Source organism: Nannospalax galili, unplaced genomic scaffold, assembly GCF_000622305.1.
Source record: "Nannospalax galili isolate Female #2095 unplaced genomic scaffold, S.galili_v1.0 scaffold424, whole genome shotgun sequence".
Lineage (NCBI taxonomy): Eukaryota > Metazoa > Chordata > Mammalia > Rodentia > Spalacidae > Nannospalax > Nannospalax galili.
This window is the reverse complement of record NW_008352334.1, coordinates 682,517-753,326: the sequence shown is the minus strand read 5'-3', so window position 1 is coordinate 753,326 and position 70,810 is coordinate 682,517. Positions and strand designations below refer to the sequence as shown.

The following is a 70,810-nucleotide window of genomic DNA, read 5'->3' as shown; positions in this document are numbered from 1 at the left end:
ATCCTAAATATGAGCGAATGTAACGTTTGTCACGGAGAGTAGTCCATTGAAGCACAGCCACATTTTCACACGGTTAAATGCAAAGTGTGTTTCTGTGGGACTTCAGCATCCTGGGAATACTGGATGTGGTATGAGGTGGTCAGGGCTCTAGAAGAACAAATGCCCGGGTCTCTTTGAGGTGGATGAGGGACTTGAACCAGTGTCCCCAGTGACTGATAAGTTCAGATGATGGTGTCTACTCAAGGGATAGAGGTTGTGTGAGAGCCAAAACCAGGGCTGACCCCAGAGGGCAGCAGAAAGGTCACAGAAAGGGTCGGGGTGCTCCAGGCAGGTGTGAACAGGCCCTAGTCATGCTGGCATCCCAGGTTCCTCTGAGTGTATTGTGGTAGCTTGGGATTATGGCTACCTACTGGTAGCCCATGTGGTGATTCTGTACAAATTAGCAAAGGATGCCCATTTCTCAATTCCCTTTATTTTTATCTGTTATCTATGGTCCAGGTCTACACCAGGTTTTTCTAGATTTTTGGCTTATCCAAAGAATTGAAAATAAGTGTTCATATAGATTTGCAAAAGAAGCAAGGCGACTTTATTCTGAGCAAAGTGACAGTGCAGACTGTAGAGGGACACACTATCAAGGTTGACAGCAGGCCATGGGAGTGAGGGTACTCAAGGGCCCCGGTTATTGTTTGGGGTTTCCTTTTATGACGTTCAAGAGGAGGAAGGCTGGTTACTCAGGGACTTAATTTCGGTCCCTCCCTATTTTGATCAACACCTTAGATCATATATTCAGTTTTCCTATTGTGTGTGTCCCTTCCCATAAAGTATCTGATTCTAATCATATGCAATCCCAATTATGCATAGGCATAATATGGTAAATAGGGATTCTCCCCTAAAAGTTACTGGAGGACAAAATTTTGTTTTGCTGTGCAAGCTCCCCAAACCAGTTCTTTTCTTCATACCAGAGATGCTGAGATACATTTCAGTAGGAACTGTTGAAATGTGATTGTTACCAGGGACAAGGAAACATAGTATTGCTCAGAGATGGGAGCACGTGTAGCCTGATGCAGCTTGGAGGTGGAGAGGGTTCTGGTGTCTCTAAGTACATTGTCTGGAGGGGTGTGTGTGCATATAATACATACAGGTGAAGGAACCAGGCTGCCAAGCACATTATTACAGCAGGTGGGGTAAACCCAAAACCAAAACCCAGCTTCTAGGGTACAAAGCTATCGCCTGTGCTCAGCTGTCTCACATCTACTGGAGAAGTGATGTCAAAGCCACCATACGTCTGGTGGGAACAGGACCCCTGGCTACTGTAGTCACCAGCACATAACTTGCCTGGGCTAGAGTCACTCATGAACAGAGTCTCTGACACCAATCTCACTCCAGAAAGGATGCAGGATGACTTGTAGACATGCCTCGTTATAGCTAAATGAAGACTTTCATTAAAAATAGGAGTGGAAAGTGAGGCACAGGGAGAGGAAGGGTGGGTCAGGGAGAGTCAGCGATGGGCGGTCATTACATGGGTGGTAACCACCTTGCCATGGAGAGTGTCTTGCAATCGAGGAAAGCAGACACTGTGATTAGGAGTCCTTGTCAGCTCAAACCCCACAAGGCAGCTGGTATGCGTTCTGGGAGGTAGCTGGCTTTGCATTCTCCATTCTTATTCTGCCTGGGGGCTGTCACTGGTCATCCTTAGCATGGCTTGCTCCAGGTGACAGGGCTGGGGGCCTCCTCCTTTAAATGGAGCTCTGAATGTGGCTCATACCATTTGATAAATATGTGTTGAGTAAATGAGTGAAGGAACTTAGCCCCTTCTATTTAGCCATTCATGAATTCTTGAATATAGCCATTTCTCTTTCCTAGTTAAGAAGATCTGCTCTTGGATCACGTCTCTATCTCTCTTCTTACTGCCCTCCCTGACCTGGTCTACTAGCTTCCTGACCCAGCCTGAAAATGACAAAGAGCACCAAAATCTTTCGTATCTAAGTCAGATGTCTAGTAGCTATCCTCAACCCCACCTCATCCTCTCTCATGCCTAATCCCTAAACCAGCTACAATATGGGCTCAGGGGTGAGGGTAGAGGGACAGGGCAGCTGCTGTGCTATTCAAAGCATGCCGTATGTTGCATGCATCAAAATATCCATGTTTGTAAGCCCCCACGGAGCTGGCTCCTGGCTCTCTGGGCATTTGTAATGTGTGGAGCCATTTGCTCTGAATGGAGGCAGAGTTGAGGAGGACGCTGAAGTCTAAGCTCACTGTGTACTTTGGCGGTGGGGGGGGATGGCATCTGCTGAAGACCTGTTGGGTAATTACATCTCTTCGAAGACCTGAGATATGTATTAACAGCTCAGTTTGTGCTGGCTTTACTGTCTTGAGAGGCAGTGGTCCATGTAGGGAATGTCGGCTTTATGTTTTGTACCCATAAAATAGTTTGGAGATTGGAGAGAGAGAGAGAGAGAGAGAGAGAGAGAGAGAGAGAGAGAGAGAGAGAGAGAGAGAGAGTAGAGAGAGAGAGAGAGAGAGAGAGAGAGAGAGAGAGAGAGACTGAGAGACTCTTGCTGACCTACTTGGTCTTGCCCAAGGCTGGTCTTGCAGACTTCTGAGATTCTGCCAGATAGTAGACAGGCTGCTTTGACTCAGTAAGACCACCACTAGGTGGCCTCACTCAAGCAACATGGCCTGTTCTCTCTGGCCTTCAGCCAAAATGCTGGTCAACTGGGACATACCCAGTCTTTCCTAGATTCCCTGAGGGGAGGAGCCTGGGCTGTGTGTAGTGTTGGTCCCAGGTTTCAGTGAAAGCTACGTGCAGAATGTACTAAAAGGTACAGATCTGTGTCAATAATTGACACAGTGCCCTCTGTGTGGCAGTGCTTGACCCTGATGACCCTAACTGAGGAAATGTCATGCAAGGCCAGAAGCTCATAAACCCTGACCCAAAGCCTGCAGTTGCTGCAGTGGTTGTGAGAGTCATTAGCCATCAAGGAGGCTTCAGTGCCAGTCAGTGGAGCTTGCCAGCTCCCCTTCTCCAGGATTGGGACCACAGGCAAGGGGAGGCAGGAGAGGCTGAGGAGGCTCCTGTTTAGCAGGAAGGACTGTATCCCCAACTGACCTCCTATTCATCCAATTACCTGTCCACCCAGCAGACATGTTAACACTAGGTCCTTCCCTAGGGATGGGGTGGCAGGCCAGCAAGTTAAGGCGTCACCTGCCAGGGATGTTTGCTTAGGGGATAGCACAGAGGTAGAGCCTCATTTGCCATTGCACTGGCCACACTGGGGTCAAAGGTACAGATCATGCCTGATCTTGAGTCTGAGGAGTGTCTCCAAGGCTGGGTTTAAGTATATGGTACCATCTGGAAAGGGTTGAGCCTTTTCCTCCTGTGATGGCTAGTGTAGTTGTCAACTCAACACAACCTAGAGCCACCTGAGGAGAGTCTCAATGAAGGATTGTCTACATTGGGTTGGCCCGTGGGCATGTCTGTGCAGGGGGTGTTATCTCAATTGCCTTAATTGATGTGGGAAGACCCAAGCTAAAGGTGGGCAGCATCGGTCCTGGGTCTTGGGCCCTGGATTGTATAAGACTAGAGAAAGTGAGCTGAGCACTAAGCACGTGTGCATTCATTTGTTTGGATGTGATGACTACCTGTCTCAAATATGTACCCTGTGACTTCTTCAAGTGATAGACTATTCCTGAAATCGTGAGGCAAAACAAACCCTTTCTTCCCTGAGTTGTTTGTTGTCAGGGCATTTTATTGTAGCAACAAAAATGGAACTAGGACACCTCCCTGGACAAAACTGCTGCGTGGGTCTCCATCACCTGCCACTTTTCCTCACTTGTTCCTTTGACATTCAAGGTCCCTGAAATCTTCAGTTTGGACTTCAACTGGTGATCAGCAGCTGTTTGTTAAGTGAATATGAGAACAGAACAGGGGCTAGAGAGACGGCTCAGTGGTTAGGAGCACTGGCTGCTCTCGCAGAGGACCAGGGTTTGATTTCCAGCACCCACATGGCGGCTGACAACCGTCTCTAACTCCAGTTCCAGGGGATTCAATGTCCTCTTCTGACCTCCATGAGCATTGCACAACATGGGTGCTCTTACACACATGCAGGCAATATACTCATACACATAAAATAAAAATAATAATATATATTTTTAAAAGAACAGAACAGTAGACTTGTTACTGGGAGGGAAGAGTGGCTTCTGTTCGTACAATAGGTCTCTGTAGAAAAGCTAGAAATCTAACACGCTGTGATATGTGGCTGTTCCAGACAGTTGTAGGTGATAAACTGACATAGACTATGTGTTCACTGAGGTTTCCTGGAAGCCACAGCAGTGGTGAGGTGGTGTTCACTCACTCATCATGTATTTTTGCTCACCATTTCCTATACAGACCTTTGCACTGGGCCCTACGCTAGGTCTGGAAGCGGTGAGATCAGGACTTAGGCAGTCCCCATCCTCCGGAAGACCAGAGAACAGGTAGATATTAAATGATGTCAGGTGAGGTTCATGAAACCCATCCACGTAGAGCCATAGGGCTAATGGCAGGATCTGGTTCTAGGCCGGCCTGTGGAAGGCTTTTGAAAGAATGAACCTCTTGGGAAGGGCATGTTCCAGACAGGAAAAATGACACATTCAAAGGCCAAGAAACTGAAAAGTACTTGGAGTGGCTGCAACATCAAGTTTGAGGCTGCCCATGATAAAAGAGGCCATCAGGGCTTGGTAAAAGGGATTGGCAGTCTTGGAAAGACATGTATATCCTTGAGGTGGTTGGATACCGTTGAGGGATGCTATACACGGAAATGCTATGCTGTTAAAATAGCCCTCTGCAGTGGAATCATATAGGGCAGAGGTGTTTGAGTAGAAGTGGTGGGTTGAGATGGATTGTTCAGGTACAGGGTGGTGTGTCCTGAGTTTGGCCTGTGACAGCAGGGATGGATAGAAGTGAGTGGGTTGAGAGACCTATTGGGTAAGAGCTCCAATGGGGGACGCAGTGGGGAAGAAAAGGGAAGTGCATGGGAGATGGAGATTTCATTTCCTGAGTTAGAAGAAATGCTGGAACAGAAGCCGTTTGAGTGGTGTGGGGTGTGGGGCGATGTTCCATCTCATCCAAACCTGTGGCTGGGAATTCTTGTAAGGGATTTCCCCAACAGTCCCAAGATGGGGCCAGTTGGGATTGCAAAGGAGAAGGCATCAAATGGCCAGGATGATCAAGAGTGTCCAACTTTTTGACATTGCAGCATGACATTGTCCTCTACAAGTTTAGTTTGAGAACCATGCAATTGGGTGTCCTCCAAATCACAAACTCATAGTGTTTTAAGCAACCTTCTGGCTTTGTGTTGGGCTGCATTCACAGCTATCATTGGTCACATGTGATCAGTGGGTCATGAGTTGGACACACCTGCATCTACTAGTGGAACAAACAGAGGGGTCTACGTTGCATACTTATGGCAGACAGCAAGAAAAGGGGTATTCTATCTGGTCTGCCCTGGTGCCAGTGTGTGAATTCTCGGAGAAGGTTTAAGTTCAAGAGTGCAGGTGGAAACACACAGCTGGTTGCATCACAAAGTAGTCAAGGCATTTTTTATTTCTCAGTCTGGAGTAAAGAAAAATGTGGGAGAATTACTGACCATAAGGAAAAGGTTATAACCAAACCCAAAATTAGAAAGAGATAATAAAGATCAGGACAAAGATTAATGAAATGGAGACTAAAAGAACAAAGGAACAATAAAACAAAGAGTTCGTTCTTTGAAAAGTTAAACAAGATTGACAAAGCCTTAATTAAGTTAACCAAAATGAAGGGGACCCAAATTAATAAAATTAGAAGTGAGAAAGGAGATGTTATACAGACATTAGTAATGCCACTGAAATCCAGAGGATCACTGGGGGGATATTTTGAAAACTTACATTCCAATAAATTAGAGTATCTAGGAGAAATAAATTTATAGACATATACGACTTAGTGTGATGGCTAATCTTCATGACCAAGTTGGCTGGATTCATAATCATCTAGGTGTTTCTTTGAGAGCATTTCTAGAAAGGATTAACTAAGGACCTCCCTTAATGTGGGCAAGCCCATGCTATAGCTGGGGTCCTGGAATGAATAAAATGGGAAGAAGGGAGAAAGAGAACTGGGTACCAGCAATCATCTTCCTGCTTCCTGACTATGGACACAATGTGTCCAGCCTCCATAGACCTCCATGCCTTCCCCACTATGATGGATTATAGCCTCAAACTATGAATCAAAAGAAACCTTTCTTTCCTACAGTTGCTTTGGTCAGATATTTTGCTACAGCAGTGACGAAAGTAACTAATGCACTTGTCAGCATTGAGCCAAGAGGAGCCAAACTAAACAGACAAAAAATAAGCAACAATATTTAAGCAGTGATAAAAAGTATCAGAACCAATGGATTCATTACAGAATTCTATCAGACTTAAAAAAACTAATACCAATGCCACTCAAACTGTTCCATAAATTGGAAAGGGAAGTAACACTTTCACATCATTCTATAAGTCCAATATTTTCCAGATGCCTAAATTAGGTAAGTATACAACAACGACCCCCCACAAAAAACAACTATACACTAATTTTCTTGATGAACACAGATGCAAAAATGCTCAGTAAAATACCTGCAAACCAAATGAAACACTTTATTAAAAAGATCATACACTATGATGAAGCTGGTTTCATTCCAGGGATGTAAGGATGGCTTAATGTGTGTTAATCAAACATAACACAGTACATAAATAGATTCAGGACCAAAATCACACTATCATCTCAATAGTTGAAGCCAGAGCCTTCGACAGAATTTAACATCTCCATAATAAAAGCCCAAGGCAGGGCTGGAGAGATGGCTCAGCAGTTAAGAACACTGGTTGTTCTTGCAGAAGACCTGGGTTCAAATCCTAGCACCCACATAGCTGCTTCTGGCCTCCATAGGCATTGCACACACATGGTGTACTTATACATGCAGGCAATACACGCATATACATAAAATAAAAAATAAATAAAATTTAAAAAATAAAAAAAATTAAAGCCCAAGGCAACTAGGAATAGACAGATCATACTACAGCATGATAAAGTCTACATATGGACAACTCTACACTGAAGGAAGCTGAGAATGCTCCCTCTAAAACCAGGAACAAGACCAAGGTGTCCATCCTTTCTATCCTTATTCAGTCTACTGCGGGAATTTTTTTTAACTTTGGAAAGAAGTGGGTCTTTAAAAGTAGCTTTGTTGCTTATGATAAACTGTATACACAAAAGCTTTCTACAACCTAGACTGGCTGTTTCCAAAGACTGTAACCTATTGGAGGTTAAAACAGTGGGATTCATTGGACCACAGTGGAAGGGACAAGTACTTAGCCTGATGAAGAGAGAAGGTGCTGTGTACTTCCATGGTGATATGTGGGTAAATGGACAAGGTCTGACATCTGTTTAGGGACCTGCTTTATAGCCCCCACCCTGTATTCATTTTTGAATATACTTTAAGAGGAAAAAAAAAAAGAACTCAGAAAACTAAGGTGACAGAATTAACCCATTTCCTTCAACCTTAGAGCCTTTGGTAGAATGCCTTCCATGGACGGACACTGGTCCTTAGGGAGCCCACCTGCGTACTACTATTTATTTAAATACAGCCTGTTTGGAACCCTGAGTGTCAACTGCTCCCCGTATCTCCCAGATCCTAGAGGGGGGGCAGGCACCAGAGCAGGGACCTTAGGTGATGTCACGTGGTTCTCCAGTACCTGATCTATTGAAGAATTCCATGTTCATTCTTTGGAAGAAACTTCTGTATGGGCAAGTTTCCTATCACAGGTTCACCTGCTATCTTTGCTTCACCCTGGTTTATCCTGAAATTCTTTTCTTTACCTCAGGGGGTCACTAAGAGGGGAGGGAATACCTTGGGCTGCTGGTGGCTGCGTCAGGTTGTTTCTCTTCTGACAGTCCTATTCTTAAAAGACCCTAAAGACTTCACCAGAAAGTTCTCAGATCTGATAGACACTTTCAGCAAATTAACAGGAATAAAGAAATTAATGTATAAAAATTAGTAGCCTTTTTATATAACAATAAAGAACACTTTGAGAAAGGAATCAGGAAAATAATCTCAATCATAAGACCTTCAAAAAATACCTAGGAACAAACCTAACCAAGGAGATAAAAGACTTGTACATTGAAAACTATAAAACACTGAGGAAAGAGATTTAAGAAAACACTGCAAGATGAAAAGAACTTCCAAGTTCATAGATCTGCATGTTTAAGATCATGGTCATGGTCATTCATTCATTACTGAATGAAGGTGATCTACAGATTCTAAGAGATCGCCAAAGCTAAAGTGATCTTGAACAAAAAGAGCAGTGCTGGAAACTTGATTTCAACTTATACTACAGAGCCATAGTGACAAAACCAGGATGGTTATGGTGTAAAGCCAGCCACAGATACCAATGAAAGAGGAGAGAGAACCCAGAAACAAACCCACATGCCCCTAGCCATCTCATTCTCCACAAAGGTGCTGGAGAGAGGACGACCTCTTCAACAATAGTGCTGGGAAAAATGGGCAGCATACATAGAAGACTAAAGCTAGAGCTTTATTTCTTACTCTCTATAAAAAATTCAAGTGAGAATGGATAAAAGACTTTAATGTAAGGCTGAAACTTTGAAAATACCAGAGAAAAACAGGGAGAGCACAAGACAGAGGCATAGAAAGGATTTGTGAATAGAGTTCCAAAAACTCTATAGATGACAGCAAGAATTGACAAATGATGTGTCATCAAATTAAAATCCTTCCACACAGGAAATAGAGAGACAGTCTAAAAACTGAAGAACATCTTTGCCAGCTATTCATTGAACAGGGAATCAATATCCACAATATATAAAGAGCTCTGGACATGGTGGCACATGCCTGTAAACTCAGTACTTGGCTGAGAAAGGAGGAACGAGTATGAGGCCAGCCTGGACTACAAAACAAGACCCTGTTTCAAACAGACAAACAAGACCCCCCCAATCAACATCAGCATCAACAACAAAACTCAACCAAAACAAGCATGCAAACAACCAAAAACCCAGAACTCAAAAAATTAAACATCAAAATAACAGTCCAACCAATAAATAGCAAGTGAACTGAATAGTCAGTTCTCAAAAGGAGTACAAATAGTGTTTGACATCTTTAGCTCTCAGCAAATACAAATCAAAACAGAGATTCCATCTTACCCCATCCCAAGATTATTAAGAAAACAAAAGACAAAAGTGCTGGTGAGAACTTGAGGAAAAAGGACCTTGTACACCGCTTATGGAAATGTAAATTAGTGCAACTGCTTCAGAAATCAGTATGGAGGTGCCTCAAAACAAGAAACAAAACCAATCCCTCCCCCTAAGAATAGAACTACCATATGATCCAGCTATAGCACTGTAGGGAAATACCTGAAATATAAAAATCGGGATACAGGGCTGAAGAGATGGCTCAGCAGTTAAGAGCACTGGCTGTTTTTGCAGAGGACCCGGATTCAATTCCAGCACCCACATGACAGCTAACAACTGTCCATAACTCCAGTTCCAGGGGATCTGACACCTTCTTCTGACCTTCACAGGCATTGCATGACACAGGTGTACTTACATGCATGCAGGCAATACACTCATACACATAAAAATAATAAAATATTTTTAAAAGTCCGCCTACAGTAGAGCTAACTGCATATCCGCATTTATTGCGACACTTGTGGTGCAACCTAGGTGCTCATAATGGATGAGTGGATTTTTAAATGTGGTCTATTTACAAATGGCATATTAGTCATACAGGAGAACATTTTGTTGTTGTCAGGAAATGAATGGAACTGGAAATCATGTTAAAACAATTCAAGCTCAGAAAGGCAAATATCACATTTTCTCTCATATGTAGAATCTATATTAAAAATGATTTTAAAGCAGTATGGGGACTATTTTGGGGAAACAAGGGGGCCCACAGGAGGGAGGAAGGGGATAAGGGAGGGCAGTAGATACGATCAAAGTACATACATATGCATATGAAAATGTCATGATACCCATTGCTTTGTACAATTAATATATACCAATAAAATGATAAAATTAACAAAGGAAAAGGCTGTGACTTTGCAGGTCTGAAGTGGATTAGGGAGGATCCAGAACTGAGAGTCATGAGGCTAGTGGGTGTAGCCTCTGCTACAAAGTGCTTGTCTAGACTATACAAGGCTTTGATCCCCAGTAATACACACACACACACACACACACACACACACACACACACACACACACACACACACACACAAAACTGAATTAAGTCATGTATTTACATAAGCTCAGCATCTTTAGGGAATGAAGCACTGTCAAGTGTAGTGAGTTGAATGGTGGATCTTCAAAAAATTATATCCCTGTCCTAATATGTAGAATCTGGGAATGTGATGTTATTTGGAAAAAGAGATTTTACCAACATAATCATTACAGGTACAGGTTATAAGGTGAGATCGTTCTGGATTACCTGTGTATTCTGTATAGCCAGTGATAAGCACTGTTATGAGAAAGAAGGGGGGGCACTGACAGAGCCCTGTGAAGATGGAAGGAGAGATTAGTGTTATGGTGTAGCAAGCCAGGGAACTAAGCTACCAGAAGCTGGGAGAGGTGAGGTAGGATTCTCCCTACAGCATCCAGAGGTGGTGCAATCTTGTCAACATCTTGATTTCTGACTTCTGTGAAATTAGCTTCTGTTTTAAGCCAAATCAGGGTCCAAGATGGAATCCAAGGACCTTATGCTGAGGACTAGGGCTACAAAAGTCAATATGGTCACTTCTGCATGGGGACAAGTCCAGGGACAGAAATACATGAGTGAACAAATGGTTCCCTCCTCAAAGGTTGGGGACAGTGGAAGCCAAGGAGACATGACCCTCAGTCCTGTAACCTGTCACCCTTCAGGGACAGATTCCCAGGAGCACATGTACCCACGATGAGGTTCTGAGATGAGAGATTCCGAGACCCTATGGAGGCTTGGCTCATACCTTTGGCTACTAAGAGGTGTGGTGTGGAGAAAGGTATACAGATCGCCAGCCCTTCATGAAGTCAGCAACTATAGAGTCCATTTCTGTGGGAAGTGCTGAGAAAATAGGACAAAGACACACAGTTTACATTCTGTCAGAGTGCCCAGGCCAGGGACGGGAGTCATTACTTTGGTTATACACCTCTCAGATGTGGAACGCACAAGCATGAAGGGACATGTGGGCTGTTGGAGGAGGTTTTGACCCGGTAGAGGATGTGAAGAAAACCTCTTCGTTAGTGGAGATCTGAATGATTTGGTCAGGGTTTGGGGAAAACTTTCTAGACAGAAATAACAGCATGCATAAAGGTCGGGTGATATGGGAAGGAGGAATGGCCAATTCCATGGACTGGAGGAAGATTAGCTGGCTAGAAAAGTGAACAGGGTCACCCATGTGGGGCTTTATAGACCACATTTAGGGTTTCTCCTAAGAGCAGCACAGTTTTCTCAGCTGCAAGTGGTAGACACAGATCTGCATTTTGAGATCATTGGGGGCTGTCAGATAGGAGATGGGAAGGAAACAAAATGGATGGGTAGCCAGCCAGCAAGGTGTTAGGATCACTGAAGGTAAAAAAAATGCCAAGAAGTGGTGGATTACAGAGAAGCTTAGGTAGTGGAGTTGAAGACTTGGGATGTGGATGGATGGCGTTTAGGATCAAGGGAGTAGGAGGTGCCAAGGACGACTCCTGGCTTTTGGTTAGGAAGCTGGTGGGAAGCAGCTCATCCTTGTGATCGAGAACACACTTTGTGGAGTTAGAGAAGGTGGGAGAACAAGAACTCAGCACCAGACATGACACTCAGGCAGAGATGTAGACTGAGCAGTCAAGTTTGAGAGACTGCAGCTTGGTAAGGACAAAGGTAAAGATGATCATTTGTGAGTCATCTCTGCACAGGAAAAGTTTAAAAGAGGAAAATAGAGTGCTTAGGACCGAGTCTTGAGGAATCCCCAACTTTTACTGACTAATGAGGGGAGAAAGAAGATCCTAGAAGCCTGGGCTGAGGTGGCAAAGACGATGGAAGGAAACCAAGGAACTTGAGTGTTTCAAGGGGGCCTTGGAAGATGAGGATTGAACAGCTGTTGAATTTAGAGATTTGCAAGTTGTTGAGAACTCACTGGGATCTAGGTTGGTGCTGCTGAAGAGCTGAAGGCTATTACGAGGCCTGAGGGATAGGCGAGGATGAGGACCAGAAGACAGCTCCTATTTATAGGCCAATGGGAAAGATTCAGAAGCAGGAAGGTGTGCTTTGTCCGGCTGCGCTCTGGCTGGTGGCTGACAAGCAGGGTGAGCGGCTCATTGGCATTTTCTGAGTTGTAGTTCTGGGTCTGTCTCTCCCTGCTGGGCTGCCCTCCTGGCCAGCGTTACAGGGAATCCACCCTGGGCTCTGCTCCCTAATGAGATTCTCAGACTGCTTTTCATTCATGAGGCCAGCTCACAGGGCAGGCGTGAGAACCTCCTCCAGGTCAGACTGCGGTCGGCCGCATCCTTGCCTTCTCCGCTTCACTGGGACGGAGCAGGTGGACCAGGTGCCGTCTTCAGGCCTGGGCCAGGAGGACGAGTTTGGACAACACTACACAGGCCCCTGTGCTACAGGCCAGGCGCCCCCTGTCTTACCATCAGCCCCCACGAGTGAGGAAGCGTTTGGACAATACTACACTGGTCCCTGTGCTACAGGCCTGGCGCCCCGTCTTCCCATCAGTCCCTATGAGTGAGGAAGCATTAGGACACACTACGTTGGCCCCTGTGCTACAGGCTTGGCGCCCCGTCTTCCCATCAGTCCCTGTGAGTGAGGAAGCATTAGGACACGCTACGTTGGCCCCTGGCCTACAGGCCGAGCGCCCCGTCTTCCCATCAGTCCCCACGAGGGGAAAAAGAGTTTGGACAACGGTACACTAGCCCCTGTGCTACAGACCTGGCGCCCCTTGTCTTCCCGTCAGTCCCCGCAAGTGAGGAAGAGTTTGGACAACTCTACACTCGTCCCTGTGCTACAGACCCGGCGCCCCCTGTCTTCCTATCAGTCCCCGCGAGTCACCAGAACGGGTCTGAGGCCCTCAGAGGCGGAGAGGCACCTTGTCCTGGACCGTGTCCCCCCTACTGCGTGCACCTCACTTAGACCCGGCTTCCCCGGGTCTGCGGGTCCTCTGGTGACCCCGGCCTCCCGCAGCGCGCTAGAGGTGACGGGGGTAGGATTAGCACGTGTGAGGCCTGTGAGGGACGCCGGGATCGTGCGGTCCGTCAGGTGGGAGCGCGGGGAAGTGAGGCGCGCGGCGTACGTGCAGCGCGTGGCGGAAGAGATGATGGGCGCGGTGGGCGGAGCGGGCCTTTCCGAGGCGGCGGCACCCCCAGCCGCTCTCCCAGGACGGCCAGCCCCGCCAGGCCCGGACGGAGGTGGGGACGTGGCGGAGGCTCAAGCGGGCGGAGCGGCCGCGGTGGGGGCGGGGCCTCGCGGAGGGGCGGAGCCGAGTGGAGCCGGGGCGCCGCCGCAGGAGGTTTTGGAAACGCCGGGAGCAGCGCGCGGTCAGGTGAGCGGCGGGGGTCGCCTCGCGTGGAGCCGGGAGCCCAGGGTTGCCTCGGGGTCAGGAGTTCGCGCCGCCGGCGGCCCCGCGCTCTCCGCCGGGTTTCTGCACCCGCCTGAGTTCCTGTCCCGTTCGGGTCCCTTCCCTGGGTCAGGGTGGTGAGGTCAGCGGCGCCCTTCCTGCCTGTCCAGCCGGGCGGGGCGGCATTTGGTTCTGCCGGTCCAGGCTGGGGAAGGAGCGGCTTAACCCCAGGGTCGCCTGCTATCGGGGGTGCTGCTTAGCTGAGGACACCCGCTCCCCCTGCTCCCACCCCAGATGGATGGGCTGTTAGATCAGAATGTCCCCTCCCGCTGACATCCCCGTGGACCCTGCGGTGTTCTCCCCCAGCCCTTGCCCTGACTTACTTAACAATCGGAGCTTTCTGTGTGCAGAAACTGCCAGGAATTGCTTAGCCCAGGGGGCAGGCAGAGCACCAGACCGAGGAAGCCCAGGTCCTGAGCAACAGTGTGGTGAGTAACTGTGTTGGCTGTGAGGACTTGGTAGCTGTCTAGAGGCCTCAGGACTGGGGGTTTCCTGGGAGTTAACCTGATTATTAATCAGGTCTGAGAAAACAGCCTAAGCCAGAGGGAGCTGACTTGGGACAGTATCACATTTTGGTACTTTGATGGAAGCAAGGTGATGGGAAAGGGACTCTGGGGAATAACTGTCCAAGGGCCTCTTTCCACAAGAGCCAGGAGAGGCCTTGCATGTGGACCAGTCCAGTGAGCATGGATCAGGACACTTCCTGTCCCAGGTGTTACTGACCAGCCCAGGTGCTCTTGATCTCTGTGTTTTAATCTGACATCTAAGATGGTGTAGAATGGGGATGGAGAGTTGGTTTCGAGGTTAAGAGCACTGACTGCTCTTGCAGAGGACCTGGGTTGATTCCTAACACCCACATGGCAGTTAACAGTTCCAGTTCCAGGGGATACAGCGCCCCTCTTCTGACATCCTCAGGCACTGCACGACTTGGGTGCACTCACATACATGCAGTCAACACACCCATATATACATTAAAAAAAATGTTTTTTTAAAATGATGATGTAGGACAACACTGGGATTGCTCCCAAGACAGCTTTAATTTATTTATTTTTTTCTGTGGAGTGACACTTACAGCTTGTGCTTCTTGATGTAGACTATCTGGAGACTGACAGCCCCAGCCCTTTTGTAGGAAGGGCTTCCTGGAAGGTTTTTAAAGCAAGGGCACCACTTTGTAGCTTGTGGCATTCTTGAATGTCTCAGACTTTGCAGAGACCCATTGTCCAGCTAAGAATTTACAGGGTGTTTTCGCAAGTTGCTGCTCGTTCTTAGCTTGTATCTCATCTGAGTGAATCTGTCGTTCAGTTCTGTGTTAATAGGCCAGGATTTCTTCTGGCTTGAACTTAAACTGCCTTGCAGTGTCCAAGTTGTGGTCTCTCACTGTGCTTCTATGAAAAGCTCAGGGTCCAGCTTCTCTGCTCCTCTCCAAGAATAGGGCATTTGGCCTTTGGATTCTTTCCTTCTGGGGCCTCCTTGTTCTCACAGCCACATGTGTCCACTGTGTGGCCAGCCAGCGAAGCCACGTAGCAAGGATGAGTAAGTTGGCTGGGGGCCTTGTCCCAAAGATGCTGTTGTACTGAATGACCCTCCATAGTTCTTGGCGAGCTCAGCAGGCTAACATGGTGACAACTCAACTGCAGCATAGTGTGTGGCTTGTGGTGGCTTTTGTACCTTGTTGCAAGCTCTGCAATGAGGTGATCCAGAGAGTTCTGACTTAGTTGCTAGCGTGGACTGGCCACCTCAGATCTTGGACCCTGGCTGGGGCTGGAGTGAGGGAGAAGGGAGAGGATGTGGTAGAGGCACTCTCTTTGCCTGTAGGCAGCTCATAATGTGAGGTTGCTGTTTCATACTGGCAGCTGGCCTTGTGCCAGGGGAGGTGCCTGGCATGGGAGTGCTCATCAGAGGGAGATTGAGTACATGCAACTGGGGAATGAGTGGGGTGAGGGAATTGAGGGTCTCCTCATTTTCTGTGAAAGCCTCCCATCTTGACTGCACCCTCCTGCATCCTTGGGGAGGGTTTGAGGCTGGACGAAGACCTTGGCTGACTTATGGCCACGCTGGCTGATAGTGTGCAGAGGGCTGGTAGGTGTGTCCCTGGTTTCTGGGATCTGTCAGGAGTTTAATTTTATGCAGATGGACATTGGCAGCCAATGCTATGATGTAGGCATGTGCAAGGCCAGCAGAGTCCTGGAGTGCATCTTAAACTTTGAAAACATCACTCAAATACCGCCATTTAGAATTTTGAAGTACCCAAGGGTGGGGTACCAGCCTATCCCAGAGCAAAGGGGGCTGCTGGGTCCTGTGGTCTGTGGGTTTTGTGCTGGAGACATGGAATGAGGGACAGTTTCTATTCTCAGAGCAGAGAGGGGTGAAAGGGTCTGCACTAGACTTCTTGGAGCAGGAAGTTTTTATTCAGTTGGTGCCACTGCAGGACAGAGGAGTAAGTGTTTATGGCTGTGTATTCTCCAGCTCAGATAGGAGAACACAGGCCAACCTCTGCTCTAGACATCTCAAGAAACACTTGCTTGAGAATTGCTTGGTCTGTACCTGCACTCCTGAGAGCCAGGGTGTGGTAGAGATTCGAAGGCCTAGTACTTGTAGGAGCCTGGAATGAGGAAATCTTAGAGTATTGGTCCAGTCCCTGCCTTTTCCTAAGGAACTTTCCTTGGTGAGCCTTAGGGCCCATGATTGACCACTTCCAGGATTACTACCGAGTAATCTAGTGTTAATGTCATGACACCTGACGCTAGTCTTGAACTGAATGTGTCATTTCTTCTGGCATTCCTGGGATGCAAAGATCACCCTTGTTTCTTACACTGTCACTGTCCCCTAGTCTGGGCCTTCTTCCTCACTTAGAGAACAACTACCTTGGGCAGCTGGCCACTTTAAATTTCCCTGTGGTGCTCTTGGTGCATACGATTGGCAGACACTGTGCTTGGTGCTGGGCTGCTTGCTGACTGACATCTGTCATCTCAGTGAGTCCACATGCAGGGCCCTCTCAAATGCGAGTGCTAGTATGATTTCCGTTGTGTAGATGGGGACATTGAGGATCAGGAAGACTGGAACTTCCCCAAGGTCACAAAGCTGGGAAGTGATGGTTGGAGCTAGGATTTAACTCTGGGTCTTTCTAACTCCAGGACAGATGCCCCTGCACGTGGGACTGTATTGCTTTGATCTGGGCTTGTGCTGATTATATGTGATGTGGTTTATATGTGTGTGGGGTCTTTCTCACCCCAGGACAGATGTCCCTGTTCATTGGGCCGTATTGCCTTGCCTAGAGCTGGGCTGGCTGATTATGTGTGATGTGTTGGGTAGGCGTGACTGTCCACTTGAATTTAGGAAATCATGTTGCTATTTTCTGGGTCCATGTGCTCTCCTTTTCTTCTGTGGGAAACCAGCTAGGATTGCCATGGACCTTCTTTGTGAACTTTCAGATCACCCTTGATAAAGTCCTCAATGTGAGCATAGTTGTGGCTTCCCTATTTCAGGAAGGCTTCTATGCTGTGAGGTAACAGATATGACTGAGGAAGATTGGATAGCAACAGTATTTAGCAGAAAGGGTTTAGTTTGGGCTCCTAGTTGCTGACATATGTCAGGTGTGCAGGAAACCCTGTGCAGCCTCAGTCATCTGCCTGATCCTTGCAGAGTATTCAGTCCCCTCTCCTTAGTCATGGTTTCCCTTTCTGTAATTTCAGTCTTCCATAGGGATGTAGTTCCTTTCATCCATCCATTCAGTTTGAAAATATTAGTTGAAAAATAACAGGAATAAACAAGTTTGGGTCCTCGAGTTCTGTGTTGGAATCTTGTGGCACTTTGTGCTATTTGGGGGGCATGAATCCTCCCTTTGTTTGGTGACCCAGGCACTACCTTTGTTAGTCTCTCCATCACTTTGTGACTGTACTCTGTTAACAGTGATTGTGCTCAAGTAACTGATTAAATAGTTGTCCCAATGTATAAGAGTAGTGTTGCTGGCAGTTTCATTGTGGTACATTGTAATAAGTCTATTTTGTGATGAGTTATTAATAATCTCTCACTATGCCTAATTTATAAAAGTAGACTTTGTCATTGTATGTATGCCCAGAAAAAAAAACATTGCATATACAGGCTTGATACTATCTGTGGTTTCAGGCGTGCACTGGGCTTCTTGGAATGTATCCTCTATGTACAAGTGGGAAGTGCTGAAATGGAGCACTCCATCTGAAATGGAGATGATTATCTGGCTTCCAAGGTTTTTGTGAGAATTAGGTGGTAGAAATGAAAGATTTTTAGAAACATAAACCATGGTTATCTTAGACTAGGTTCCCAGGAAACAGAGCCTGAGGCAGAGCTTAAGTGCCTAATGCTTATTGGAAAGTGTATTGCAGGGCACCTAGGGTGAGGCAAAGAAAAGAGAATGGGAAACACAAGGTGGTGCTTTATCCAGCTGGCCACTCTGCACAGAGATCTGCCAGCTGTCAACCCATTTAGGACCTACTGCTGCGTGCATGCTCTGTGGAAGCTCAATGCCTAAGGACAGTGTCTTATAGAAGGTCCAGAGGGAGAATGTATCTGCTGACTTTGTCTTGTATTTTATCCTTCATTGGTCAGAGTTGTCCCACAAGTGGTACCTTTCCCTCATTCCTCAGTGTGTCCTTCTGTAGCCGCTGGAGAACCTAGCCTGGAGATATTGGGAGGAGCCAGAGATTCTGCCAAGGGTCAGTAGTCGCTTCTACAGGGCTGAGACAGAGCAAGTGGTTCAAGGCCTAGGACATGGTTATGAGGTGCCTTGGGTGGATTTTGTCCTTTGGGGTAGTTTTTTTCTTATAAATTAGGCTCACTCCGACTACAAGTCTCTATCAAGACCTTGACTGAAAACCTAGCTTGGCGTTGGCACGTGGATTTTGATAGCCTTCTCTGCTACTTCATTGTCTGGTTACTGAAGCAGGAGATGGTGGCTTTGGTGGTACCCACATGGGGAAGTAGAGATCAACACGTTCATGTACTGCATAGAGAAAGTGTAAGTGCGGATACATTTTACCTAACAGATGCATTCCTGCCAGGCCCACTGAGCACCCTCTTCCTCTGCTGATAGCAGCGGGGCTCCAGATCGAGTCCAGAGAGTTCTTTTAATGATAGCTCTATGTGGTTTCTTTTTTATTATCTTTACTTTATTATTTATTATTATTATTTATTCTTTTACTCTGGACCTGGAGTTATGGAAGGTTATTAGCCACCATGTGGATGCTAGGAATTGAACCCCAGTCTTCTGGAAGAACATCAAGTGTTCTTAACCTCTGAGCCATCTCTTTAGCCCCTCTACATGGTTTCTTAAACTTAGACTGAGATGAGACTCAGGAGAACAGTTGGGAGAGAAAGAAGAACATTTGGCTTCACTGAGCAGAGATCTAGGCTTCATGAGGTTCTTGGTGAAAGCAAGTATTTTTCACAGGAAGTCCTTGTTAAAGGCATGAGATCTGAGGTGGTGAGACTGGCTGGAGAGGGCAGCGGGGTCAGGTCACAGTGTTAAAGGGCCTCTTGGGCCAAGGAAGCTGGACTGTATCCTGTTGGCAGTAGAAAGCCAAAGGAGGGAGTTTATCAAGCCTTGCTGGCTACTTGGCAGAACAGAGTTGGAGGGAGGTCAGGTGAGGAGGGGGAAGTTGGAGCAGGTGAGGCCTGCATGGCTATAAGGGGGACTAGAGGTAGCTCAGATCAGGGTGATGGCTGAGGCATGATGTCTGGTAATGAGATTCAGGCCCACTTCTTTGTCTGCAGGACATTCATGTGCTTCAGTGGTGGAGTCTCTTGGAGGCTGTGCACAGCTCCTTGGGTGCACACGTGTCCTCTGAGCTCTGCTGCGCTGGAGTTGGCCATAGCGTGGGTGGCAGGGCCATGGTAGAGTAGAGGGTTAAGGAGTCCTGTTGAGGGAGGTTTCCCTTCACTGAAGGAAAACAGTGTTTTGTCCAGTGCCAGGCAAGATTGTTCTCAGCAAACTCATGTTCTGTCTCTAGGCTGTTAAATGCTTTGTTAAAACTCAGGCTGTTGCATTTGGGTTGCAGCTGGGAGCTTGGCAGAGGGGTTCTGCCTGATGAGGTAAAGGGAGAAGCTAAGGATGCTGCCAGTTTGCAACTGGAAACATCTTTTCATGGTCATTTGGCTAAGTTGTAAATGTCTTTTCCAAAGAGCAGGCTCACTGCAGGACCTCTGGTTGTATGTCTTGGAATAGCCACAGTGAGAAACTGTGCCAGTTGCCTGGTGGGTGAATTACTGTCACTGGGCCATTGGCAGGATTTGTAAGACCTCCCCACAGGGGTACAAACTCTAGGGCTGCCAAGATCCCTTTGGAGTTCAGGTGAGAAGGGCCTGCTTTGTTTCTTTTACATACTGAGCGTATTATAAAAATATTTTTTTGAATTCCAGTAGAATTCCTTATAGAAAGATCAGGAAAACAAACCTAAAAAGAAAAAAGATGATTACTTCACCAAATTCAACTAGAGTGTGATTTTGTTCAGCATGTGGGTGCATATATTTTTTCCTCCTTACCAGATGGAGTCACACAGTGTCTGGGGCCAGCTTTTCTCAGTCTGCTTCGTTCTTTCTGTGTTGATATAGCACTCCATTCCAGTCTCCTATATGGATGAAATGTAAAATCTTGCTGTCTTTCTGGTGAAGAATGCTTTGTTGGGTGCCTGCTATGGGACAGACATTATTCTTTACCCTAGGATGTGGCTCATCAAACTCACTGTGTGTTCTGCTCAGGCTTGGTGCCACTTTTCATAAAATAAGGTTTGACCTTAACTACCTCCTGAACTGTTCTTCATGGATTTCTGAGGATTCCTGGGAGGTTTTTTGGCAGCACTGACTCTGTGCAGGCACATGCACTCCCACTTCCTCTGTCCTAAGTAAGCTCTGGGTATAGCTATGGGATGGAAGTTGGCCTTTTCCACATTGGACGGCACAGTTGAACTTTGATACCTTCTCCTCCCAACTTGACCATAATTAGATGACCTTTTGTGCAAGGTCTTTTGAGTTCAGGTTCCTGGGGTCGGGAGAAATCGGCTGATAGATGCCCCGGCTTGAAAATGGTGTTGATGTGGCAGTCTGAGAACTGCGTAGGGTGTCCAGTTCTCTGGGCCAGTAATCTTGTCATACCCCCTTCTCCGACCCTGCCACAGCAGGACTTGAAAGCTCTTGGTAAGGATTTGAAATGCCCATCTGTGATTCTTTGAGGCTGTGCCTCCGGGCTGGGATTTGTGGATGGGCTCAGTTTAAGCCAGGCAGCATATTCCAGAGAGTGACAGCGGGGATTCATGTAATGAAGAAACCTGGCTGTGTTTTCCTGAACGCTGTAAGGTATGAACCACTGGTGGTATTTGAAAGGAATTGAGAGGCTTCCACCTTCCTTGAGTTTTGTTGCCTGATTTCTGAATAGGTATGAGCTGTAACTGGCCACAACAGCTGGAGAGAGGCATGGGGCCCCCACTTCAGCCAGGTCTAGTTTGGTGTCCTGCCCAGACCTTGCTCTCCTGTCACCCCCACTCTGAGGTGCAGTTGGCCAGTTCCCACTGTCCAGAGAGCTTCCTGAATCAGAGTTTTTCCTACATACTTAAGAGGGGGCTCTCCTGAGCTAGTCAAACTTTCTGAGAAGTCCAAGTAGCAGGCACCCACCTCTTTAAGGAAAGGGGATTATGGAAGTTAGAAGGCCCTTCTGGAATTCTGGGGTGAAGATGGTATGGTGAGGCCTGGGAGCAGACCAGGCTGGACCTAGGACCTGGACTCTGGTTCAGGGCTAGCCAAGGCCTTCTCTCAGTGACTTGGTTTTCTATGGCTCCATAATGGACCCCTTAGCTTGGGACTCCCTACTCCACAGCAGATTCTGCCTCGAAAGATAATTGTGGGTCTCTGGACCCCATCATACCTGGATGGAGAGGGATGCACCATCAGCTCTGTGGACGTTTGGCTGGGTATGAACCTTTGGGGTCATTACCTTGCCTTCTCTTCCTGTTAAAGGATCCTGTTTGAGGATGAGAGTTGTGACCTACTTCTCAGAGCCTGTCCTGGGGCCCAGTTGGTGGGAGTTCTGAAAGGGTGAGCTAAAGAACAGCAGGTGTCACTGCAAAATTTGGTGAGGTGGCGTTAGCTCAGATACGTTTTGTTTTGTTTTGTCGTTTTGGTCTCTTTGAGACAGGGTCTCCCTGTAGCCTCAGCTGGCCTGGAACTCCATATGTAGACCAGGCTGGCCTCCATCTCACAGTGATCCACCTGCCTCTGCCTCCTGAGTGTTGGGACTAAAGGCATGTTCCACCCCACCCGGCTCAGACACATTTTTTGAGAGAAGTTTGTGTTTCCTTTATTTTCTTTGCTTTCTCTTAGTAAATTTCCATTTCAGCCATTCAGTGAGACTTGACTGAAGAGGAAGGACGGGCAGAGCAGGGGTTCTCTAGGAGCTGGTCCTCCCACACATGCTGGGCTTTGTGGCTAGATGGGGAGACCGTGTCTGAAACTCTGTTTTGTACTTAGTCTGGCTGCCAGTGAGGCTTGCCCCAGGTTGCTCTCGCCTCCCTCAGAGCTATGTCTGACTATTTCTAGACTGACAAGAAGGCAGTAAGTAGCTGGCTTCTTCCCTGTGTCAGCAGCCCAACCCCAAAGTTCTGGCTGTCTGTGACTGATTCATTTTTGTCTTCTGAGTGCCTAGCTCAGTGCCTGGCATCTCTTGGTTGTCAGTAAATATATGTGAATGAGTGGTGACTGGCCAGTGAAGACAGGACGGTGACTGCCAGGACCTCACTACAGGAAGAGCCATGTCTGCTCAAGAGTGCCACCCCAACTCCTCTGTCTGGCAGGTACAGACTGGCAGAGGTCAGTTCTACAGTTGTCTGCTGTACAACTCGGCTTGGTCCCCTGGGCATATTACCCCAGTCTCTTTCTGTCATTGCCTATTCTGTACTGTCACTTTCCTATGGACAAGATCCAGGTCCTTGTGGCAACAGAGCTGTCTAAGAGGACTCAGTTCAAGGGAGATCACTCCCTGAGGCCCATTCTGATTCAGGGTGGCATGGCCTTAGTCACTGGCTTTCACCAATCTGGGGAGAATGAACCGTGCAGAGTTGCTACTTTCCCCATTGAAATCCTGATGCTCTTGACATCCTGGGAGCCAGTTGTTTGAATTAGATTCTTGGGCTGTGATATGCAGACCCCATATGGCTCTTGACGCTGTCCTGGCATATGCATTGGAAGGTATGAAAGAAAGACAAGCAGGAAGCCAGGCGTGCACACTTGTAACCTTAGCAGTTGGAAGGCTGAAGCAGGATTGTGAGTTCAAGGCCATCCTGGCCTCCACAGGGAGACCCCCAAAAAAGAAAAAACAAAAGCATCTCCAAAGAAAGAAAGAAAAAGGCACAGGCTAGAATTGAGAGCATATCACTGGTTCTGTGTTCTAGTCCCTCCCCTGGAAGATCCTGCATGTCTTTTAGCTTCTGTGTGGTAGGCCTGGATCTTACCATATTTGAGTGTGTGTATATGTATGGATGTGTCTCCTCACCTGAGTTGTTCCTCCACAATACAGGATCTCGCTATGTGGCCCAGGCTGGCCTTGAACTTCTGCTCCTCCAGCTCAGTCTCCTGAGTGCTGGACTTACAGGAGTATATCACCCATGGCTAGCCAAAGTTGTTCTTTTCTCCTGTGTTGATCTGATGAATGTCCTCAAATGCCTTGCAGACACTGCCCTCCCCAGTCATGAAACTCCAGATGGCCACACTGCTGATGGCCTGGTTTGGTGTCCTGAGCTGCGTGCAGGCAGAGTTCTTCACCTCTATCGGTATGTGGCAACAGGTTTTTGTCTGTCTGAGTAGCCCCCAGTTCATGTGTAAGGGGAGGTCACTGCCTGAGGCCTGTTCTCATTCAGGGTGGAATGGTCTCCGTCACTTTTTTTGACTAGTCTGGGGACAGTGGAGCTTGCAGAATTGCTCTTCCCCTCTGAGATCCTGATGATCTGGATGTCCTGGAATATAGCTGGGTGAATTGGGCCCTTGTCTCTGGGAAGTGCAGACTGCATACAGCTCTATGGTCTTTTTTAGGCCAGGGCCAGAGGGTGGTCTAAGTTGTGACTACTGAGTATCCTGAGGACCCAGTTTCTCCTCTGCTTCTCACTTGAAGTTTCAGTGCAGGGTTCCATGTGATGAGCACTTAGGATGTCGTAGTCCTCCCCCTCCCCTCTAGGGATAGGGCCAGCTGGGTACTGATAGATGTAGTAGGTGATGGGTGAATCCTGTTGATTGGGAGTAAGCACCAGGACACAGATAAAACTCCAGCAGAATAGGGTTTATTAGCAAAGGAACACATGGGACATATTCCCTTCCAGGTAGGGAAAATGTCTGCCCCCAGATCGAGAGCTGGGGTCTTTTTATGGGGGGAGGCTTCTGGGGGGTGCAGAAGGTGGGAAGATATATTTTTTTAAGGATTGGGGGGATAGGAGAGTGGGACTGTTAAGACCTGCCCCCTTTAGAGATCAAAGCAGAAGCCTGCTGTGTTGGCCAAACAGTGGAGAAAAGTCTGCTTTTGACTTCAAAGACCAAGGTGCTTTTCTCAGGGGCTTGAGGAACCTTGAGGCCCTCTTGGTGAGGGGGCGGGGCTGCTGTGTATCTGAACCCTAACAGGTACCAGTGGGAGAACGACATTTGAAACTTTGTTCAGTAGCCCCCAGTGTACTTATCCCAGAAATCCTCTTGATACCCCTGCCTCTCTCTTCCTCAAGTAGGGGCTAGGACCATGTGAAGGACTAGCCCTCTTTAATTCCCAGTTCCCCAAACTCCCTGCTTGCTGACATGTCCTTGGTTGGGGGATGGAGGTGGAGAGGAGGGATTGCTTCTGTGCTGGTAAAACATTCTTCATCATTCTCCCTGGTCCATGCTTCTCTCCTGTAGGGCACATGACTGACCTGATTTATGCAGAGAAAGACTTGGTGCAGTCTCTGAAGGAGTACATTCTTGTGGAGGAAGCCAAGCTGTCCAAGATTAAGAGGTATCCAATGTCCTAAGACCCTACACTCTCACCCTGTCAGCCCTACTGCCCCTTCTCCCAAGCCCATCCAAGGGGTTTATAAGAGGAAGCCTTGAGAGGTAGCATGGGGGTTTGACCTGGAGTTTACTTCATGTCAGTCCTCAGGAGTAGCTAAGTACTTGGGCTAAGGAGCTACTATTCTTTTTTTTTTTTTTTCCTTTATCTTTAAAACCTTTTAACTTACTTTGTAGTTCCCACCTCTTACCTAGATTAAGAGCTAGAAGTATCTATGAAAGTTACTGTATTCATTTTATTGCCTCTTGATGATAGAGTCCTGGCCCTCACCAGGGAAATTGCCAGCCTGTGTATGTGGGTATGGTAGTTTTCTTTTCCTTTGGTTCCCTAGCTGGGCCAGCAAGATGGAAGCCCTGACCAGCAAGTCTGCTGCTGATCCCGAGGGCTACCTGGCTCACCCTGTGAATGCCTATAAGCTGGTGAAGCGGCTGAACACAGATTGGCTTGCAGTGGAGGACCTTGTCCTGCAGGACTCTGCTGCAGGTGAGGGTCCGTGAGCAGGGGCTCAGCTATGTCTGCTTCTGCTTGGGCAGATACGTCTGAACTTGTCTTGGGTCTGGTGGACAAGTGTGGTGAACACTGTTCTCCCTTCTCTGGGGTGCCGGCCTTAATCAGTTCTTGTCTTATTTGTAATATTTTCTGACAATGGTATTTCTTTTTCTAGTTTTTCTTTAGTAATACATGTTTTTATAGCGAACTTAGGAAATAAAATATACCACACGAAAATTATAATCTTAATCCTGTTGCCTCGTGATAAACACCATTAAAACCTTAATCCTGGACTGGGAGATGGCTCAGTGGATAAAGCACTTGCCATGCATACATGAGGACTGGAGTTTGGATCCCCAGAACCCCCATGAAAGCCATGCCTGTCATTCTTGGCTCTTGGGAGATAGAGTCAGGATTTCCCAGGGCGAGCTAGCTTAGCTTGGTAGACTAGCTAATCAGTGAGCTCTGAGTTCCATTGAGAGACTCTGCTCGATATATAAAGTGGAGAGTGAGTGAGGAAGACATTCCACTTCAAATTTGGGCCTCCATACATATCCTTACATACATGTGCATTCACCCATGTTCCTACATGCATATACACATGCACACATCAAAAATTAATCTTCCTATGTGTGGATACATATTAAAAATGGAGTCATCCATAGGTTGAGGGGATAAGAACTCACTTGCTTTGAGGGACAAATAAATTAAAAATGATCCAAGTGGGCTCAGTGCTGAGACCAGGGCAAGTTGGGGACCAGAGGCCTCATCTGAATTCTTCTGTGCTGTCTCTTCAAACAAAGCACCACTGTGGAATATTTGATACAAACATGTACTTGGTATGTTTCTGTCTGTGCTGTTAAGTATTTTCTGTAACATGATTTTAATGACTGGATAGTAACCTGTCAGTGGTAGTCTGTAAATGGTCAAGTCACTGATGTGGAATTGTTTCCACAGTCTTAGTGATCTTTTCGTGCACCTTGGGGTTTGGCTCTGACTATTTTTTTAGGTTAAGTTCCTAGAAATATTGTATTTACAAGTCAGATTATGGATTTGTTGAAAGCTGCTTCTGGAGTAGTACTTTTGTGCTTTAACATATTCCTGTCAGCAGGAAGTAATGGTAGGGTGGACCTGGAGGTGGGCCCTGGGACTGGGCCTCTTTTTCTCTGAGCTGGGAGTGCTGATTAACTTCAGACTAGCTGTCTCTGGCTGAGATGGGTTACAGCCCACGTGACCAGACAGGGTTGGGCTTGGCTTGGCTGGGGGCTGGGTAGCCTCAGGAGGGATTGGTGAGCTCAGCCAGGCTGGAGCTGTGCCCAGTGAGCCATTCCCAGCCCCTCCTCTCCCTACTCCCCCATCCTCCCTCCTCCCTCCTCCCTCCCTGCCCCTGGACTTGGCCTGCAGCTTAGAACAGGCTGTTCTGCCTGTACTGCAGGAGAGGCAGATGAGGCCTGCATAGATGCAGATGATTTCCACTGTCTGATCTTGTTCTCTTTTCTCCCCATCAACATCTGGATTGCTTATGATTAACTAGAAGGTGATGGGACAGGCCCAGGGGAGTAGTTGATTATATTCATCTCTGATGTTGAATTCTTGTACCTGAAGTGAGGGGTGGACCCTGACAGTATAGTGTGGCATGTTTTCTTTTCCCTGGATTCCAAACTCTTTAGGGTCCCTGACCGTGCAGATGTTAAGAAGACCAAGTAGCAGCATCTTGATCCCTGAGCCCCAGCTTGGCTAGAAATGGCTGCTGGAGCCTGTGATGGTGAGAGGAAGTCTTAGCAGCAGGTGCTGCTGCTCTTGGGGCCAGGGAAGGCATGCCTTGGACTTCCCTTCCTAGTTCTCATTAGCATTGGAGGGTCTGGCACCCACCTGGAGCCCTGGAATGATAGGACTAGGGCTTGGAGCCCTGGCAAAGTCACCTGAAGCCACTTCAGCAGTCATACCCTTCTAGGCTGTGGGCTGTGGTTTGGGCACCCTAAAGAGGGAGCTCACGCCCTGACTAGACTCCTAAGTGCTAAGCTGTGTGCAGGACTTCTCAATTTCAAATAAGCAACGTAGGGAGGACCAAGAAGCTCTGTAGAAGAGCCTCAGGGAGGACCCCTGGAGAAGAGAGCAGGTGATCCTGGGGAGTTTTGTTTTTGTGTGTTTGGTTGGTCTTTTTGAGACAGGGTCTCCCTGTAGCCCCAGCTGACCTGGAACTCTATGTAGACCAGGCTGGCCTTGAACTCACAGAAATCCACTTGCCTCTGCCCCCCAAGTGCAGGGACTACAGGTGTGCACTACCACGCCTGGCTTTTTTGTTTTCTTTCTTTCTTTTTTTTTTCATGTGTGGTGCTGAGGATGGAGTTGAGGGCCTCCCACTCAGCCAGGCAGGTGCTCTACCCCCGAGCCTCCAGCCTGCTGTCAGCCTTCAAGGGAAGAGGCGGGGAGATCCCACTAGCCAGGGACCCTCCAGTGACTGCCTCTCGTCCTTGGTAGAATTCTGCCCCCTATATCCAGAGTGACCTCTGTCCTCACTGTCATTGGAAGGTTTTGTTGCCAACCTCTCAGTGCAGCGGCAGTTCTTCCCCACTGACGAGGATGAGTCTGGAGCTGCCAGAGCCCTGATGAGACTTCAGGACACATACAAACTGGACCCAGACACGATTTCCAGAGGAGAACTTCCAGGTAACCCATGTTTGCGTGTGTCTCTTCAGAGGTTAGATAGCTCAGAGAGAGACAGTGTAGTCATTGCTTCTGGCCTGATAATGCACTCCAGTTTCCCTTTGGTGCCAGTCTCCCATTGCCATGGCAACCACCTCCCCTTAGCCGCTGCCCCACTGTCTTGATCCAGGTATTAACAAGACCCTCTTCTCGAGTGTGTCAGAAAATGGAGGCTGTTGCTCCAGGAGCCCGTTGGCCTCTGTTCCCCAGAGCACTAGCAGTCTGCAGGCAAACTTGCTTCTATTCTGACTCTTGTGCTTTCTGTCTGAGGCTGATCTGTGGACTCACTGCTTCTGTCCTGTGTCCCCTCTGTTAGTCTTTGCCCCTTTTCGTTTGGTCCCTACCTTGTTGGACTCTCTTCTTGAGCTTATATGTAGTCATTCTGCCCTCCAGCTTCCTGTCTGTGTTCCTCCATCCCCCTGCGCTCACACAGAGGCCCTGTTCTTGCTCATCTCACGCTGCTCCCCTAGGTAGAAGGCTCTTCTGAGCTCATCTCTTCTCTTGCTTAGGCTTCTGGGTAGAAGGATTTACTCTTTCTCTGCCTCCCTGGTTCCCACATAGCCTTGCACCCACGTTGCCTTCATCCCTCCTGTCTGCTAATCCTGTCCTTCAAGGTTACCAGTAGCCACTGGACCAGTAAAGCCAGTGAACAACTTAGAGGCCTACTGCTCTTTAACTGCTCAGCAGTAGTTGAGTTGACACTGACTTCTGCCTGATATTCCCCTTTGAATCCTGGGGTGGTGATCTCTGCTTCATCTATTTTGACCTGTCTGGCCATTCATTTCCCCCCTCCTCTATTTTTGTTTTTTTAAACTAAGGCTTTGCCCTCTGATTCCATCAGTGCTAGTGTTTGAAGAGGATGTCCTGGGATTAGGGAGTTATTCGAGATAGTAAACCCAAGGATTCAATTGGACCTCGGTATACTTTAGAATCACCTCACCTCTGGGAACTCAGAGGAGACACAGCAGAGAGACCTAAGGGACGTGGACAGTTTCTTCCTCTTTAGGTTTTCTGTTACTGACTGGTCAAGGCCCAGAGCCTTGGCATGGAGGACTCTTGATGTGCCAACAGGAAGGCTGTGCACGCTTCTCCTTATTCCTGCCTCAGTCAGGTCCTGGCCAAGCCCAGCCATGAGGCCAGAAAGAGAAAGTGTATCTGGGAAGCTGTTTGCCCTGTGGCTGTGAGACAGTTGGTGGGTAGGGAGGAGCTGCATGCTGACATTGACCTTTCACACTCAGTTAGCAGACCCTTGAATGGGGGCAAGAGGGGAAAGGGAGTTACCTTCCAGAACTCCACCCACTGTTCTCCCTGAGCCAGTTCCCAGGTGAGCACAGTGGCTCTCATCAGTTGAGGTATTGCCATGCAGGGAGGACATGAAGATCTGTGTTTCCTGCTAAGGTGTGTGTCTTCTGGGCTTCCAACTAGGTTAGGCAAAGGCCTGTGGACTTCTCAAACTTCACATGTGCCAAGTTGTAATCCTTCTCTTTTTGAACTGTTTACTCTCCTTCCTTACCCATTATCTCAGCAAAGAGCACCTCTACCCTTTGATAGCCTAAGCCATAACCCTAAAGCCTGTGGATTCTGTCTGTCTAATGCCTTCTGTTGTTGTCCTCTGACTGTAGCCTCATGACCACTTCTTTCTCAACTGTGTTATTAAAACACTGTTCTGACCTTCATACCCCCAGCTCTCATAAGACGTTCTCTCTGTGTTCCTAAGCACGAATTTATCCACCTGGGTTCTTGGTCACAATGCTTAGCTTTCAGGGATGAACCAGAGTCTTCCTAGTGTGGCCTTTGGGGTCCTGCTACTTCCCTGGCCTCTGCCCATTGTTCTCAGCTTCCCCATTACCCAGCTCCTTTGTTCACATTCTTGGCATCCATGAGACTTGCTGATAATACCACCAGTCATTAATCTTCTGGGGCGACATCTTCTATCATTTCACTGAATTTTTGGCACCAGACTTTTAAAACTGATGGTGCTGTCTTTATTTACATAGATTCAGAGAGATGTTATCTCTTTATATAGGAGACTGAGACTTAGGCTGGGTAACTTGTTCAGAGTCAGACAGCTGGTAGGTATGCAGCAAGGTCCACCCTGGCTGTGTCCGCCCTGTCCAGAGCGTAGCTTGCTTTTCTATGTTACCCAGCCTCTGTTATGCTAGGTTCCTGGGCCTATAGAGTGACAAGTGGTCCATGGAGACCCCTGGCCTGCCTATAACTCCTTATATTTACTCTTCCTGACATTCTATTCCATGTTGCTTCCCCAGCCACCAGGATGAGCTGACCCTGGTCTCTGCAGCAGCTACCATCCTGCATCAGGGCTTCTTCTGGGAAGAGGCCCACGTGGACCCTAGGCAGAGTGCTGCCTGAGCACTTCTGTCATGTCAGCCATGTCTGAAGGCTGTTAACAGGGAGGCTCCCATGCTCTGCGAGGAGGGTCCTTGTTCTCTGGGGTCTGCTTCTCATAATTCTCTGAGGAACACAGTAGATCTCATCCTGAGGCTGTCCTAAGCCCTACATCTCTCTAGAGCTGCCTTGTCTTACTGGCTTAAGACTGTCTTCACAGTCACTTTCCACAGCAGACACTTCAGGTCGTGAAGCTGGACTGCAGCCTTGGCTCTTGGCCCCAGTGGTGTCTGTCAGCTACTCCCATTCCCTGTCTTTTCCTCTCAGTCCTTCTTGGTGTCACTCATTCTGTCTTTCTGGAGCCCTGACCCCGCACTTTCTGTGCTTTTCTTTCTTCAAACTCTGTGTGTGTGTGTGTGTGTGTGTGTGACTATCTTTATCCATGGCTTTCACTGCTACCTGTTCTATTGCTGAATTCATCTAAATTTTTTATCCTTCACTTATACAGCCAGCTCCCCCCAGGCACCCTCTACTTGAGACCCACAGGACCTCACACTGTCGCTAGCACAACATCTTGGTGGGCTTCTTGGACTTCCCATCACAGAGCCCCTTCTTACTTCAGAGGAGTATGTGGCTAGGAGATTGGCTCTGAACCCCAGCCCAGACTGGACCAGCCTGTCTGTGCTGACTGTACGGACAGCATTTCATGGTGTACAGTATAAGGCCTCGGTAGGCTTCTGCTTGGATAATGTCCCACTTCCAATGGCCCAAGCTTTTCCTTGAAATGAACAACTCTCTCCATAACCCAGAGTTCTTTGGAGCCTGACTGTTTACTTCTCTGGCTGCAGGAACCAAGTACCAGGCAATGCTGAGTGTGGATGACTGCTTCGGAATGGGCCGCTCAGCCTACAATGAAGGAGACTATTACCACACGGTATTGTGGATGGAGCAGGTGCTGAAGCAGCTGGATGCTGGAGAGGAGGCTGCTGTAGTCAAGTCCCAGGTGCTGGACTACCTTAGCTACGCTGTCTTCCAGCTGGGTGACCTGCACCGAGCCGTGGAGCTCACCCGCCGCCTGCTCTCCCTTGGTAAGGAGGTTAGGGACTGGAGCTAGCAAGGGAACTAGACTGCACTAGCCACACTGCTTGACCCCTCTGGAACTGAGTCACGTGGCCATGTCACCTGGCTAATGCCTTCATGATAGGCCCTTTCCAACTGCTAACTGGTTCCTCACCTATAGCCCTGCTATTAGTCCTTATCCAGTTGCTGATGGGTATTCCCAGGCCTGTGGCAGTATGTGTGTGCATGTGTGCAGGTGCCACTTGGTGTTCACTCTGTGTGTGTGTGTTGTGTGCATGTGTGCAGGTGCATAGGCATGTGTGTGCTGTGTGTATGTGTGTGTGTGCGTGTGCATGCACGCACAGGTGCACAAGCATGTGTGCTCACTGTGTGTTGTGTGTGTGTGCAGGTGCACAGGCACATGTGTGCTCACTGGCACTGTGTGTGTGCGTGTGCGCGTGTGTGCACGCTTGTGTGTAGGTACATGGGCACATGTGTGCTCACTGTGTGTGGTTTGTGTATGTGCAGGAGCAGAGGCACATGTGTGCTCACTGTGGTACCTTTTAAAGTAAGGACCTAGTGTTGTGGTGCCTCCACTATGCAGGGTGGAACCATCACTACATTAGGCACAGCTCAAGAGCAAGGCTGTGCTTTGGGGTTGCTGCACTAGCAATGACCGCAGCTGTTAGTCTGTTAGTCTGTGGACTGAAGTCTAGAGCAGGACTCACCATGGCATTGGGACTTTGCATGCCTTGTGATGTGGCACTGACTGATACCTGAAGCAGCGAGCCTTTGAGACCTGTCTGTCCACCTTACTAACACATGGGAATGTTGTCTGGAGTTGCGTAGAGCAGTGAGCACTGCTTTCCATGAGGTCCTGAGTGCAAAGTCAGTTAGCATTTGAGCATCCTGCAGGACCAGCCTGGGAGCAGAGCTTAGATTCTGTTATGTGGGTTAGTAAAGCCTTGGGCAGGGAGTCTGGACACCTGGATTCTTGTTTTGTGTAATCTCAATGTAAATCACTGAACATCTTTGGGCCTCAGTTTTCCTGTCTGGGGAATGGTATAGAAATCCTGCCATGCTTACGTCTTTGGATGCTATGCCGTCCACCATAGCTGTGATTCTTCTCTTTAAAATGTTTTTATTACATTTACTGTGTGTATATATATGTGGAGGGGGGCTACACAGGAGATGTGCATGTGATTAGGTAAGGGGAACTTATGGGAATTGGTTCTGTCCTTCTACCATGTGGGTCCTAGGAGTGAACTCAGGTTGTCCGGCCTGGCAGTGAGCACCTTCACCTGCTGGGCTGTCTTGCTGGCTCATGGCTGTTCTTTTTGCTAGTACCTCAGCTTCTCCCCTAGTTGTGGCCAGCATGTGATGTGATCATCAGTACTTCCTACACTCTGGGAACGGCTTTAAATAGCCACAGCCAAGCACGGGAGGAGGCAGGGCTCAGAGCTTTTGTGGAACCTGGGACCTTGGAACCTCCAGGGAGGTCTGAGAAGGAAGTCCCTTAGGATGCTGGCTAGGTGTACTCTGCTTTGAAGATGCTTCTCCCTCATATCTGGCCAAGATGAGAGCCTGTTGAGTTTTTGGCTCTGGCCGACACACTCTTGATTAGGTGCTGTAGCAGGCAGTGTGCAGCATACCAGTGGGCTGCTGGAAGAGAATCCGCTCACAGAATAATTTCTGTAAGTGACCTAACAGATATATGTGGTTTCCTTTTTCGTCTTTTTTGCTTCTTCTAGACCCAAGCCATGAGCGAGCTGGAGGGAATCTGCGGTACTTTGAGCGGTTGTTGGAGGAAGAAAGAGAAAAAACATTGTATAATCAGACAGAAGCAGGACTAGCAACCCAGGAAAATTTCTATGAGAGGCCGGTGGACTACTTGCCTGAGAGGGATGTCTACGAGAGCCTCTGTCGTGGGGAGGGTATCAAACTGGTGAGATCCGGGAAGGGGCAGGGTAGCCAGGCTGGAGATTTGGACACTGGTTTGGGTAGGCAGCGTAAGGTAGAAGTTCTGTCTGTAGGCACTGTCTCAGCATCTCCTCAGTTCCCAGGGCATCTGCTGAGGCCGATGGGTGGATGTACAGTATACTCTGCGGGGTAGGACAGGATACTATCTCCCCTGAACCTCCAGGTAGAATTCCCAGCAGGTAAAGGTGCTTGCTGCCAGGCTGGACAACCTGTTTGGTCCCAGGGACCTGCATGGTGGAAGGAGAGAAGCACTTCCCACAAGTTGTTCCCTTACCTCCACGTGTGCACCATGGCATGTGCACATACATATGTGTGCATGCATGTACACACGCACACGCACCCAGTGTAATAATTGCTGTACTCCTCACTAACCCCAGTGTGCCCAACTATTGTTTGACTCACTGGTGTGGGGAAATGGTGGGTGTGGATGTGCCTTAGGTCCCCAGGGAAGTCATGGTGGGGTAAGTCTCAGTGGTAGAGAGGCAGCACTTGGTGGGCTTGGTCTCTGTGATGCAGACTTTTGAGAGCCATGATATGAAAGAGACTCCTGCCTGCCTTTTCCATGCCCTCTAATTGGCTCCCACTGGCTCCTCCTCTGGTGAGGCTTCTCTCCACCCTACCCTTCAGACCTATTCAGACCTCCATGAAATGTCAGGAATCATCCTCTGCCACAGGACTTGTGAAGATGAGATGAACTTGAGAGGGAAGGAGAATAGCATGATTTGTGTGATGTCACTTCCTGCTTTTGTTTTCTTCTGTGGCAAGGCAGAGGGAAAAGCTTTGGCCATCAAGTGTGAGACCAGTGTGTGCAGATAACTGGGCTGGGGCTGAGGGTGAGGACTTACTTGGCTCAGCACCTGTGCTCTGTGCTCCCCAGACGCCCCGGAGGCAGAAGAGGCTTTTCTGTAGGTACCACCGCGGCAACAGGGTGCCACAGCTGCTCATTGCCCCCTTCAAAGAGGAGGACGAGTGGGACATCCCGCACATCGTCAGGTACTATGACGTCATGTCCGATGAGGAGATCGAGAGGATCAAGGAGATTGCGAAACCCAAAGTAGGTGCACTCAAGCGGGCTCCATCCCCTGTCGCTGCCCCTGTGGGGTGGTTTGTCTGCTCACTGATTTGGTCTCATCAGTGACTAGCATGAGTCTGTAGACATGCTGCAGACTCAGCCTTACCTGTATGTTAGCGGCTTAGTAGGGAAGGACTAAGGACTGCAGGGAGGACTGCGAGAGGACTGTGGGGTTGGGGAGGACTGTAGGGAGGGGAGGACTCCAGACGGGGAGGACTCCAGGGAGGAATGCAGGGAAGGGAGGACTGCAAAGAAGTGGCTGACTTGGAGGAGAATGTGCATCTGTACAGTCTGTGCCTCTTCACTGTACTTGCTCATTATGTTTTCAATGTGTAAATGCCTTGGACATATTGTTAAGCTTATTCATCAGTGTGATTGTTGTCGTAAATTTGCTTCTTTGCTCTATTATAACTGGTTACATTGCTGTATTAGTGCGCTGTTACTGTGCTGGGTAGCTTCAGGTGTCAACTGGACACACCTGGGAAGAGGGGGCCCTTATTTGGGGAACTTCTTTATTGGGTTGACCTGTGGCCATGTCTGTGAGGCATGTTCGAGGTTGCTGGTTGATGTGGGTGGGCCCAGCCCATTGTGAGTGGTACTACTCCAGGCAAGTGGTCCTGAGTTGTATAGGAAAGCAGCTAAGCATGGGCCAGGGGAGCAAGCCAGTAAGCAATGCTCCTCCATAGTCTCTGTCTCAGTTCCTGCCTCCGGGTTCCAACTCCGCTTAAGTTTCTGCCTTGGCTTCCCTCAGTGGTGGACTGTCACTTGGAAGAGTGAGATGCAGTAAACCTTTTCTTCCCCAACTTACTTTTGGTCATTATTTTGTCAAAACAACAGAAACTAGGACAGAAATTCTAAATTATTTTTTCATGGCTACTGACTTGCTGTGTAGCTGAGGATGACTTCTGAGCCTCCTGTCTCTACCTCCCTGAGTGCTAGGGTTACTGTTGTAAACCATTACTCCCAATTTGTGCAGTGCTGGGGATCAAACCCAGGGCCCTGTGCATGCTGTTGGCATGTACTCTACCAGCTGAGTTGCATTCCTAGTCTGATATGCTAAACTATTGATTTTAAAAATTGATCTCATAGTAATATCAATGTTTAATAAGTTTATAGGTATGGCCGGACCTGTCCCCAGTGTTTAACATGTATGAACTGTGCTGTTTGTTAAGTAAACTCCATCTCTGCTTTCCTCCTCCCTTGAGGAAACTGACTTGTGTAGGCATAGATCATCAGTAGTGGTTGAACTCATTCCTTGATTTTTTTTTTTTAAACTGACTTTCTTGGGTTGTTTGATAGTATTATTACCTACAAGCAAGGAAAATTTCATTTTACCCTTCCTAATGGATATACTTCCTTTGCTTTGAGTCTAACGAGCTACCCAGAACTTCTAGAGCATTTTTACAGTAGGATTGTCTTGTTACTGAATAGTCTGGAAATTCATATTTCACTGCTAAGTATGCAGCAAATATGGTTCTCTGTCTATGTCTTGTTACAAAATTACTCGTTTATTTTTAGTCCATAAAATATTTGGTCTCATTTAACCTTCCTGAGAGAACATGCTGCCATTTCCCTAGCTCTCTCCAGTCACAGGTGGTGGGGAGGGAGGATTTAGCTGGTTCCTCCATTGCTTTGTTCCTAATAGAATTGTAGTGTCCGAGGGAGCCAGGAGCCTCAACACTCATGGACAGACCTAAAATCGGTTCCTGTTGTGACCTCTGGGGCTCACCTTGTAACAACCTTGGCTTGAGATCCAAGGACATGAGAACACTGACAGGGTCTTTTGTTAGTGCCACTGATGTGGCTGAGGGTTGGTCTAGCTAGTGTGTGTGGAGAATTGTAACCGGGACCTTCACTCCCTGGTCAGTTCCAAAGCCTTCCAGGGAAGAAAACTACTTTCCTGGTTTCCAGCTGAGGGAGCTTTGTCTTTCTAAATCTCCAGAGAGACTCCTTACCTGCCCCAGTTTCGGACACTGAGCATTTCTCTGTATGCACCCATATGTGAGCCACAGAGTTGGGAAAACTTGTCTTTGAACAGGAACCATGTGACAGGCCAACACATTGGCCATCATAAGCTGACCTCTCCTTTCTGGAGGTCAAGAGGGACAGATGCTATTCTGGCTTTGAAGTGGGGCCAGTGAGCTTAGCTTAGCTTGTGGGGAATGCCTGGCAGCTGTCTATGAGTCCCCAGTCTGCTTTCAAAATAGCCCTGTCTGTCCCCAGGGCAGAGCACAGCTGCCCAGAATCTTTTTTGGGCACAAGGCCAATGCTGAAGCTCAGATGTTTGCACAGGGTCTGATTGTGGAAGTGGCTGTCATCAGGTAGAGACAGGGGCATCCACCAAGCTCAGAAAAGGCCCACAGATAAGAGCCTAGCCATCTGTCCTGGGTGTGCTAGGTACCATGTTGATATTAAGGCATATTATAGAGGCACAATGTCCAGGTGGATCAATTCACCTCCTGACCAGACTTCTGGTCTGGCTCCTCCTTCCTGTCCCTCCTGCCATCTCCAGGCCCAGGCCACTGTCATCTCTTGCTCTCATCTCTGTTGTGCCTCCTCACTGGTCTTCTTCCCACTCTGGCCTCTCCTTAGTCAGTGTTCCATAAAGTGACACAATGGTCCTTCTAACCTTCCACTGCAAGTGTCTCTCCCTGTATAAGGTCTTCCCTGCCTCTTGTCGGCCATAAGGTACCAGCAGACTCTGGCCCCTGCTTGCCTCCAGTCTCTTCTCTTCTCGCTATTTCATAGATCATCTTCATCCTGCAGTCAGTGTCCTAATTCCTGGTCCTCCGCACCCCTGCTCCTTCCCTGCTCCTGTAATGTACAGCTTCCAGCTGCATGGTCTCCAAGGACTGTATCCTTCAGCTGAGCTACCACAGGACATTAAGCTCACCCATGCTATCCTGCAATTTACTTGGCAAGTTTTCTGCCTTCTCTACTTGAGTTATCTGAGGGCAGGGGGCATGTCTTAGTCACCCAGCATAGCGCCTGGCACATAGTAGGCACTTATCAGAGATTGATTAGAATCAATGGGAAGTATTATTCTGCTTGTTCCAGTCTTCCTGAATATACCCTTCCTTGCCAGGACTCCATCATGTGAGGCCATTAGGATAGTCCACAGGTAAGGCATTTTACCCCCTTACCATGGAGGCCAGCTCTGGGCAGTAGATCCCTCCTGACAGTACTATTAAACCGTTTATGGAGACTGGGGAGATGAGGTAAAGGAAGTATACGTGTGTGTGTGTGTTTGTGTGTGTGTGTGTGTGTGTGTGTGTGTGTGGGTGTGTGTGTGTGTGTGTGTGGGTGTGTGTGTGTGTGTGTGTGGGTGTGTGTGTGTGTGTGTGTGGGTGTGTGTGTGTGTGTGTGTGGGTGTGTGTGTGTGTGTGTGTGGGTGTGTGTGTGTGTGTGTGTGTGTGTGTGTGTGTGTGAGTGTTGATGTCCAGGGACAGGGAGCTTCTTGATTGCGGTCTACTTACTTCAGTGTATGGATTCCCGTTGCTTTCTCATCTGACTTTAGGAGGCTCCAGGGAAGTGAGTACCACCACCTGTCTTCCTACTAGCAGTGGGACCCCAGCTGGACAGTGTTTGGATGGCTTTCTTAGCTGAAGGATGGAAAAATTTGACCAAGTCAAGGCCCAGGTTGAGGCTCAGAGGTGATGGCCCAGTCTGAATGTGGTGGGAGCAGTTAAGCCTAGGCTGTGCTCAGCTAGGCATGCTATGACCTGGCAAGGAAGGTCACGTGTAGGCAGATACTTGAATAGACAAGCAGAATCCATAGGCGTGACTCTGCAGGCAGCACAGACCTGGGTAGGAGAAGGGATGAGTAGTAAGCAAGCAGGGTAGTGGTCAGGGTCTTATAGCACAGAGGAAGTGGAGCCTTGGACTTGTACTGTGGCCTGGCCTACAGTATCATGAGACCTTGGCTAGAGCCACTATGCAGAGGTGCTTTCCCCACTGATGTGGCTAGCCCATCTGGCCCCAGTGTTCTCTCGGAAAACACCCAAAGGCCAAAAGGATAAAAAAGCCCTCTCTTTCTGACTTCCAGCTCGCACGAGCCACTGTTCGTGATCCCAAAACAGGTGTCCTCACTGTTGCCAGCTACAGAGTTTCCAAAAGGTAAGCAGAGGTGGTGGTGCTGGGTTGGCTGTCCAAGCCCAGCTCTGGAGCATCCTAGTGCAGACAAGGGAGGATGACTGGCTTATCCCCCCTGCTGCACCTCCTTGCTCTCTCAAACACTCACCCTGTACTGCCTGTTAGTGCTGACCTTGACTGGGAAGGTCACAGACCTCATCCAAATCTGCCCTTCCCTTTTGTCTTTTCTCTGCTCTTTTCTTTGGCCTAGCTCCTGGCTGGAGGAGGATGATGACCCTGTAGTGGCCCGGGTCAACCGTCGGATGGAGCACATCACGGGGTTAACAGTAAAGACTGCAGAATTATTGCAGGTAAGTTGGCTCGAGGGCCAGAGGAGTTGGGAAGGTTGTACTCTTTGGCCGTATGGTCTCCCAAGGTGCCCGGACTGTGTTGGGACGACTTGCCTGTTGGATTCGCTGCTCTTTTCATCACTGACAAAATATTGAACAGAAGCAAAGGGAAGAGAAGTGTAATTCAGCTCGAAGCTTCAGTCCGTCTTGTTGGGGAAGCAAGGCAGCAGGCACTTGTGGCATGGCTCATTCACATCTTGATGGATCAGGAAGCAGATAGCTTGGGCTGGCCAGAATCAATGGTGGGTATTACCTTCAAGGCCCACACGCAGTGGCCCAAAGATTCCACAGCCTCCCAGAACAGTCCCAGCAACCGGGAATCAGTGGTTTACATACATGAGCCCAGGGGGGATATTTTACATTTCAGCCATGTCACCTGTAACATACAGAACAGCACAATGAATATGAAACCGGAATTGATTATGCCTCTTTCATTCAACAAATATCAGTAGAACATCTGTGTGCCAAGTGTCCTACTAGGAGCTCAGTATCAGTGGTGAGTGTGCCAGGCTCATTCATGGCTTCATGACTATGGATGCTCACACACCAAGTTCCAGGTACTTATTTTACAGTAGTTCCCTGTCATAAATGCACTTGCAGATACACTGAGGTGCTATGTGATGTGTTGCTAGAAGAACAAGGCCTGCACTGGAATGCTCTGGTTTAAATGCTCCCATTGGGAACCCTGGCTTCCTGCCTTTATTTCAAAGGTGGTTTATAGAGACACATGGCAGCACCATGCTGAATGGTTTGGGGTAGAGTTCTTTCCTGATGTGTCCTTGCGAGTATGGAGTTCAAATCATCACTGCCCATGCTCCCTTCTGAACGGTAGAATAGAATGCGTTCCTTTGTAAAGTGGATGACTTGTGACTGGCACCATCTAGTTCCCTGGATCTTTTGCCTGGCTGTGTAAAGATAGTAACTTTGTTAGTTATTTTTCTTTTTATGACAAAATACCTGACATTAAGCAGCTTCAAGAAGGAAAGGGTTGTTCTGGCTTATAGGTTGAGGGTGCAGCCCATTGTGGTGGAGAGAAGGCATGGTGGCCGGAGGTTGGGTGGCTGGTCACATTGCACTTGTATTCCAGAACTACAGAGAGAGGAATGCTGGTGCTCAATTCACTTTCTTTTTTCTTTAGCCTCAGACCCCAGCCCATGGAATGGTACTGACTACATTTGGGGTTAACCTGATCTAGATTATCTGTCTCCGTGGTACCCAGAGATTTGTTTCTATGGTGACTTTAAATCCTATCAAGTTGACAGTCAAGGTTAACCATCACAGTGACCTTCACTTTTAGACTTGGCAGATGGTTTTGATCTTCATATTTAGGTCGGACTAGCCACAGGTCTCATTAGACTAGCTTTTGAAGATCATTTGGAAAAAAATTCTCCTAGACTTTTGCCTGGATACATCCAGATAAATCAGCTTACCCCTTCCTCCAGTTTGTTTTTCAAATTGCATCATGAGTTAGAAAATCAACTTTGGAGATCATTGTAAATTTGGGTGAAGTCCAGCATAGGTTTCCAAAATCTTATTACCTTGCAGAGTCTTGTAAACCTTTTTTATAAGTTTGTTCAGTTCAATCAACTCCCTTTTCTGATTTCCAAGTAAATTTTGCAGATAAACACACCAGTCTATAGCTTCTGCCCCAGCCTCCCCTTGCCTTGTGTGTGTGAGGACACCACCACGCAGGAGTGACAGGAGCTTGCCATGCATTAGACACGGACCTGTTGGCATTATCTTGAGTCATGTATGCATGTGTATGTTTGTATGTGCATGTGACTGCATGTACATGTGCATATGCACGCATCTGCGGCCATGTATGTTGAGGCCAGAGGTCAGCCTCATCTGTTGTTCCTCAGGAGCTGTCCACCTTGTTTTCTGAGGCAGGGTTTCATTGACTGGAGTTTGCTGATGAGGCCAGTCTGGCTGGCCAGTGAACCCCACAGATCCTCCTGTTTCTGCCTCCCTAGTGTTGGGGTTACATGCTTGTGCTATGATGCCTGGATTTTTCATATGGGTTCTAAGGATTTAACTGAAGTCCCTGTGCTTGCCTGGCAAGTACTTTACCAATTCAACCATCTTTCAGCCTGTGTTTTGTGCTGCTGTTTTTAAGCTATTTGCCCTGCTGCTTCTACATCAGGGCTGGTGTTCAGGATCTCACGACAACTGGCTTGATTTGCTGACTTCATACCCTGAACCACAGGGCTGAGTAGACAGGACCTTAGCCTGTTTGATTTGATTTCCTGGCTGGCTTCCCAGCGGCACTCTGAGCACCTGTCTCACCCTCAACTATGGAAGACAGAGGCTTCGTGTTATAGCCTGGCTTCTGTGTCACAGCTTGCCTTCGTCCTGTCTGGCGTCTCATTGTATATAGTTTAATCATCTGATGTCTGAATGTCCAGTTCTCAGTCGGGGGCTCTTAACAGTCAGGACTCTTCTGGGAGACTCAGCCTGTCCCTGCAGAATGGCTAAGACACCATTTTTGTTTGCAGTCCTCATTTTGTTTCTTTTGCCAGCCATCAGTGCTGTGAAAGCTTTACTCCTTCCCTCTGATCTGGGGTGTATGTGCACATGTGCACAGGTACACACATCCCTGGATTGAAGCACCTGCCTCTAAATGCTCACCCCTCAGGGACTACTTGCGGTGTGATAGGAGACTAGGTACCAGCAACAGTCCTCATATCAGGGCCCCTTTGGAGACCATGCAGGCTTCTGGGAAGATGCTGGTTCTGTCAGCTTTGATCTCTATCTGACATGTTTGGACATTTGATTAGAAGAATTAGTGAATGAAAAGCATGCCATCATCTACTGCTTCTGCTTTCAAGACTCCTGCGCCAGCAGCACCTGAAGCCTTGCCGGCAGCGGACGGGTTGGTGCTGGGAAACAAAAAGACAATTGAGACTTTCTTGTGAACTGTATGAGGGACTTTTAACTGATAAAAGAGGAAATGCCTGACCTCCAGATCCCCTGCGATTCCAGATTTCTGGCTTGATAATGTCTCAGTCTCACCAGAAAAGTAGTTTCTAACCTTGGTTTTGTCTTCACTCTGACCTCAGCATCATAAATACCTACATCTTTCAGATGGCTGACTACCTTGTAGCAACTAGCCAGTGATTCACATCAATATGCTAATGAACAGGGCTCAATTCTGATGAGAGTTGCTTGTCCGAGGACTGAAGTTTGCTAGGAGGGTGAGTCTGACTGGTACAGACCCTGGGGCTCCCATGACTTTTGTTCCTATTTGGGGACAGCTGAGGAGTGTAGGCACAGTGACCTCAGCACATGACCACATCCATTAGTTCTCCAGCTGTTAAAAGACGAGCCGGCTGTAGCATGCAAGATCTACTTCCTAGGACTCGAAAGAGCAGTCACAGCTGAATCCTCTAGGCACAGTGGTGTCTAGAATTTTCTTCATGTTTTTCCCCAGACTAGATCCAAAGAAAATATGTGTTTGTGAGATGGTTCATAGTAGCGCTTCCCTGGCTAAATGCCCCTCCAGCATTAGTGTCTGCTGCACCAGCCCGTCCGCTGCCGGCAAGGCTTCAGGTGCTGCTGGCGCAGGAGTCTTGAAAGCAGAAGCAGTAGATGATGGCATGCTTTTCATTCACTAATTCTTCTAATCAAAAGTCTTTTTTTAATTTTAACTTTATTTTCATCTATTTATTTTTGCATGTATCACATGTGTGTCCTAGTTCGCTTCCTGTTGCTAAAGCATTCTGACCAAAAGCAAGCTGCGGAGGAAAGCATGTGTTTCATCTTACACTTCACTGAGGGAAGTCAGGGCAGGAGCTCAAGATAGGAACCTGGAGCGGGAACTGAAGCAGACCATGGAGGAGCGCTGCTTATTGGCTTGTTTCCCCTGGCTTGCCCAGCTCCTTTCTTGGACAGCCCAGGCCCACCTGCCCAGGGATGTCACCACCCTTCGTTTGCTGGGCCCTCCTACATCATCCACTAGTAATTAAGAAAATGCCTCACAGACATGGCAAGCACTGAGCCGTTTCCCCAGCTGAAATTGTTGTATTTGTTGATAGTGAGGACTCTGATACCCCTGACTTGTATTCCATCACATTTGGCAAATATGCTTGTGTCAGGTCAGAGGAGTCCATCTTCTGTGAAGTCCGCACTCCCTTTTTCTCCTCCAATCCAGAGGACTCCTCTGTTGTCAGCAGTTCTGTGGTGTCTGTTGACTGCTGGCATTGCCCAACAGGGTATGCAGACTACCAACTGGAGCCCCAGATGCCTGTAGGGTTTGTGAGACAGAGGCTGCTGCTTCTGGAGAGACACTTGTGCCACCCGGTCATCAGCTTCCGTGTCCTAGTCTGTACTTTGTCTTAAACCCTGTCTGCCTCATAATGTGTCAACTGGAGCAACAGTAACCGCCATGATTCAGCCGATAATTGTTCACAAAGGTAGTCACAGTTTCTTAAAAATGTTTTATGTTTGTTTATTCATTTAGTGGTGGTAGGGGTGTGGCATGTGCCATGGTGTGCATGTGGCTGCCAGAAAACAGCTTATGGGAGTTGGTTCTCTTCTTTCATCATGTGGTGCCAAGGATGGAACTCAGGTTGTCTGGCACTGTGGCAAGTGCCTTCTCCTGCTGAGCTGTCTCTGCAGCCTAGCATTTACAGTTTCAGATCTTTTAATGACATCTGGCACTTGCTATGCCCCAGGCTCCTTCTGGAGGTACTGAGATGGTTGAGTGGCCTGACAAACAGCCGCTGGGAAATGGTAGTAGTTCACTTCAAATCTAATATTAAAAAGGAAAAGTGTCCAGCCAGGTGAGGTGGCAGCGCTTATAGTTCCTACTTGGGAGGCTGCTGCAGGAGGGTCACGTGAGCCTAAGAATTTGATCCTAGTCCTTGCAGCATAGCAAGACTCTGTCTCAGAAAACAACTCAGTCTTGAGTTTGTTGTTGGCTGTTCTCTGGATTATTTTTTCTCATTGTCTCTCAAATAAAAAGGGTCCCCGGCCAGGCCTGCTTCCAGAAGTGTTCCGAGAAGGGCTTGTGCAGGGCTGGAGAGCTGGCTCAGTGGTTCACAGCATTGGTTGATCTTGCAGAGAACAGCCAACCTTAACTCCAGTTCCAGAGGATCCAGCGCTCCCTTGACCTCTGCGGGCATTGTATGACACTGGTGCATTTACGTACATGCAGGGAATATACTCATACACATAAAAATAAAATAAAAATAGGGCTGGAGAGATGGTTCCACGGTTAAAAGCACTGCTGCTCTTGCAGAAGACCCAGGTTCAATTCCCAACACCCACATGGCAGCTAACAACTGTCTGTAACTCCAGTTCCAGGGGATCTGACACACTCTTCTGACTTCTGCTGGCATTGCACAACATGGGTGTACTTGCACACATGCAGGCAATACGCTCATACTCATAAAATAAAAATAAATAAAATAAAAATAATGAATAAAAATATTTAAAGAAGGGCTCTGTGTGATGCCTCTGCCATCTTGAGTATCCCTGAATGGCTGGAGCTTCTCCATAGTGGCCCTGCAAGCCTCCAATCTTGTTCCTTTTGGGAAACCACATTTGTGGTGCGGCCTCACTCTAGACAAATCTGTAGACATGTTTATAACACTTGCTCAGCTGTGCTGGCAGGACATGGTGGTGGTCTCCTTAAAAAGGTTGGGGGTTGTTGGGGAGATAGATGGCTCAGTGAGTGAGGGTGCTTGCTGTGCAAGCATGAGGAGTTGTTGGAGCCCAAGCACCTGTGAAAAGGAGACATGTCTACTCATGCACCGATAACTTCAGCACTGTGAGGGCAGAGGCAGGAGGATCTCCAGAGCTTCCTGGATGCCAGCCAACTCCAGGTTCATCGAGAGGCCCTACCTCAGAGGAGTAAGGTGGAGACTGATAGAGCGGGCCCATGTCCTCCTGATCCCATCATACACGCACATGAGCATACACTGCACATGTATACCACACACATATGCCTCTGCCCTCCCCACAGGTTGCGTCTGTCTGTGCTACTGACAAGTCCAATACTGATCTCTTTCACAGGTGGCAAATTATGGAATGGGAGGACAGTACGAGCCACACTTTGACTTTTCTAGGGTAAGGCTCCAATCACAGATCTTTTCAGAGGGCCCTGCTCTGGTTGACTTGAGAAGGCTGGAGCTTCTAGAAGCATTTCAGCCTCCACACCATCCCACTTGAAATGCAGAGGACCTTCCTAGGTCTCTGTGAAAACTGGTCCTAACCTCTTTCCCCTTCCCTGTGCTCTGGTCAGAGTTTTCTTTGCAGCCTTGTCCCATGATCCTGCTGTTCTGTGGCAGAAGGCACACTTACTACCATCCCCTGACCCTTTGGGCCCCAGTACTTTGGGTGGTGGGTAACTTGGTTGCAAACTTGGGTGAAAGTTGTTGTCTGTTGCAGCGACCCTTTGACAGCGGCCTCAAAACGGAGGGAAATAGGTTAGCGACATTTCTTAACTATGTAAGTACTGGGTCCAGGCCCGCTCCTTCACTCTCACTTAATTTTATAGAGCGATGAACAAGATGCTTTCAAGCGTTTAGGGACTGGGAATCGTGTGGCCACATTCTTAAACTACGTGAGTATGATGTGTGCATCTGATGGGCCCAAAGGAGACCCTGGGTCCAGAGGGCTCTCTTATATCCCACCCCACCAGGCTGATGGCAGTGGCCACTGCACAACAGTACAGTCCCCTGTTCCTCAGCACCCTCCTTAGCTAGAGAGGGTTGGCCTTTGTTCCTACCTGCGTGCCTCCTTCCTCCTACCCCTACCAGGAATTTATCCCTGGCTACTTTTTTCCTCAGAACTTTTTTTTCAATTGTGGTAAAATGTATGTAACATAAAAATTACCACCTTAACCATCCTTTAGTGTGATTCAGTAGTATTAAATACAGTCCTAATGTAGAACTATCACCACCATCTGTTACCCCTTAAGTCTTCTCGCCTTGTAAAACAGAAACTCTATTTCCATTAAACAGTAATTCCAGATTCCATTCCCCTAGTCCTTGGCACCTGCCGTGCTTTTGCCTTCATGATTCTGACTCCTCAGACCGCATAACCTCATCTGAGTGGAGTCATGGGATATTTGTATCCTGGCTAATTTCACTAAGTGCAATGCCTTTAAAATGTGTTTGTGTGGTGGCATGTTCTGCTTCCTTTTTGATGGACACAGTACTACTGTGGACTTTGGGAACCAGGGCCATTGTGGAGGACAACGTCCTAGTAGCAGAGTGTGGAGATGGCCATGAGGTGCTCGTAGATGGAAGCCACCCTTGTTTCCTACCTGCTGCCTCACTCCATAGGCTATTGAGAATGTGTTTCCTCTTCCTTTGCTGCAAGGGCCAGCTCTAAAGAGCCATAGAGGCTGTCAAGGAACTTAGAGGCACAAGTTTATTTTTTCCTTTTCCTTTTTAATTATGTGCTGGGGACTGTGTCGTGCACTCACATTGGTGACTTAAGACCTGTGTGGTCTCCATTGAGACATCTGAGGTCTAATCTGGAGACTCACTTGGAGCACAGGAGAGAGTGTTATTTAGTTACCAGGGAGACAAACAGTGAAGTAGCCCAGGCTTGGGGTTCAATCAAGGCCTCATTTGGGAAATAGCATGTCAGTTGAGACTTGAAAGTTGAATGGAAATTTGTGGAATATGTTTTTTGGCAAAGAAGAAGGTGTGTGGGGGGTGCTGAAAGAAGTTTGAGATGCTGGAAAAAAAAAAAACAGAAAAAGGTTAGTGTGTCTGGAGGGAGAGGCAGGTGAGACTGACGGGCTTTGGGGTTTCCCTGGGTTTGGTCCCCAGCACTGGGAAAGCCATTGGGGATTTTCATCTCATTCATTTATCATATGTCTGCCAAGTCCCCTCCACTTCAGTCTGGTATGTGTCCTATGGAAAATTTTTAGCTCCAATTTTTATTACAGTAAGAGAATTAACTTGAAGCAAGAGAGGCAGACAGAAAGAAGTAGTGCTTTGGCATGGGTTGAGGCATGCCGTGAGGGTGCGGTGCAGTCTTGCCGCTGTGGAGATGTGTACAGTCTAGTTTCAGCCTCACCATGGGAGAAAGAAGGGCAGAGCAGAGGGTGGCATTCTGGGAAGGTGAAGTTGTGACTTGAGCTTCTAGAGCTGGAGACATGGCCACAAAGGGAAGGGGACATTCCTGGGGGTGAAAGCCACAGTGAGCTCCTGGACAGAGCAGTTGGCTGAACCCAGTGGCCTAGGCAAGGTTCAGGCCAGGTAAGGATTTAAGATGCAGTTAAGATGGGCTTTGTCTAAGTAGACTCGGGTAGTTCCTCTTCAAGGGTAGCCTGGATGTGGCTGTTCTGGAGACTTGCTCTCTTAATTGTCCCTGGTATAGAGACAGTCCTGATGAAACACACAGATTAAGCTGGGTGTGGGAAGAGAGTGTCTTGGCTGAAGGGCTAGCCATGGAGCAGAGCCTCTAGGCTGTGCTATGCATGCTTGGTGCAGGGTGATCTGCACTCCTTGTCATGCCCTTTGTGACTTGGTTCCTCCACCATCCTTGGGCAGAGAGGTCAAGCTCTGTGCTTTGTGTTCCCAGATGAGTGATGTAGAAGCTGGTGGTGCCACTGTCTTCCCTGACCTGGGGGCTGCAATTTGGCCTAAGAAGGTGAGTATGATTCTTCAGGGTCACAGGTTGAAGCAGGGATCAGACCTTGTCCATGTCCCCAGTATATTGCTGGCTAATTGACTGTCAGTATGATGTGCTTTAGTCCCACCCCACCTACACCCTGGACTGTGGTCCCAACTTCTACCCAGGGAGAAGGGATGGGGAAGGTAGTCTCTTCAGGGGCAGGTAAGTTCTGAACTTCCTCCCCACCTTGAAGGATAGGTGCTTTGGGACTTCATTGCTGGAGTCCCAGAGCCCTGTGCCAGTGAACGTAAGAAGAGGAGGGTGTTCTTACTGAGGGAGGGGGTTCTAGTGTGCCTGGACACAAGTTCCTGAGCCCAGTCTCTAGGATGTACTCTCACAAGCTGTCTCTCTCCCAGGGCACAGCTGTATTCTGGTACAACCTTCTGCGGAGCGGAGAAGGTGACTATCGAACAAGACATGCGGCCTGCCCTGTGCTTGTGGGCTGCAAGTGGGGTGAGTGGCTTGAGGGGAGTTGATGGTGGTGACTCCAGCCTGAGATTTGATGGTTGACCTTAGAGCCAGAGATGGGGGACAACTGCCAGATCCGAACATCACAAGACCATCTCTGAAGGTTTTCTCTGCTTACTGATAGCACCATCTGGCTGTGGTTAGGTACCAGCACAGCTGATTGTGGATACTCAGAGATGCCCAGAGAGCAGAGGAAGTCTGGGCTGCATAAGCACCATGGGTGCAGGGTAGCCCTCCAGAGGAGTGGGCTCTGGCAAGGGTTTTAGTGGAGCACAGGGAGAGCTGGAAGCAGAGAGGGGAAAGGGTGTCATGGGCCAAGAAGACCAGCACGGCTACAGCCAGCATCAGATGTTACTGGCTGGGAAGAAGAGGTTGTACAGTGTAAATCTAATCCACTTCATGGCTCAGGGGCAACAGTAATATGGCATGTGTAAACACTGCATGTTAATTTTAACTAAAATTTATCATTTCACTATCTATGCTGTTAATTGGTATATGTTATAAGCCTTCTAGACAGTGTCTTCAGAACAGGTGTTAAATTTTTTTTTTAATTTCTGACTTCATTAGTGCTTACTTTTTTTTTAAGTACATTTATATATAGCTGGGTGTGGTGGCACATGCCTTTAATCTCAGCAGAGGCAGAGGCAGGCAGATCTCTGTAAGTTCAAGACCAGCCTGGGCTACAAAGTGATTTCAAGGCCAGCTAGGGCTACAGGAGACCCCGTCTCAAAAAGACCAAAAAAAAAAAAAATTACATTTATGAGGCTTGGGTTCAGAGCACTGGCTGGTCTTGTAGAGGACCTGGGTTTTGTTCTCAGCACCCACATGGGGCAAGCAGTCTGTAACTCCAGTTTCAGTGGATCCCATTCCCTCTCCTGGCCTCTGTGGGCACTGTACACACTGGTGCACTTACATACCTGCAGGCAAACACTCATACACATAAAAAATAAATTCAAAATACTACATTTATTTTTCATGTTTAAGTGTGTGCTTATGTGTTTAGGTGCACATGCCATAGTGTGCATGTAGAGTTTAGAAAACAACTTGAGTAAGTTGATTGCCTCCACCATGTAGGTCCCGGGGATTGAACTCAGGTCATCATGCTTGGTGGCAAGCCATCTCACAGGCCCTACTTACTCCATATGAAAGAGCCCACATTGGAGGAACAGAGTCCCGGTCCACACCCGTGTGACAGGGCAGTGCCGGTACCTGCTGTATCGCTATGGTGTCCATTGCACAGCACAGAGATTCTGTCTTCCAGCTCACCTGGCCTGAGGCTAATGGCTAGACCCTACACCATGCTGACAAGCTTCCCCATCTCTGCCTTTCGGTTTCCAAATGCCACGGTCCCAGGAGTGTCAGACTTCTTGCCGTCCTTCACACTCACCAGAGTGGCTCCTGCCTTGAGGACTTTCTGTACCCTACCCTACTTACCGTGGGAACCATTCGATGTGTCCACTTCTTCCTGGGGTAGATTCTGTTGAACTTCATATTCTAGCCATCAGTGCTGCTCATCCTTAAAGCCATCAGATGCCCTTTTGCTCTGTTCCCATGGCAACCTGCACCCACACATCATATTACAGGTAGAATTTTGTACTATTGTGTGTGCTCGGGTGTATTCAACAGCGCATGGGTAGCTTGAGCCTTAAACCCAGTCTTACTTGAGTCTGCCTTCCAGAGCACAGTGCGACGGTAGTCAAAGAGGGAGCTGCTGAACTGACTGATGGAATCCTAACGCGCTTGCTTTCTGTTTACAGTCTCCAATAAGTGGTTCCATGAACGAGGACAGGAGTTCTTGAGGCCTTGTGGATCCACAGAAGTTGACTGACGTCCTTCTCTGCCCCTCCGTTTCCCAGCCCCACAGCCCCATCATCTTCACATTAAACGTGACAGACACTTTGTATGTTCCAGCTCCTCGCAGGCAGGGTGTTGGAATCAGTGTTTATCTGAAGTGGAGAGAGTCCTGAGCCAAGTCCTGGGTGACTTGGTCTCAGATTTTGGCCAGCCTTTGCTACCTCTGGCCCCAGGGTAGCATGGGTGTGGCTGCAGCAGAGCCAGACTGTTGAGCACCTAGCAAGGTGCCTTCGTACCTCAGACGTTTCGGGTGTGAGATGTTCCAGTGAACCAAAGTTCTGATGCCTTGTTTACATGTTCGTTTTATGACACTTCTGTTTGTTCTGACCTTAACCAAAAAATAAAATGCCCCTGCCAAAGCCTTAAAGAGCCTTATTTTGGAGTAATAAAAACAAACAAAAAGCCAGGAGCTTGGGAGGTAGTGACTCAATTTAAAGTGCTTGCCGCACAATCGTGAAGACCTGAGTTTGGATTCCCAGCACCCAGGTAGAAAGCCCCGCCTGGTGATGCATGCCTGTAATCCCAGTGCAGGGGAGCTGGAGACAGCCTGAGTTGGTGAGCTCCAGGTTCAGTGAGAGACCTTGTTTCATAGTAAGATGGAGAGCTGTAGAAGACGATGCCGTGTCAGCCTGTAGCCTGCACATGGGCTACACAACCCGGGAGTTTTTGCCAGGCTTGCCATTTTGCATGCATGGCTGCTACACAGGCAGAATGCAGAGCAAAACCCTATCCTTAGGGTTTGGTCTGGTTTCAACACTTGTGTCCGCTCCAAGTTCAACGTCCTTTTCTGGAGAATGGAGGTAATTGTCTCTCCTGGTCTCCCAGGCAACGTAGAAAGCATGTGTGTTCACAATTGAAATTTTGTCTTTCCCAGTTTTGAGATGTGCTTACTGAGTGGTCCCTGGCTGACAGATGTGCCTTTTGAAGAACACAGAATGGATGGGAACAGCTGTGTTGCCCCTGCCTTGGTGAGACAGAGTTTTGTTCTGATCGGCTCTTCAGGAGCTGCATGAGGCCCTCCAGGCTCACATCTCCTTCCCTGCCCTCCAGACCTCAGTGATGACCATTGGCCAGTGGTTTGTGGTCATCAATCTTTTGCTTGTCTTCGAAGTTTTGCTGCCTGTGACCAGATCCTTAAACACAGTTCTTCATTTCCACCAACTGAGTGTTTTGACTAAATCAGACTTTTTTTTTTTTCCTTTTTTTTTTTTTTCCTCTTTGGCTTTCAGTTGTCAGGCAGGATTTTGTTTTGTTGTTTTTTGTTTGTTTGTAGTTCATTCAGGACACTAGAGAAACAGAAATGATAGAATGAATGTATATATCACAAAGGGGTTTATTAGATTGGCTAGCATGACACAGGCTGGGTAGGCCAACAGTGGTCATCTGGACTGTGAAGAGGCTGAGACCCCATTTGCTGTTCAGTCCACAAGACTCAGTGCCTTGGGCAGTCTGACTCAAGGCCTGGGGGATTCCTGGAGAGGGGCTGGTCTGCAGTCCACACTGGAAGGTCAAAGATGCTGGTTCCTATGTCAGTAGGACGACAGCAGCAGCTGGATAGCTGCACTCACCACAGATGGAGAAGACCGCTGCCTTTTTTCTTGAACTTCTCTGTATCTGGGCTGCTGCAGGGTGGTGCTGCCCACTCCAGGAGAGGGCCCTCCCTCAGTTATTCCTCCCTGGAAATACCTTCAAAGACCTGCCCAGAGGTGTGCCTCTAGTCGGCAGATCCAAACAAATTGACTTTCCAGATTAACCATCACTGTAGGACTGTACCATCCAATCCATAAACACTGATGGCCGTCTGAGATGGTCTCAATCTCTGTGTGTTATGATTGAGGGTGTGATGAGCCTTTTTATGCATGATTTCTGCTGCACATGAGTGCATTTAGGATTTATACCTAGGAATGGAAATGTGGACTTTTACTAGTGAAGTCTTCAATGTTAGCATACAACGCATTTCAGTGCAGCTGTATCTCTTCTCACCAGGAATGAATGAAAGTCCTTGTTACCCCACCTTCCTCCAACATCTGGTATTGTCATATGTTTGCATTTTAGCTTGGTGTGTGTTATGGACTGAATGTGGTTTCCCCACTGCAGTTCGTGTATGTTATGTAGAAATCCTACCGCCTATGATGGTATTAAAAGGTGAGGCCTTGGGGAGGCAATTTGGGCACTGGGGTGTAACTCTTGAAGAGAGTCATGCTTTTATTAAAGGTACCTCTCATCTTCAGCTATCAACGTGACACACGTAGACTTACCTGGGAATAGGTTCCCTCAGTGAAGGGATTTCCTCCGTCAGACTGGCCTGTGGCCATGTCTGTGAGGCACTTTCTTAGTGCTAATTGATGTTGGAGGCCTAGCCCACTGGGCAGTGCCATCCTCATGAGGGGGGCTTGGGCTGCATAAGTAGCTGAGCAAGCAGAGGAAGCAAGCCAGTGAGCTGCGTCTCTGCTTCAGTTCCTGCCTTGAGCTCCTGCCCTGGCTTCCCACAATGACAGATGTGACCCGTTAGTGGCAATAAACCCTTTCCTCCCCAAGTTTGGTCAGTGTTTTATAGCAAAAGAAGCCAGCTAGGACTATGCCCCAGAGAGCTCTTGGTCTGTCGTCTTGTCATGTAAAGAGTTATCAAGAAGATGACTGTCCTGTAAGCGTTCTGCTATTCTGAAGTATTAGAAATAAATGGATCAGGGCTGGAGAAATGGCTCAGTGGTTAAGAGCACTGACTGCTCTTGCAATTTGGGCACTGGGGTGTAACTCTTGAAGAGAGTCATGCTTTTATTAAAGGTACCTCTCATCTTCAGCTATCAACGTGACACACGTAGACTTACCTGGGAATAGGTTCCCTCAGTGAAGGGATTTCCTCCGTCAGACTGGCCTGTGGCCATGTCTGTGAGGCACTTTCTTAGTGCTAATTGATGTTGGAGGCCTAGCCCACTGGGCAGTGCCATCCTCATGAGGGGGGCTTGGGCTGCATAAGTAGCTGAGCAAGCAGAGGAAGCAAGCCAGTGAGCTGCGTCTCTGCTTCAGTTCCTGCCTTGAGCTCCTGCCCTGGCTTCCCACAATGACAGATGTGACCCGTTAGTGGCAATAAACCCTTTCCTCCCCAAGTTTGGTCAGTGTTTTATAGCAAAAGAAGCCAGCTAGGACTATGCCCCAGAGAGCTCTTGGTCTGTCGTCTTGTCATGTAAAGAGTTATCAAGAAGATGACTGTCCTGTAAGCGTTCTGCTATTCTGAAGTATTAGAAATAAATGGATCAGGGCTGGAGAAATGGCTCAGTGGTTAAGAGCACTGACTGCTCTTGCAGAGGACCTGGGTTCGATTCCCAGCACCCACATGGCAGCTATGAACCATCCTTAACTCCAGTTCCAGGGGAATCTGAAGCCCTCTTCTGACCTCTGCGGCATTGCATGACATGGGTGCACTCACATGCAGGCAATACGCTCATACACATTAAAAAAATTTTTTTAAAAATGGATCATTTTACCCTATGTATGGTATTTTATTACAGCAGCCCTACATGTCTGAGACAGTGTATTCATAATAATATCTTTAAAAAAATTTTTTTTGGCTTTTTAAGGCAGGGTCTCCCTATAGCCCCAGCTGACCTGAACTTGCTATGTAGACCAGACTGGTCTTGATCTCACAGAGATCTGCCTGCCTCTGCCTTCCCAAGTGCTGGTATTTAAAGGTGTGCACCACCATGCCCAGCTAGTAATCTATTTTAAGTAATATTTTAAGTGATATTAATCACCTTTTCCTGCTTATTAGTTATTAGGTTTCTTTAAGTCTTTCTTACTGGTTCATAGAAATTTTTAAAATTTAATTTTGTCCATTATCTTTTCGAAATGTCTATTTTGTGGTGTCTTCATTTTTATTTAGTTCGTTTGGTTTTTCCATTTTCTTGCATGTGGGCTCGCTCCTATGAGGTTGATGTGGGGGTCATCTTCAGTGATTTCACCTTATTCATCAAGGCAGGATCTCTCAATCAAACTCAGAGCTCATGGATATGGCTACAATTATTAGCCATCTTGTTCTGGAATCCTTGTCTCCACCTTCCAATTTAGAATTAAAGGGGTGACTTGATGCCCACCTGGCAGTTATGTGAGTGTTGGGGATCCAAACTCCAGACCTCATGTTCTTACAGCAAGCACTTTAACCACCGAGCTGTCTCCCTAGCCCTAACTTCTTAACTTTCTTGTCAAATTTATCAACTGTTTCCTTCTCGACATTTTTTTTTTAAGATACCTTTATACCTCAAGACCATGAATGCATTTTTCACGTTTTTTTCTACACCTCTATGGTCTTTGTCTTTTATTTTTGTATCTATTATGAGGTGTAAAGCTACTCAAGTTTTTTTTGTGTGTTAGGATGAGATAGGCTTGTGCTGCAGTCATCAATGGTCTGAATCTCAGGGGCTGAGTGCATAAAACTTACAAAAAAGCCCACTGGGTCTAGGGCAACTGCCCCCCATCTTCTGCCTCCTAGCTTTGCAATGGCTTTCCTTGGCAGGACCTAAAGGGAAGTCGACTGGTAAGGAAGTCTGGGAAACATAGTGAGGTGTGTTCTGTGTTCCTATTTGGGGGCATTTTTAATTTTGGAAAATTATTAAGTTGATTTTCTCCCTCAGTGCTGCCTGTTTCTGTTGGAACTCTGATTAAATTAGAGATAGCGTTCCTCTCATTTCTTAACCTGTATTTCCTGCTTTTTATTCCTGTTCTGTACTTTCAGATAGCGTTACAGCTGTCCTCTTTATTAAGTCTGCCTCCTACATGCAGCTAGCACTTGCTCCCTAAGGAGCACACCCCTTCTGTTAGAAGTCGGCTGTTCCCTTCGTGGCTCTTCTGAATGTGACCCTCCCTCCCCTCCTTCTAGCTGCTCTTACATTTTTCTCTTCATTTTAGTTTTCAGTGGTTTTGCTGTGACATACCTAGTGTGGGATTCTTTTCATTGCTTTTCTATTTGGCGTTTATAGAGCTTGAATTTACGGGTTGGTGTCTGTGATGAGTTCTGGGAGTTTCTCAGAAATTCTATCTTTTAAGTATTTGTTCTGTCCCATTTTTTCCTCCCCTCTCTCTGGGACTCCAGTAATCTGGATAGTAAAACTCTCCCCCCCACTTCCCCTATCCTGTCTCCCAGCCTTTCTCTCCCTTATGCTTAAGATTAGACAGGTTATTGGTTTGTCTTGCAGTTGACTGATCTACTGCTAAACCTATCATGTTCTTAAGTAGTTATATGTCCGTTCTGGACTAGCCCCACTCTCCCTCCTCCTGTCCTTGTCTCCTCACCCCTTTCCCCTCTGTTTCTCCCTCTTCTTCCCTCTCCTCCCCCTCCCTTCCCAGTGTTGAGGAGTGAACCCAGAAAAACACTCTACTGCCGAAATATACCCCTAAATTATTCACTTACTTGTGTGCATGCGTGTGTGTGTGTGCGTGTGTGTGTGTGTGTGTGTGTGTGTACCAGAAGAGGCCAGTATAGGGTGTCAGATCCCCTGGAGCTAGAGTGACAGTTGTGAGGTGCCCAATGGATGCTGGGAACCAAACCTGGGTCCTCTGGAAGAGCAGAACAAGCATTCTTAACCACTGAGCCATCTCTCCAGACCCATTAGTTCTTTTTAATGGATTCTACTTCTCTGGAGAATTTTCCTTTTGTTTCCTCTGTGTTTTCCTCCATCAACGAAAACAGTTATTAAACTCCACGGTTTTGACTTTCTGTGGCTCTCTTTCTGTTACTTTTTACACCCTTGTTTTCTGATCCTTTGGTCCACTCCTGACATGCCTGATAATTTTTATTGAATGCTGAATATTGCACATGAGAGAATCTAACAGCTCAGGATGGTGAGCACTTCCTGCCAGGGACTCACACCTTCTACTAGGCAAAGAGGACCTTAGTCCAGTTAAAGCCTGTTCTGATTTACTTAAGGCTGGACTTGTGGCTTTGTTAAGATTCTGGTTTACACATTATGCTGGTCAGCTTCAGTTGTCAACTTGGCACACCTGGGTAGAGGGATCCTCAACTGAGGAATTTTCTCCATTGGATTGGCCTGTGGACATGTTTGTGGGGCATTTTCTTGATTGTTGAATGATGTGGGAGGGCCCAGCCCACTGTGGGTGGTGCCACCCCCGGGCAGGTGGTCTCGTGTTGTATAAGAATGCAGGTTGGGCATGGGCCAGAGAGCGAGCCAGTAAGCAGCGCTCCTTCGTGTTCTGTGCTCCAGGTTCCAGCTCTGAGCTCCTAGTCTGGCTGGCCAAAATGATGAACTGTAAGTAAACTGTAAGGTGAAATAAACCCTTTCCTCCCCAAGTTATTCTTGGTCAGTGTTTTTATCACAGCAATAGAAAGAAACGAAAACACTTCCCCACTAACAGGATACAGTCCTCTTACGGGTTTTCTATTTGGAGCCTCCAGGGTTCACTGGGGCTATGCCTATCAGCAGCTCCCTGAATCCGACTCCTGCATCTTTGATATCTAGACTCTGCCTCCTAATTTCATTCTTTTCAGAGAACTTGAACATTTGAATCTAATCCAGAGATTTTCCATTTTCTGCTTAACATCTTAACCTTCCACTGTGAGCAGCTTCAGAATTCAGAAAAGACTTAACATTCTGATACCTTGCCAAACAGAAGCCTGTTTTGTCTTTAAATGCCTTTTTTTTTTTTTCTTTTGAGACAGGGTCTTCCTGCAGCCCCAGCTGAGCTAGAACTCATTATGTAGACCAGGCTGGCATTGAAGTCACAGAGATCCGCCTACCTCTGCCTCCCGAGTGCCGGGATTAAAGGCGTGCACCACTACGCCCGGCTAATAAAATATATATTTTTTAATTCCTTTAAAACAAAACAAAACTGAATCTTGGGGCCAGACAAGCCTTTAATCCCAGCACTCAGGAGACAGAGGCAGGCAGATCTCTTTGAGTTCAAGGCCAGCCTGGTCTACATAGTGAGTTCCAGGCCAGTTGGGGCTACAGAGAGAGTCTCAAAAAGACAAAACAAAAACTTTGGGAGTACAAATGGATTTTGCTTTCTCTGTTAAACTTGTTTCAAATATATACATGTTAAAAAAAAAAAAAAAGACGGCCAGGTGTGTGTGCATGCCTGTAATTCTAGCACCTAGAAAACAGGAACAGGATTTTGGCACGTTTAAGGCCTGTTTGGTGTACATAGCAAGTTTCAGGCCAGCCAGAGAGACACCCCCCCCCCCCCCCATCTTTTAAAAGGACAGAAGAATTTGTTAGGGGCTGGAGAGATGACTCAGCAGTTCGCTCACAGCACTGGCTGCTCTTCCAGATGGCCCAAGTCAGGTTAACAGTACCCACATCGGGCAGCTTACAACACCCATAACTCTATCTCCAAGGGCTCTAATGCCCTCCTCTGGCCTCTGCAGGCTGCACACATATGTGCATATACTCAGACACACACACATAAACAGAAGTTTAAAAATAAAAAGATTTTATAATTTATCCCATGATTGCTTCTTATAGCAACTGTTTCGGTTGTTTCTAGTTCTGCTGGACACAAGTCCAAGTCTTGATTTTCCTATTTTATAATCTGGAAATGTGCTTTTCTTCACTGCCTCCCCTGCACTCTGCTTCACCTTGCTGCTTTTTGATGGTCACAGTATTCACAGCCTCTTGACCGCCTGGCAACATAAATCTCCGTGTTTAGCAGAGCTAAGATGGTCTGTGACATTCTGGTAGGTGAGGGGACAAACTGGACGGGTATTTGAACAAACAGTTGCTCACCATGGTTTAGCTAAGTTGACACACAAGTTACCTGCTACATGCCTTTCACATCTCACTTTCTGTCGGTTTCTGGGCTTTGTACTGGTCTTTACTATTCATGAGAAACTGCCTTGAAAAGCTGAAAATTGTCCATTTAACACAACCTGGCAAGAGTCTCAGTGAGAGGCTGTCTAGATCAGGTTGGGAGGCTTGGGAGGATTATCTTAATTGTGGGAAGACCCAGCCCATTGTAGGTGGCACCATTCCCTCGGCTGGGGGTGTCCTGAACTGTATGAGTGGGGCGGGTATATGCATGCACCCAGTCCCCCTGCTCTTGACTGTGGATGTGATATGGTCAGTGTCTCAGGCCCCTGCCACTGTGATTTCCCTGCAGGGACTGTAACTTGGAACTGTGTGGTAAAACAAACCCTTCCTCTCTCAAGTTGCTTTTTGAGAAAAATCAGGAGATTTTATCACAGCAACAAAAATGAAACTAAAACAAAACCAAAGTTCTGTGTTCTTGATTGAGCTAGGCTTCACTGTGTTGATGAAGCTTGCTGTGAAAAAGGAGTCTTATTTGTCTATTAAAATTAGACTGCCAAAACAAAATGCCACTGACTAAGTGGATTAGACAGTAGAAATTTGGTTTTTCATAGCTCTTGGGGCTGGAAGTTCAAGATCAGGCCAAACTGTGATCTTTGGATCTTTGGATTTCTTCTGAGACCTCTCTCTTTGGACTGCATATGGTACCCCCTTGCCTGTTACCTGTATTCTAATCTGTCCTCCAATTATAAGGATATGTCTTTTTGGAGTATGGTATAACCATAAGGCTTCATCTTACCTTGATGTTTAAGACTGTCTCTAAATATAGTTACGGATTGGGTTAGGACTTCAATGTATGAGTTTTGGCAGAATGAATAATGTGACTAGGAAATGTTGTTAGATCCAAAATAATGTTGAGAATTGTTATGGCTTGAGTCTGTAGAGGTGATGTCCCAGGAGTTGGGTCTCTCCTCAGTCCCTAGTCCAGAGCCTGGATATATACAAGGGAGATGAGAAGGTAACATTCCTCTTCCTGGGGTATGGGAAGTGTGAACCACTGTTGGAACATCATCAACATCTGTTAAAATCACTATTAGCGTTGATGAGTTCTTTTCATTATAGATTGTAAACAGTCCTTTCAATGTTTATTTCCATGGAATTAAAGACATCAGGCTGGAACAGTTTGACTCTGATTAGCGGATGTTGGACTCCCCTTTGCTTCCTTGAGCAAAAAGACTATCAATATAACATCTACAAGACCTCCCCTATGCCTGTACCAGTCATCTGGAACTCTCCACAGACACCATGGGAAAGCTGAACACCAAGCTCGGCTATTTGCCTTGCTTCTGAAGGTAGAGAGCTGTTTTTAAAACTACGAGTTTCTGTGTATCACAGCCTTGGTGAACTCTGGATGACCCTGCAGCCATTTCCATGTTGGCCAGAGGGAGACTACTTCCTCTGGTGGTCTGGCAGAGGGATTGCTGTGACCGATGCTAAGAGGCAAGACTGTGATTGGTCCAAACCACACGCTTCATTGGCTGTGGTTGGCGCTAAGACATAAGGCCATGATTGGTCCATATCATAAGCTTCAATGACTGTTATTGGTTCTAAGATTGTAGTAATCCAAAACAAGTGGCTGTCACTGGTCCAAACACCCCTTCTTGGGCTGTATAAACAGGCTCCTCGGGCTCAGTAAGAACATGACACCTCTGTGCTGCTTCCGCCTTGGTGCGACGTCAGGCCCAATGGAAGGATTCCCTTGAGAGATCTTACCTACTTTTAGTAGTGCAAGCTGAGCTGGTAACACACCCACAAAAGAAGTAGAGAGCCAGTGATCACTGCCGAGGCTTTAGGGCCAAGAGTCTCAGCCCCTGGACTGTGAGCTGTAATGGTACTGTGGATGGCGGAGGGTTCAGAGGCCTGCGCAAGCCCTGCGACACTAGGGGGCGCCACTTGCAGCTGCTTCTACCTGCTTACTGGGGCTGTTCACTGCTGCCAAACACATAAAGCTGCCAGAGACCCGGGCATGAAGAGCTTCTTGTCTACTTGTGATTTCTGTCCAGGCAGAGCGAAAGAGCCCTCAGCCAGCTGGCTGGTGACCCATGGATGTCCTGGACACTGTTTCCAGGGCTGACACTGTTGAAGAGGTTTCTTAACTTCTGCAAAGTTTTTTTCTTCTAAACTTTGAGCAAAACTTCATTCCTAGTATTATTATTATTGTAAAACATTAGTGGTTAAAAGATGTATTTGGTAAATCCCAAGTTTGATGCTTTTAAGGCACTTTCCAGAGTCTTTCTAAAAGTGCCCTTACGGGGCTAGAGAAATGGCACAGCGGTTAAGAGAGCTGACTGCTCTTGCAGATGACCCTGGTTTGAACCCCAGCACCTACATGTTGGCTACATGTCTGTAAATCCAGTTCTAGGAGATCCAATGCCCTCTTCTGTCCTCTGCGGGCATTGCAGGACATGGGTGTACTTGCATACATGTAGGAAAACACTCATACACATAAAAAATTAAAATTAAAGAAAAGTTTTAGCCGGGCATGGTGGCGTGTGCCTATAGTCTCAGCACTTGGGAGGCAGAGGCAGGCGGATCTCTGAATTCAAGGCCAGCCTGGTCTACAAAGTGAATTCCAGGTCAGCTGGGGCTACAGGAAGACCCTGTCTCAAAAAGACAAAAAAAAAAAAAATTTTTTTTTTTAAAGTGTGCTTACACTGTGGCCGGCCTCCAGCCCCCAAGAAGCCTGCCTTCCCTGTTGTTTTTCAAATCGTACATTCGTAACCAACAGAACCTCACAAAAGTAACCCAAACCACTTCTGTTCTTTTTACTCCCAATTTGTGTGTGTGTGTGTGTGTGTGTGTGTGTGTGTGTGTATTTTTTGCATGTGTGGGGGTGCACATGCATGTGTGTGTGTATGTGGAGGCCTGAAGTTGCTGTTGGGGACCCATCCTTGATAGCTCTTCTCCCTCATTCATTGAGTCAGGATCTCTACAACCAAACCCAGACGCCCACCTGGCATTTACGTGGATTCCGGGGATCCGGACTCAGGCCTTGATGCTTAGGCAGCAAGGGCTTTAACCACTGAGCCATCTCCCCAGCCCACTCCTGTCCGCGGTGGACTTGGGTCATCATCTTGATGTTGATTTCTTGGTGAGCCTCCTGAAACCATGTGGTATTTTGCATCTTCCCTTCCTGTTCTGTTTGAACACAGCTGGTCTCCCTTCCTCCACACTCTGAAATTGTCTGGTAAAGTGTTCTGGGTCCCCCTAGTGGCCAAGTCCTGTAGACGCTTTCGGCAGATTTGCCTTCCTGGAACCTCTCAGGAGTCTTAGCTCTTTCCACTCCAGTTATCATCATGTTCATCATTCTGCTTTCTGGTGTACGTGTTGTCGTGTCTAGTTCCTGTTTCCTTTTCACAATAGTGTGCGGTGGGAGAAAGATCTTAACTGCACCCACTGCGTTAGCAACCATTTGTGTGCTCGTGATTTACTAACTTGGTATTCTTGAACCTCAAGTTTTCTCTTGATTTCTATATCTAGACCCTCATATCCAGCTTTCTAGTGGGCATACCTTCCTGGGCCAGCATCTAGCATGGCTCTCATAAAGCCATGAATGATCGCAAATAGGGCCCGATGTAGTGTGATGATTACTATGAATTGTTCACTTGGCACATCCTGGGATCATGCGGGCAGTGAGGCCAATGAGGGATTGTCTAGATCAGACTGGCCTGTGGGAGTTTTCTTCATTCATTGGGGAAGACCCAGTTTACTGTGGGCAGCACCACCCTCTGGTCTTGGGACTTAGACTTACAGGAGTAGAGAAAGCGAGCTGAGCACTAGGCGATCATTTCTCTCCTGTTCTTGACTGTGGTGTCATGTGAGCAGTTGTCTCAAGCTCCTGGCCCTGTGACATCCTCACAGTGGTAGACTTTAACCTGGAAGCATGTGCTAAAATAAACCCTTTCTCCCCTGTTTCTTTTTGTCAGGGTATTTTATCACAGCAACAGAAATGAAATTAGAATGTGTAAATGGTTACAGTTGCTGTTAAACTTTTAGTGTAACTGACTTCCTGAGAGTCTTGCAAATCTTAAAAAATTTCCAAGATTGCTTTTTGGCTAAGAAAAGTGCCTATAATTTCAGAGCTGCATGATCCTGTTTGAGATTTGTGTTAGAGCTTCCTAAAATGACGCTAAAATGAAAATGTGTTTTCATAGTATACATTAACTTTAGAAACTGCGGATATATTGTTCCCTGTCTTCACCAAACGTGAACCTTAGTGAATCCATAACAAAACTGTCTAGAAGCAGTATTGGAGAGCAAAGTCGAAAGCCCCAGGAAGAGCTGGTCAACTGAGGGCAGGGCTGTGTATTTCACAGTCCAAGTGAGATCTGCTTTAGGCTGGTCAGACCAGGGCCTGTTCCAGACCTTCAGGAAATCCTGGAGTGTAACCTGCTTTTAAGAAGACCAGAGCACAGATGAGCCTCTGGGGTTTATGTAGGAGTCCTGTGTGGACAGACCAGAATCATAGCGTACCTGATGTCTCAGAGTTTCTTCTAGCAGAACCAACCTTCCTTGGCTGTTTCCCAGTTCCAGAGTGATCTCCTCGCTGTTCAGTGTGATGGTTGATATTATCAACTTGATTGGATTAAGAAATACCTAGGGACCTGGGCATGGTGGCTCAAACCTGTAATCCCAGCACTTGGGAGGCTGAGACAGGAAGGTTGCCACAAGTTTGAGACCAGACTAGGCTGCAGAATGAAATCTGAAGTTTTTTTTAAAGTACAAACCCCTGTGAGATTAATTGGACACTTTTGGGTGTGTCTGTGAGGGTGAATCCAGAGAGGTTCTGCCAAGGAAGGATGCAGCCATGGGTGGACCATCCCGTGGTCTCAGGTACCCGACTGAATAAAAAAGGAAAGAGGAAGTCAGATGAGCACCAGGGCTCCACTTTCTCGGGCAGCTGGTGGGCACCATGGACCCAACTGCTCTCTCCACCAAGCCTTCCCCTCACGATAGACTTTGTTCCTCTGAACGGTGAGTCTGGTCAAGCCCTTCTTTCCTTAAGTTGCTTTGTGACGGTGACCAAGGAAGAGACAACTGCAGTCAATGCGGCGGCGGGGGGGGGGGGCTGTCTCTGAGATGGACCTCTTCTCTCCTGAGTCATCTCAGCTTTGTTCTTGTGTCAGTACGATACCTGATGTTCATTTTCATAAAGCTATCATAGAAGACAGCGGCCACTCTTTTTAAAACTCTAACGTTGGTTTCCACAATCCAGCCATCTTCTGTTTTTCTTCAACCTCGCTGACTACAACTTCCTCTGATCCGCTGTTCCTTATTTATAGCTCAGGGTTTTTATTTTCAAGTTTTATTAGCCTATATCAATTATATGTGGCAGTCGGTTTCATCGTGCATGCCATTTAAACACATTTCTATATTTTGATCATATTCACACTTGTTACCCTCTTGTCCCCTCCCGCTCCTGCCCACCCTTCTTCTTCCTAGTCACCCATCGTGATGGCTAATCCTGATTGCCAATTTGGTGGCATTTATACTCACCATGGAAGCAATCTCCGGCCATGTCTATGAGAGATTATCTTAAGTTGACTGAGATGGGGATGTGGGAACACCCACCATAAATGTGGGTGGTATCATTCTATGGGCTGGGATCCAGGTGGAGTAAAAAGAGCGAGCTGAACACCAGCATTCATCTCCCTCTCCATCCTGTGGCTACAGTGTGACCACTGCCTCACGCTCCTGCCACCACACCTCCTCACCATGATGGACTGTAGGCTTGAACTGTGAGCTAAAATAAACCCTTTCTTCCTTAAGGTCTTTTTGTCAGGTACTTTTGTCATAGCAATGAAAAAGTAAATAATACACCCCCTATTCCCATGTCTAGTCTTCCCCCTTTGGTAAACCACTGTTTCATTACAGAGACAGAGTGCAGGGTTTATATGAGCATGGGCAGCTTGCCAGTGGCTATCCCACTGAAGAAAAGGTTTTCTCCCCTCCCCTGGAAACCATTAACTGCCTATAAATCCTCTGAGAAGTGGGACCTCACCAGCTCCTCTCTCCTCCATGACGGGATGTTGATGGGGCCAGTCATCATCAGGTAATCACAGCTGCCGCAAGTTCAAGAGTTTAATGATCACGTGATGGGAAGACCAGGTTCCACAACACTCCCCTCCCCTCCCTCCAGCTCTCATATTCTTTCCACTTCCTCTTCTGTGATGCTCCCTGAGCCTTGGGGTGGGTGATGCAGATGTCCCATTTATGGCTGAGCACTTGACAGTCACTTATTCTCAGCACTTTGACCAGTTACAAGTCTCTGCTACCCACTGCAAAAAAGAGAAGTTCCTCTGACCAAAACTGACAGCAGCATTAATCTCTGTGCAAAAACATAAATATTTAGAAGGTAATTTGACAGACACATCATGTCCACGCAGCAAAGCAATAGCTGTACCTTCTCCCATTAGGGCCTATGACCTCTCTGCCATGGGCTTTTGATCAGGTTTACAGTATTAGACATGAATTCCCTCCTGTGGAGTGGGCCTCAAATCTAATCAATGGTTGGTTCCTACTGCAACAATCATGCCACTGTTGTGTCAATGGGTATATTTTGCTCGTCAGGTCAATAGCATAGCAGACAGGGTCCACAGCTGAATGAAGCTGTCAATGACCAGTCTTCCAGCAGCGTGCCCAGCACCTTCCAGCACCATGAAAGCTAGCCGGCATGAACGAAGCCTCTGGGTCAGTACTAGCTTGATTTATGTCCTACAATTACAGCATGTGAAACGTTCAGAAACAGTCTTACCATTTAGTTGTTGTGGGTAGTCAATGGCAGGGGCAGTAGCTTGTACTGTTGTAGGAGATCCAGGAGCCTCTCTGGCTAGCAGCTTGTAGGGAGGTAGCCCACCTCTATAGGTCAGAGTTTCTTTGTGGACATTTTGCGTTCTCAAAGTTCATGATCTCTAAGTACTACCTATATATTGATAGTGTTTGAATCTTTCATTTAGATTTTATCACTTTCCAGCCTGCAATTCTAGGTTTACCTGGCTGGCTAATAAGTCCTTCCATTTTAACACTTCCCAAATCGTGCTGTTCTATAGTCAGGCTCTGTATCCGTGGGTTCTATATCTGCAAGTTCAACTAACTTTGCATTGAAAAAATTTTAATTATCAGGGCTGGGAGAGGTGGCTTAGTGGTTAAGAACACTCACTGCTCTTGCAAAGGACCCGGTTCAATTCCCAGCACCCACATGGCAGCTAACAACTGTCCGTAATGCCAGTTCCAGGGGATCTGACGCCTTATTCTGACCTCCATGGGCATTGCACAACACGGGGGTACTTACACACATGCAGGCAATACACTTATCACATAAAAATTTTTTTTTAATAATAAAATATTTAAAAATAATTGTTACTAATAAAAATTTGTATCTGTAATGAGCAGGTATGGGGTTTTATTTCTATTATTTTCTAAATAATACAGTGTAACAAATATTTACATAGTATTTACATTCTATTAGATTTTTTTTTCTTGTCTTTTTGAGACAGGGTCTCACTGTAGCCCCAGCTGTCCTGGAACTCACTATGTAGACCAGGCTGGCCTTGAACTCACAGAGATCCACCTGCCTCTGCCTCCTGAGTGCTGGAATTAAAGACTTGTGCTACCACGCCTGGCTCTATCAGATATTATAAGTAATCGGGAGATAATGTCAAGTGTCCAGGAGGCTGTGTATGTGTTATATGTAAACACCATTTCATTTTACTTAATTATTTAAAGAATTTATTTATTTATTTATTTATTTATTTATTTATTTATTTATTTATTTATTTTGGTCTTTTTGAGACAGAGTCTTACTGTAACCCTAGCTGGCCTGGAACTCACTGTGTAGGCCAGGATGGCCTTGAACTCAAAGAGATCTGCCTGGCTCTGCCTCCCGAATGCTGGGATTAAAGGCATGTGCCACCACACCAGGCTTTAAAGGTTTTGTTTTTATTTTTGTGTGTAAGTGTGTATCTATGTGGAGATCTGTGCATGTGAGTGCAGGTGCCCCAGAGTCCTGGATGCCCTGGAGGTGGAGTTACAGGTGCTTGTGAGCTGCCTGACATGGGTACTGGGATCTGAACCCAGGTCTTCTGCAAGAAAAATTCTCACGTTTAATCACTGAGCCATCTCTCCAGACATTTAAGACATTTTGAGCACCCTCAGATTTTGGTATGGTATTGTCCTGAAATCAACCCACTACAGACACAAAGATATCAAGGGATAACTGTATTTCCCTTAAATGGTTCCTGTTTCTGTTTTTCCTGTTTTTGTGAATGGCAAAAATAACTGATTTTCTCTTAGCAGCAAACTTGAGTAGGAGGAGAGTCTCCTTTTTCTCCGCTGCTCTTGTTAACTGTTCACATAAGCACTCTATATTGGTTCTTTCTCCATTAGGAAATGGTTGATTTGTCTTTATCGTGCAATTACTATTTATAACCACCTTAGGTCTTTAGGTATATAGTTCCCATTTTGCCCATGGGAAGATAGGCTTATTTATAACATGACCAAATACATATCATGGAGGTGCACATTCACTCAGAGTAGTGTGTTGCAATGCTCCCTCCCCTCTCTTCCTCCTATCTCTACAACAGCGGTTTCAGAACAGGGGGAAATTATCCCCTGGGTGACATTTGGTCAAGACCTGTTGATAAGTTCAATTGTTTTAACTGAGGGGATACTACTGATTCTGCTAAACATGTACAGCGCACACCACGGCCCCATCCCTAATATGCACTCTGCCCAAGTTGAGTCCTTGCTTTACAGGTAATTACTGTTCACATGACTGTCCATGGCTGCCATGTCCAATAGGCAGCTGCTAGCTATGTGAACTATTTCAATTAGAATTAAGTTCCAAATTCAGTTCCTCAGCCAAAGCAACAGCATTTAATGGGTTTAAACGCACCATGGCACTGAAGTAGAGCATACTGGATATACTGCTTTTGTCACAGTAAATTCTGTTCCTGGTGCCATGGTTTAAACATGGCTTATTCCCCTGACACCTACAACATGTATTAACATTGGAAATTACTGTGGTGTTTAGAGGTGGAATGTTGGGGAAATGACTAGGATTGGATAAGGTCATAAGGGTGAGATCTCTATGTCTAATCCCGATATCTTTGTAAGAAGAGTGACCACTTCTGGGACTACAAGCACATGTCGCCGTTCCAGGCCAGAATCTATTGTCTTAGTTTTATCAGAAATGGGCTCTCCTAGTAGAAACCTTTGGTTAGAGTTCCGAATGTAATCAAGAAAAAGAGAATTTCAGACAGAGGCAATAATAAATATAGACCTGAGGCTGGAGAGCACTTGGTCCCTCAGTGTTCTGAAGACAAAGGCAGGTTAGTGTGGAGTAGACAAAGCGTAGTAGGAAGATTTAGTAGATGATGGAGCCAGACGGCCATGCTGAACCTTGGAGGCCAGGGAAAGGACTAGGCTTTTGCTGAGATCATCTCATGCTTTGTGAGGAAGGGATGCAAGCGTGAAGAAGCCCTGTGAAGAGACTGTTGCATCACTGAGGAGAGGTCACAGCAGCACAGAAGAGGCGGTGGTGGTGCACGCCATGTGGATTGGTTGGACGTGGACTAGATGACAGATGAGAGGATATGATAATGGAGTGTATGTGTGTTATAACAGGAAAAAGAGAAGTTGGAGGTGAGTCAACTGCTGTTCACTTGAGCATGCTTAATGTGTTAAATGCTGAGATACAGATTAAATGTCTCTAAAGTTTATGTTCTAAGTGTCAGGTATACAGGGCTTGGTAAGTAGCAGACTTTAAAAGCATGGAGCTGGCTGAGGATGTAGCCCAGGGGTAGAGTGCTTGCCTAGCATGTGCAGGGCCTTTGGATCTCCCAGCACTGGAGGAAATGTAAAGCATCAAGCTCTGCTCTGTGTCCTCAGTTCTCCATGCCACTGTGGTGAGGTGATCACGTTTTCCTAGATCCAGCTTCAAACTCCACCAGTCCGCTATCCTCCAGAGAGTAGAAACAAGGCTCAGAGGACACAGAAAAGTCTTCTAGAATGAAAAAAGATGTGTACCAGGGCTGGAGAGATGACTCAGTGGTTAAGAACATCAGCTGCTCTTGCAGAGGAACTGGGTTCAGTTCCCAGCACCCATATGATGGCTAACAACCTTTCATCACTCTAGCTTCAAGGGGTCTGATGCTCTCTTCTGTTCTCCACAGGCATTCATTGCACGTCACGGTGCACCTACATACATACAGGTAATGCACTCATACACATGAAAATAAAAATACTTTTTAAAAAAATGTGTGCTACTACTATGTGAATTATACAATGAACATGCTGTAGGGTTTTTCTCAGCTTTTTAACAGAAGTCTTGCTCTATAATTATTTAGAACTTTTTTATTATAATTATTTATCATGTGGGGCATGCCATGGCCCACATGTGAAGGTCAGAGGACAATTTGCAGGAGTTGTTTCTCTCCATGTACCATGTGAATTCCAGAGATCATACTGAAGTCAGCTGGCTTGACAGCAGGCACCTTGACAATTTTACAAAGACGGTATTGTTTAAATTGTCATTGCAATTTTGATCATTGGGATCCAGCAACCGTTAGGGACAGAAAGAACACGGATATAACTGTATCCCTGCTTTGTTGGTCCATAGGGCTTGAATACTAGGTTTAGGATTATCTGCTTAGTTGTTCAAGGTGAGGTAGCCATGGTCTAGTGGTTAAAACGTGACCTTTCAAGTCAGATTGCTTGATTTGACACCTCACCCTGTGCCATGGGCAGGTTGTTGAAGTCTCAGGGCTTCCATGCTTCATTAAGTTGTGAAATCAAGAGCATCCACCCTTATGAGCTTATACATGTTTGTCTTTATGAATAGGCCCTGGCTTGTGATAACATCTCAGTAAATGCAGCTGCTGCTGTTACAACTGTAGAGAGGGAGAATGACACAATTTGGGAAGATGGGAATGTTAAAAAAGATACTTTCTACATTTATGAAATAAAAACCACAAAGGTAGCTGTGTGGTCAAAGTACATCTGCTATTTAGTTATTTTAGCTAAATCATTTTTAATTTTTTTTTAAAATGTATGTACGTGAGTGTTTTGTCTGAATGTGAGTGCACCCACACATGCAATGCCCATGGAGGCCAGAAGAGGGCATTGGATCTCTTGGAACTGGAGTTACAGCTAGTTGTTAGCTGCCATGTGGGTGCTGAGTACCAAACTCTGGTCTTCTGCAAGAGCAGCTGGTGCTCTTAACCACTGAGCCATCTCTCCAGCCCTGCATCTGTTACTTAATCCTCACTACACCACATTACACATTTCCCTGAGATATTGTAGCTACTAAATGGAAGATTTGTCTTAGTCTAGAACTACCTCAAAATACCACAAAATCTAAACCTGCATTTCTTCTTTGAAGCAGGTTTTGACAAATGTCACAGATGCTGTTTGGAGCCAGAGGTGGTCTTAAATGATCACATATCCAGATATCTTACTGATTCAGAACTTTGTATGTTGAAAGATTAGCGGCCGTTTCATGTTTCCTGAGTGTCCCTGGGCAGCATTATTTTTTGTAAGGTGCCCTCTTGCTTTCTTGTTTATTTTTCCAGTGATATCTGAAACTTTTGAAAACATGCTCTCCTCCCATGATTTGGATAAAATTTAGAGACATCTGAGTAATTTGTGAAATCTGGGTTTGTTTCTTGTCTTCTATTGCCTGTTTCCTTAACCATCTCTGCCGTGTTCCCCCAAAGATTTAGAGTGTGTGTGTGTGTGTGTGTGTGTGTGTGTGTGTGTGTGTGTGTGTCTGGGAAGGTATATGCAAATGTGTCAGAGAGCCCATAAGAAGCCAGAAGAGGATATCAGACCCCCTGGAGCTGGAGTTACAGGTTGTTGTCTCCTGACATGGGTGCTGGGGACTGAACTGGGTCCCTGAAGAGCAGTACTTGCTTTTAACTGCTGAGCCATTTTTTTCCAGCCTCCATTTCTGCCATTTTTGATGCTCATACACTGTGAGGACCACAGGTTACAGGTAATGGGTTGGAGCTGACTTAGGAATGGACCAGGCTTGTTTGCTTCATCGTCAGACATAAGTTTTTATGACATGCATAAGCTCTGGGTCTTGGCAGATATCTCACCTTGATCATTCTGGCTTCAAAACCCTTCTTGACCTATGTCTGGGTACATCCTAGCAAGCTGCTTCCTTATGGTCTGGTTTCCTGGAGTGTGTAGTAAAATAGGTTCCTCTAAGCTCTTACAGTGTCAATTAATATGTTGCACAAGTGTGCATGTTTGTGTTTTAGTTCCTCACATTAGCCACTTAAAAAATACAAACCTCAAAGCCGGGGGTGCTGGTGCACGCCTTTAATCCCAGCACTCAGGAGGCAGAGGCAGGCAGATCTCTGTGAGTTCAAGGCCAGCTGGGACTACAGGGAGATCCAGTCTCAAGATGACAAAAAAAAAAAAAAAAAAAAAAAAAAAAAAAAAAAAAAAAACAAAAAAAAAAAAACCCACTACAAAACACACAGGGGATCAAAAACGGAAAAAAAAAAAAAAAAAAAAAAAAAAAAAAAAAAAACCCAAAACAAAACAACAAACCTCTAGCAGACCAATGAGTGGTACTAAATGCCTTGCAGCTTTGACTTCTGGAATCATGAAACTCCTAGCTCCATGTGTTGACGGCTTGGTTCAGCATCCTAGGCTGCCCATGGGTTGAAATCTTCACATCTGTTGGTACAAGCCAGTGTGGATATTATTTTCTACAAATGATTCTTAGCTCCTGTGCTGGTTAGCTTTAACTGCCAATGCAACACAACTTAGAATCATCTGGGAGTTACCTAGATCAGGTTGGCCTGTGGGCATGTCTGCAGGGTTTGTCTTGACTGTTAATTGATGTGAGGTAACCCAGTTCACATTGGGTGGCACCATTCCCTGTGCTTGAGGACCTGGGCTGTATAAGAGAGGAAAGCTAGCGGAGTGTAAGCAGTAAGCAAGCAGGCTCCTGGGTGCATTTCTCCTTTCCTGACTGTGGATGGGATGGGATTAGCTGCTTGAATTCCTGCCCTGACTTTCTTAAAATGATGGATTGTAACCTATAATAGTAAGCCAAAGAACATTTCCTCCCATTAATTGCTTTGTGTCGGAGCATTTGTCACAGCAACAGATGAAACGAAAAGCTTCCATAGTGCACCTGTTCTCCATCAGCGTGGGAAAGTCTCATCCACTTATTTTCCCTAGAGCTTTTGGATAGTGTGAACCTACCAAATAT

General features: G+C 47.1%; 1 protein-coding gene across 6 annotated transcripts; it reads left to right on the top strand.

Annotated features, from left to right (window-relative positions):
• The first annotated feature begins 13,412 nt into the window (after positions 1–13,412).
• P4ha2 (prolyl 4-hydroxylase subunit alpha 2) lies at positions 13,413–50,132 on the top strand. Of its 6 annotated transcripts, none has more exons than XM_008849313.3 (16): positions 13,413–13,554; positions 23,321–23,420; positions 24,526–24,622; positions 25,008–25,159; positions 27,698–27,835; positions 31,066–31,305; positions 33,028–33,221; positions 34,134–34,310; positions 38,374–38,444; positions 38,671–38,770; positions 44,825–44,878; positions 45,200–45,259; positions 45,309–45,374; positions 47,351–47,419; positions 47,800–47,896; positions 49,669–50,132. In XM_008849313.3, exons 2-16 carry the CDS (start codon positions 23,339–23,341, stop codon positions 49,737–49,739), a joined length of 1,668 nt encoding a protein of 555 aa, XP_008847535.1. In that variant the 5' UTR covers positions 13,413–13,554; positions 23,321–23,338; the 3' UTR covers positions 49,740–50,132. The 6 variants fall into 6 exon arrangements, with proteins under 6 accessions (XP_008847535.1, XP_008847531.1, XP_008847533.1 ...); XM_008849307.3 differs by lacking the exon at positions 45,200–45,259 and adding an exon at positions 13,980–14,057 and having other exon boundaries at positions 13,434–13,554; XM_008849310.3 differs by lacking the exon at positions 45,309–45,374 and adding an exon at positions 13,980–14,057 and having other exon boundaries at positions 13,437–13,554.
• Positions 50,133–70,810: the final 20,678 nt, after the last annotated feature.

Bases quoted from the DNA above. Each gene is read 5' to 3' on its own strand.
- P4ha2 (XM_008849313.3), top strand. From the start codon at position 23,339: ATGAAACTCCAGATGGCCACACTGCTGATGGCCTGGTTTGGTGTCCTG. The intron at 27,836-31,065 runs GTAACCCATGTT...CTCTGGCTGCAG, and splicing joins TTCCAGAGGAGAACTTCCAG to GAACCAAGTACCAGGCAATG. The intron at 45,260-45,308 runs GTAAGTACTGGG...TTAATTTTATAG, and splicing joins TAGCGACATTTCTTAACTAT to AGCGATGAACAAGATGCTTT.